Here is a 72089-nt window from a genome sequence, read left to right as displayed (position 1 = left end):
TAATTGACCCCAACTAAGATATGATTAATCCTTATTGGAGGCAAAACAATACTACTGAGTTTAAAACATGTTTAAATGTTGTTTTAGTTGATTTATGAGTGTATAGTTGTCATTTGAAGCTAAATACTTTAAGGCATTGCAATGTAATTGAAGTTGAAAAAGGGCACATGTCTGGCCATCAAATTAATCCTTTTTTTCTAACTGAAATCTGTCTAACTATGAGTTAACGGAGAACTAAACCTTAAAAATGAATAAGGCTAAAAATGCCATATTTTATATACTGAACTTATTGCACCAGCCTAAAGTTTCAGCTTCTCAATAGCAGCAATGATCCAGGACTTCAAACTTGTCACAGGGGGTCACCATCTTGGAAAGTGTCTGTGACACTCACATGCTCAGTGGGCTCTGAGCAGCTGTTGAGAAGCTAAGCTTAGGGGTTGTCACTAATTATCCAGCAGAAAATGAGGTTGGTCTGTAATATAAGCTGATGCTACAGGGCTGATTATTAAATTATGATGCTAGTTGCACTGGTTTCTGTGCTGCCATATAGTAATTATCTGTATTAATTACTAATCCACCTTATATTGTGACATTTCTATGTGTACTGTATATTGTGAGTGGGTCCCTAAGCTCAGTAAGTGACAGCAGCACAGAGCATGTGCAGTGAATCAGCAGAAAAGAAAATAGGGAACTACTGGGGCATCTTTGGAGACACAGATCTTTACTGCTAAAGGGCTGTGGTTGCCCTTTGCTGGTACAGAAGCCAAAAACATAATGTACAACATTTCTAGCCTACTTTTTTAGTTAAGCTTTACTTCTCCTTTAAACATGTTTTGTTGGCCACAAATCATTAAAAAATGTTTAATATGTTTAAATAGTGCACAGGTGATATAAAACTTGTGTCACTCTAGATTTTTGGGCTGGTTCACCTTTAAGTTAACTTTTAGTATTTTATAGAATGGCTAATTCTATAAACGTGTCTTCATTTTTTATTTTTTTAATTATTTTTCGTCTTCTATTGACCCCATCTAACAAGCAAATACTCCATGAGGCTACAAATGTACTATTATTGCTACTATTTATTACTCATCTTTCTATTTAGACCCTCTCCTATTCATATTCCATTCTCTTATTCAAATTGATGCATGGTTGCTAGGATAATTTGGACCCTAGCAACCATATTGTTGAAATTGCGAAAAGAAGAGCGGATTAATAAAAAACGAAATAACCTGAAAACCACAAATATTAAAAAATTAAAACAAATTGCAAATATCACCCTTTACATCATGCTAAGGGGGAAATTTACTAAAGAGTGAAGTGGCTAACACTGGCGAAAATTCACACTTCGAAATTTGCACTTCGCCGATTTACTAACGGTCGCTTGCATAATTTCACTAGTGAAGGAGATAGACTGTGGCGCAACTTTGCACTCTAACACCAGGCAAATTTTTGCTCTGGAAAAAGAGCATTACTACGCAAATTCACTAAGTTTTTGATTTTAATGAACGTTACCTGTATCGCCAGACTTGCCTTCGCCACCTCAGACCAGGCGAAGTGCAATGGAGGCGAATTTACGCCTGGCGAAGTGGAAGCCAGTGCTGACATATTTTTGGAGGTAAGTAAATTTCCCCCTAAAATTTGGCGAATAAATTCACCCCTTCACTAGTGCCTATGTGCGAAATGCTTATGGCTTTGTGTACGTCTATTATTTGCCTAAATAAACTCTGCAGTTCCTTTACTTCACCTTTCCATGAGATCTGTGAATGCTTCTGCTTTTCTCCTTGGTCCGATACCTCCACCTTGAGCTGTAGGTCCGGCTGTATGCACCTAGACCCCACATGTAAACTGGTGAATTCATTACTTATATGGCTTTGTACCAAGAATTTCTATTACGTATAGATTTCTTACACCATAAGCTGCCAGACCATGACAAAGCTGCTAGACAGCCTAAATATCGTACTTAATTAACCAAGATTAGTATAATACATACTGATTTAACCTTTGAACCACATCCAAATACTGAAAACCATAGTTAGGGTTGCCACTTATTCAGTTTTGACAGTTCATTTCTTTAAGGCTGTTTGAGTCACAACTTCCTGTTCGGGTTTCATCCTTATTAAGCCCAAAAAATAATCACCAATAACCACTAGTGATGTCACAACCCTGCCTAGACAAGGCATGAGCACACCCCAAATGTCATAACCCCACCCCATATGTCACTGCTCCACCCCCAATAGCATCATCCTGTCTTCTTGTTCGAAGTTCAAATGTGGCAACCCTAATAGGGTTTATCACCTTTATAATTGTTACTGGAAGTGTCAATTTTGATACAGCCAGTGGTAATACTCAGTAGAACTATCCATCAAGTTCCTTATTGACAGTTGTATCCTTTCTTAGGAACAGCATCTCTTATTATCAAATGCTTATTCCAATAAAACATACTTTGATCTCTTGCTGCAGCATGACGAGCCTGCAGATTCACAGTTGCCTTTTCACATACAATTATTTACATGAAGCTTTGTTCATAGATAGAAAATAGATAATTGTCTAATTTACAATCAATGTGAACATTCTAATCTAAAGACCAAAAGACGGTTCAATACTAGTTTTCAGAAGATTGGCATTCCCTATTTTCCCTGGAGTGCTTCCGTTTGCATGAAACTCCATTACAATCAATATAAAAATATTTAGCATGGTATCAATCTGAGCAGTAGAAAAGATTGCATTTTGATCAACTCTTGTCAATAATAAAATGATTTACACCCTTGTCTCATATCCTATTAATTCACTTACTATCTCAGACACTAATGAAGTACTTGTTTATCAACGGATCTTCTTCAAATTTGTTTCACATAAATTGTATCTATATATCTTTACACAGGGGGGGTATATATGTTTGTGTGTGTGTCTATTTGAAAAATGACATTTAACAAAAACATACAGCAAATCCCCAGTTGATGGTTGGCTTTGTAAATGATTCATGACATGATACAGGCTTTTCATTAAAGGTCCAGTTGCGAAATCTCGAAAAATTTGAAAAACTAGATTTGTTCGAGATTTATTATACCCTGATGCTGCAAAAAGCCTGAATCTGAAATCTGCCATTTCAGGAATGTTGAGGTCCTGTATAAGTCATGGGAGAGGCACCTATCCCAATTTGAAGTTTTTTTGGTCTGCGCTGGGTTTAGCCTGAAAATCTTGAGTTTTTGGGGATTTTCGGGCAAAAACATTAAAAATGTGAGCAATTCGGGGGAAAAAAGCCTGAAAAATTTTAACATTTTGGGTTTTCACTCAATTTTATAGAGTTTTTCCACAATCCAATTATATGGAGGTTTTTTAATTAACAAATAAGAAATATGAGATGAATTAGGATTTTAGTAAATAACCCCCAATGTATGTTGGACATCTGGAGAAGTGGTGCTATAATATTATTTTAATACTACCACAATCAGCATCAAAGCACTTGGGGGCCCTCCACTATTGAAAACCAGGAATTACTGTCCATGTTGATGGTAATTTCATGGTTCACTAGTGGGTATGCACATAAACTGTATTTATCAAAGCAACCTAAACCAGTGCAATGGTTCTCACTGCACTTTGATAGGAGCATACATGGCCTTGCACAAATAAATCAGATATGTTTGAGTAACATATAATTGTGTGTGCTAAATGCTAAGGTTGATGCTTTTTCACCATGAAACACCTTGGACTGTTTTGCACATATTCCAATTATTTGGAATGAATTAAGATATAGAATGATATATTTGTTCATCACTAAAATAACGATACAGATTACAATTTTGCATAATACTTGACTCATTAAATATAAAAATTCATTTAGAATAAGGTTCATCAGAGAAGAGCAGACAATTGTATTCAGAGCAATGCAATAACAATTTTTAAAAACTGGTGTTACAAATACATTTATGTCAAAAATATTTAGGGGATTTCCATTCTGGACTTTCCTTTTCTTTTTGCACATAAAATCTAATATATTGATATTTGTGAGTTCAGAGGATCTGTTTTTCTGTCTGTATGAATTACAAACAGAACACCCTCAATGTGTGTTTATTATTTAAACATGGCAACAATTATTTTGTTTTTTTTTTACATGCCCAAGCTCCACTAAGAAGAATTTAAAGGGATACTGTCATGGGAAAAAAAAATTAATTTCAAAATGAATCAGTTAATGGAGCTGCTCCAGCAGAATTCTGCACTGAAATCCATTTCTCAAAAGAGCAAACATGTTTTTTTATATTCAATTTTGAAATCTGACATGGGGCTAGACATATTGTCAATTTCCCAGCTGCCCCTGGTCACGTGACTTGTGCTCTGATAAACTTCAATCACTCTTTACTGCTGTACTGCAAGTTGGAGTGATATCACCCACCTCCCTTTCCCCCCCCAGCAGCCAAACAAAATAACAATGGGAAGGTAACCAGATAGCAGCTCCCTAACACAAGATAACAGCTGCCTGGTAGATCTAAGAACTACACTCAATAGTAAAAACCCATGTCCCACTAAGACACATTCAGTTACGCTGAGAAGGAAAAACAGCAGCCTGCCTAAAGTGCAGGCACAAGTCACATGACCAGGGGCAGCTGACAAAATGTGTAGCCCCATGTCAGATTTAAAAATTGAATATAAAAAAATCTGTTTGCTCTTTTGAGAAATGGATTTCAGTGCAGAATTCTGCTGGAGTAGCACTATGAACTGATGCGTTTTGAAAAAAAAACATGTTTTGCCATGACAGGATCCCTTTCAGACTCAGATTCACTAAAGGGCAAATTGTCACCAGTGACCGATTCACACACATTCGCTACCACTAAGCTAATTCACTAATATGCAAAGTTGCGCCCTGGGCAGCGAACACTGGGGACTTTTCTCTAGCGTTACTTCAGCAGTGCGAGCATTTCATAGAGAAAATGCGCTAGCATTCGTTTGTGCCTAGCGAACATTCCCTAGTGATCTTGCGCTTAGGTCAATTTGCATACGGCGGGTAATAAGTAATAAGTTGTATGGAGGTCTTTATTATAAATGTTGGTGCATTTTTTTGAACTTCAATCAAATCATTTACGGCACACAGGATATGATGTAAGTAACAGAAGATTGAGGAAGATCTAGCTGCTTTTTAGCACTTCGCCTGGTCTGAGGTTGCAAAGTCAACTCTGGCGAAAGAGGTAACGTTCAGTAAAATCCGCACTTTAGTGAATTTGGCAGAGGGAAAAGTTGCCTTGCCATATATGTTTATTGATGTCACTGCGGATGGTAACGCTGGCAAAAAGTCACTAGCGTTAGCCACTTCGCCGTTTAGTGAATCTGCCCCATTGTCTTGAGGTTTTTGATTGTTTCCACATTTAAAATTGCACATCAAATACCTTCTAAGGCAGATTTTCAGGTAACCATTTCAAGTTTATTAACTGTGCTAGTCAACAAAACTATGAGCTTTCACATGAATAGGCAACTGGAACTGGTTTGAGCCAAAGAGTGAGGGTTTTTTTCAATGAAAAATGCACATGAAGACCATCTGTTTTAAGGCAGAATATGCAAACTTAAAATTAAAGTTATTAAACCAGTTATCCTAAATGCTTTGGACCTGGGGGTTTCAGGCTTAAGGATCTTTCTGTAATTTGGATCTCCATACGTTAAATCTACAAAAAAATCATTTAAACATTAAATAAACCAAATAGAAATGTTTTGGCTCCAATAAGGATTAATTATATCGTCAGGATCAAGTATCAGGTATTGTTTTTTAATTGTTTTATTATTTACAGAGAAAAAGGAAATCATTTTTAAAATTTAAAAATTGGGTTATTTGATTAAAATGGAGTTTATGGGGGATAAAAATCCCGTCATTTGGTGCTTGTTGGATAACAGTTTTCCAGATCACTGATTTTATCCCTGTACTATATTAAAGAGCTATACAATAACTCTTTGGAAATTTGTTGTAAACACCGGATCAACTACAAGTATGGGATCTGTTATCCCGAAACCCGTTATCCAGAACACTCCAAATTACAGAACAACCGACTCCATTTTATCCAAAAAATTAAAATTATTAAAAATGATTTCCTTTTTCTCTGTAATAATAAAAGAAAAACAATAACTTGTACTTGATCTGAACTTAGATATAATTAATCCTTATTGGAGGCAAAACCAGCCTATTGGGTTTATTTAATGTTTACATGATGATCTAGTAGACTTAAGGCAGTGGCGTAACTACAGGGGGAGCAGGGGGTGCGATTGGGCCAGGGCCCGCACCCCCTTAGGGCCCCCCCCCGGCAGCTCACTCACCACGATTTCCGGGCGGTTCCGGGTGTATGGAGGGGGGCCCGGCAGTGCGTCCCGCGCCAGGGCCCGTCCCCCTAGTTACGTCACTGACTTGAGGTATGAAGATCCAAATTATGGAAAGATCCATTATCCCTAAACCCCAGGTCCCAGGGATCCTGGATAACAGGTCCCATACCTGTACCTGTACTGTCATAATAAATTAACTATTTCATCAACATGTTTAGCTCCATGTATCCATGCATTATGTAAAACTGCAGACCTCGAGACTGATTAGATATTATTTTTGGAAAAAAACGTCTGGAACACACTAACAGGCAATGAAAAACAGTCAATGTACTAGGCATGGGAGAGTCATAGCCTGTGCATGTATTAATGACTAAAACACACACAGACACATATATCTATATATATATATATATATATATATATATATATATATATATATATATATATATATATATATATACTTGGAGTACATTAATTAATCATTTTGGGATTACTATCATAAATTATCACATTGACTGCTGAACAATTTACATAATTTCTAAAACTTGCCAAAGATGCTGTCAGCCATTTATTAATTAAATCTCTTTTGTATACTCATTGGTGTTCATGGGCGCCTAGATTTTATAGCACTGGATACTACACTGATTGCTAACAGAGGAACAATCAGTTACTGTAACACATGTTTTGTTTTGAAATTCCTGCACAGTGTATGTTCTGCTTATGAAACACAGAAGACATTCATGTAAAGCCAGTTTTAACATATCTTTATCCCAGGCCAGCGACAAACCCCACTGAACTCGTTTCAACGCAGAGATGAGGGATACAGGGATCACAACAACAATGAAAGTGATGGGAGATTCTGCGTTTTCATTGATTCACTTTGTATACATCAAATCCCATTTTACAGTATACTGTTGTGCTGATGCAGACATAACAATTGCACTACGAATAATGTGCGGGTCACGGCGAGTGATTTATTGAGCTAGATGGTTTGTAAAGGGGAAAAAAAAGCAAAAGGCTAATCTGATTTATGGCTCTAATTTTGTTTGGTCACATTGCAACATGCCATTTGTAGAGGTATGGAGTTACCATGTACAATAAATGTCAGAGATTCATTACCTATTATATTAGTGCTTTTAAACTGCATACTTAACAGTTGTACCTCACCATATGATTTCTACATGTTTCACTGATGAGAAGATTACAGAATAAATCTATAAATATTTGCATATAGCCAGGAAGCAAATTAGATTCTCCCGCATAACACATGAAGCTAATAAAACCACTGACCATGTTTCCTCTGTTTCCGTTTCCAAGAAAAAACATTAAACAAATTACAAGGTAGTCAATTTTTGTATCCCATTTAACTGGCTGTGTGTAAATCCAACACTAAAGCCACAGCATCACTGAATGGCACGCTGAGTATACTTTACATTTTAGGAGTTTTTATCTATGCCCAGCTGCCATTAACTAATTCATCTGCATCCCATGGCATTTTATTTGGCCTTTTCCTTATTAGACAAATCAAAAAACATATTTTCAATCTGAGACAATAAATAGTTGATTGACTGTTCACTGGTTTATTCCCGAGAACTCATGTCTGTTGATGGAGAACGGTGTGCATTTTAAAATATATTAATTCATTTTTAAACTAGATAGATTAAATAATGTTTTGTAAGATTGCAATGCTATGAGCTATTCCAATGGATTTTAGATTTTTGCAGTGCAATGGGGTTGTCATTTGAAATGCTATTTAGAAGATACAACAATAGGATTCAATTACGATTGCAGATGCAAATATGGTTGCACAACTGATGTGCATATTGACGCTTTTCCAATGGCATAATTTTGGCGCGCCAGGCCCCCTGCTAAAAAAAAATCTTCAGAGGGGCCCAGAAAGCATAGATGCTGCCTCTCGTAAACCTCCTCCCCTGCCGCTTGTTCGAGCCGGCACAAGAGTTAAAATTTAAAGAAGAAGAGCAGAGGAGAGGAAACTGACCCTGTGGTCCTGGATCCCCTGTTCTCTAGGCCCCCTCGCAACTGCTGGGTCTGCTTCCTCTACTGCACAATTCATTAAAAGTACTTGTTCCTAAGCACACTCCTTGCGTTTGCACATACTGTATTTGCACCAATCACCATTAAGTCTGCTCAGTCTGAAGAATTGCAAGCAGGTGCACCTATTGATGCAGGGGAACCCGGAGCTGCCTCCACCATTGTACCCACTACTGGCACATTATAGGTGAAGCAGCCTTGTGCTTAAAGAATAACACAAATATGTGATGCTGGAAACCATGAAATCTCCACACCAACAATTTTGGGTGTAATTGCATTCAATTTGTGATATCACGCAAACCCACAAATTCTCAGGGGCAGATTCACTAAAGGGCGAATTGTCGCCAGCGACCACATCGCACCACTTTGCCAGGCGCAAATTCACTACCACTACGCTAATTCACTAATATGCGACATTGCATTCTGGGTGCCGAACAATGGCGACTTTTTGCTAGGGTTACTTCGGCAGTGCGAGCATTTCATAGCAAAGATGCGCTAGCGTTTGTTTGTGCCTAGGGAAAATTCACTAGTGATCTTGCGCTTAGGTCAATTTGCATACGGCGGGTAATTTAAAGTTGTATGGAGGTCTTTATTATAAATGTTGGTGCAAATGCTTGAAGTTACCACTTTTTATTACAAATGTCCAGGGAACCATAATAAAGACAATATAATTTATATAATGCCCTAACATGAGCCCACTGTAAAATGAATGTTTCATATTTTAGGGGAAAAAAATTTGTTAGGACTTTTGCAGGCCATCCCGCTTCAAAAAAGGAAAAGTCATCAGCATTTTTGGAACTTAATGTAAGTGACAGAAGATTGAGTAAGATCTAGCTTCTACTTCACCTGGTCTGAGGTGGCGAAGTCAATGTTCAGTAAAATCTGCACTTTACTGAATTTGCAGAGTAATGACCTTTCGCCAGAGCGAAAAGTTGCCTGAAGGAACGCTATCAACGGTTTCTTCCGCTAGCGAATTGCCGTCAGCACCTGTTAGTGAATTGTCGATGTCCCCGCGGCTGGCAACGATGGTGAATTGTCGATAGCATTAGTCACTTTGTTCTTTAGTGAATTTGCCCCTCAGTATGGAATTCTGGTGGGAAAGTCTAAAGTATGGCTTAAATAAATGGCATATTTTGTCCAAAACTGCACTTTGCATACTGTGGCAGTGTTCATAAATTAAACCTTATGTGTAGTTTTAATCCCACTATAAGTACAGGTATAGTATCTGTTATCCAAAAACCCATTATCCAGAAAGCTCATAATTACGAAAAGGCCATCTCCTCTTTTAAGCAAATAATTGTATTTTTTTTAAATGATTACTACATTTTTCTCTGTAATAATAAAACAGTATATTGTACTTGATTCTAACTAAGATACAAAACAATCCTGGTGGGTTTAAACAATGTTTAAATTATTACTTATTTATAATCGTTTATTAGTTAAAACCTATTTATTACTGTCTTGGAATGTTCCCCTTTGTTTTGTTGAAACAGTGCCTGTATGTTATTCATCTTCTTATGAAGGTTTTCATTCATACAGGTGATGATATATCTAGTGGAGATAAGTCTAAAGCAACTGGAATATTCTTGAAAACATTTCACCTCTCATCCAGACGGTACTTAGAGAGATGATCAGTACTTGCAGTTTGATTCACAACACCCTCTGGAGCATGAACTGGGGACCATGGCAATATATTTCAAACAATGATTCCTCAATGCAGTCAATGAAGAATAATTTCGAAGGGAGTCTGCTGCAACGTTGCCTAGTCAACATTAAGAGAAAAACAAGAATGTTAAGAAAGTGGAGTTCAGTGATGGCTGAAGCTTTTTTTGTAGAGATGTCAAATTCTAAGGATTTCAGCAGAGACTTTTCTTTGGTTTTATTGTTTTATTTCATGTTCCACCAAACAGCTCTTTGTGGAACCTTTCCATAGATAATAAGCTATGGTTCTGGTTCCAAATATTTAAACTGATGAGTAAATAGAAGGAGCTGATTTATGGATTCATCTGTAAATGTATGTCTGTTAATTAGCAATACATTTTGCATAGGGAATGAAGGATCCAGATAGATGATTGTGTGGAATTTTTTGCACACAAAGTAAATATAGCCATTTTAGCTCACTTATGTCCACAGATGCAATGTACAACTTGCCCTTCTCCCTGCAATGAGTTGAGTCTAAAACCACTTTCATTAAAGGTGAATGCACTCTTTGTACTTCCGTAAAGTTGTGTTCAATGCTGCTTAGTCTTTCCTGCCTTCTGTTATGATACAGGAGTAGGGCGCTGAGGGAACCCTGGAGCTACCGCCTGGTCAGGAGGTGCCTGTAGCCTCGGGCTTCCCCCAGCACCCAGTGGCAATCGCAGCAACGATTTTGCACCTATATAATTGGGGGCAAACATTACTTTCACACTTGAATTAACACCAGGCAGACTTGGTGCAACCGTGTCTTATTTGACATCACAGTATGTTGTGCCCACAATGTTACTTAAATTCTGGGAAAAAACATGCCAACGACTGTGCTCGAAATTGCATGTTGCACACTGCACCAAGATAACACAAGAGGTCCTCTGCACTCAACTCATTATCAATATATTAAGGACATTGAGACATTTTGTGCATTAAGCTACTAAAAAATGCTTTCCCCTTTAAACCAAATTGTTTGCCCATATATTGCAATATATTTAAGCTGGCCAACTACGTCACAGTCATTCCTGGGGAGCAGAACCTTTTTGCTATATATGATAAAGCAACATGTCACATATACACCTGCTTATACACCCGTTTTCACCCATTTCAGCGAACTCAGAAAGATTAAGATGAGGCTTATATGAAGGAACGTAATTCTGTGAATATTTCTGACACAAGATACAGTGTCAGAAAACCCATCCGTCTGATCAAGAGCGATGGCAGAGGGGATGCTGGGAGGCAGCATTGCCTAAGGTCATGTAGCCATACTCTAATTACACTGGACATTTGTTGATGCAGACCAGAATGCGTTCTGATTAAATAGCTATTGTACTTAATATCGAGGAACTAATTAAATTAGCCAAGACATTTGTTGCTGTTTCAGGTCATCTCTAATTTTTATCATGCAGTTTGTGAGTGTTGGAAGCCTGCTTTTAATTATAGGCCATTTACAATTCATTAATATGCTAACAGTGTCAATCACTTTAGGTTGGAAATGGATTACTACATTAGTGCAACTTATTCCCTCAAGAAATGTCATACAGAAGAGGAAATGTTTGGAATTTTAAAATGTGTTGTATATGTGCTTCGTATAGAAAAGCCTGACTAGGTATATAATTAAATGAAGATGTATTCATTCTATGGTTTTGCCTTACGGCCTCTTGTCGTTGTCGTTTTTCTTAGTTCTTTACATACAATATAAGTCTCATTTAATAAAGGGTAACTATGTGCAACAACTAAAAAAGTGACACGAGTTTCTATATATTTTTTACCCATAATGCAGCATTTCCCCCAAATGTTATTTTTACCCACAATGCAGAATTTTTTACTCAGAATTCCAATGTATTAGAGGCTGCGTACAAACGAGCACACAATTAAACAAAGCAGGTGCAAATTAGCATTTACACCTAGCACAAGTCGTGGCATCCACCAGTGTCGGACTGGGACACCAGGGGCCCAACAAAAACCTTAGACCAGGGGCCAATCAAAAAACTTCAATCTAGGGGTTCACTCTCTATTTTCTTCCTCTCCTCATTCAATCTCTATTCTCCTAGTCTCTTTTCTTTACATAATCTATTCTATTATTCCATCTATTAAGCCTTTCTTTATCATAGAAATAAGGAATGACCATGAAATAGTCCAAATGTTTAGCAGCATAAGGGCCCATTGACATCTGGGCCCACCGGGAGTTTTCCTGGTATCCCTGTGGGCCTGTCCGTCACTGGCATCCACTATTCTGCATAGTTTTGCTATTCCGCTGGAATTTTAATAGGTGTCTATTAGTGATGGGCCGAATTTATTCGCCAGACGCAAATTTGCACGTTTTGCCGCCGGCAAATAAATTTGCGAATTTCCAGCAAAAATTCGCTGTCGAACTTTGCTGCTGTTTCGCAAATTGTTCGATAGTTTCTCGAATTTCACAGTAAATTTGTGAAATTTGTGGCGAAGTGAAACGGGACAAATTCGCCCATCACTAGTGTTTATCCAAGTCTTTGCACCTTGCATACCATATCTCAAAGCAGGCTAAAGCAGCATACTGCCTCAGGGTACAAGTTGTAGAGGATAAACCATGCAAGGAGCTGTAATGCAGCAACATCATGGATGGATTCTTAGAGGAACATTGATCCATAATTCACTTTAAAAACTGCAAGAAGATTCTTTAATACTAATGTAGTTAAAAGGCGACTGTATGACTGCAAGTACCTTTGTGAATGACCTCAATGCATTCTCAGTTTTCAATCCATTTTACCACCTTTGCCTTTGATATTGTGTTTATACATGATCCCTTAAGAGAAGACCACAAACTTTAATGTCCTGGTCTATAGTAAAGATATCAATGAAGAACTGCTGGCATGTTCTTCTTTAAAAACAATGCTGCAAGATATATACCAACTCTATTCTAATTCATTCTTCATTAATATTAGTGATAGGGATATTTAAAGAAACATCATATTGGAGGGTGAAAATATTAACATTTTCCAGTAGGATTATAAAGTTATTTTTAATGTTTTTTTTTAAGTTTGTAGCAGTACATATAGCAGGCTGAGATTACTTTTGATCCATTCCACACTGCATGCGTTTCAGCTAATGAGGGAATATTGTGTTTTCTTCAACTATTACCATACAGATGAGAAACGTATTACTGGGTCTAACCACCCACTTACAGTGATATGTTGCATATGTGATTTCAAACTGATAACATAAATCTTTAAGTTGCTTCAGGCATGCAATGCCCCATTGCGGGATTCCATATTGACATGCATATAAATTGGCAGCTTTCTCTTGGGACTTTACTTCCCCTTTCTGGATAAAAATCAATATGTTAAAATCAAAGGAAATAGTAAGTAAAAAAAGATATAGTGGAAACCCTAACATTTAATTTATGGATTAGGCTTTCATTAAATAAGTAATTAGATACATCAGGACTTACGGCTATAGAAAAGAACCGAGTGCGGCACTCATAACACACGCTACATACATGAGGTAGTAGATGAACACTAAGGGGCAGATCTATCAAGGGTCGAAGTAAATTCAAAAAAATTTCGAAATTCAAAGTAATTTTTGGATACTTCGACCATCGAATAAGATACTACGACTTCGAATTTACTTCGAATTCGATTTGAAGTACAAATAGTTCGAATATTCGACCATTCGATAAACGAAGTACTGTCTCTTTAAAAAAACTTCGACTTCAATACTTTGCCAAATTAAACCTGCCGAAGTGCTATGTTAGCCTTTGGGGACCTTCTACAGCATTTTTCTACGTTTTTTAAGTCAAAGTATAAATCGTTCGATCGTACGATAAAATCGTTCGAATCTATCGATTCAAAGGATTTAATCGTTCGATTTTACTTAGATCGCAGAATAGCCAAATTCTATGAAAAAAAGTTCGAATTGAATGTTCGAATTCGAAGTATTTTTATTCGATGGTCGAATTTCAAAGTATTTTTAACTTCGAAATTCGACCCTTGATAAATCTGCCCCAACCCCAAAAATAAAGTTTCCAATGCCCCAAAATATAAACCTTCATTCATTCTTGACAAATTTATTTATTGCCAAACAGATTCATAAAAATACAAGCAAAAGGATATTGTCAAAAAAAACATACGGGTGCTATACCCATAATTATGTGATATGTAATAGTAAATAGTAAGGGTATGGGATCTATTATCCACAAAGCACTGAAAAATAGCGAGGCAAATTCCCTGAGTGTCCTAATTAAACAGAAAATTATTTTCATTTTTTTTTTTTTTACTTACATGGGTATGTGCTTGAGGTTAACTATGTGTGCCTAGATCCATGCTGAGGGTAAAAACTGGGTAGTTTAAATAGTTTTAATGCTTTTTGTAGCCTAGAATGACCCTGCACAAACCACAGGCCCTGGTATAATGGATAATAGATCAACAGATCCAATACATGTATTGTAAAAGTTCTTGTGTACATTTTGCACTTTCAATTTCACTTAGTAAAGATGTACTCAACACAATAATACTGTATACTGATTCTGGGATTGAGGAAGGTCTACAAGCTGCATTATTCAAGGCCATAACTCAAAGCATAGACGGCCAGGTATGTGACACAAAGCCAACCTTCATCTCTGAATGCAGTTCATCATGTGTTTACTTGGACTCTTCTGCTATATTCTAGCAGTTAGTATCTGCAAGCAGCTATAGTGCATAGTATGAAAAACATGACACCTTGCACTTTCTCTTGCACCTCTTGGCTTGTACCCTAAAATCATAGGGTCAGATTTACTAAAGGGCGAAGTGGCTAATGCTAGCGACTAGTGCTGCCCACAGGGACATCGCCAATTCACTAACAGGTGCAGGCGCCAATTCGCTACCGAATGGGACCATCGTTAGCGTTCATTCGCACTCTATCGCCAGGCGACTTTTCGTTACTCCGCAAATTCACTAAAGTGCGGATTTTACTGAATGTTACCTCTTTTACCAGAGTTGCCTTCGCCACCTCAGACCAGGCTAAGTGCTTTAAAGAAGCTAGAACTTCCTCAATCTTATGTCACTTACATCATATCCTGTGTGCTGAAAAAGCAGTAAGTTCCAAAACTCTGGTGACTTTTCCTTTTTTGAAGCAGAATTGCCTGCAAAAGTCCTGATTTTTTTGGGTAACAGGTTTTCTCCAGACATTTCATAACATATGGAACATTCATTTTACAGTGGGCTCATGTGTTTGGCATTATATTAACTCTCTTGTCTTTATCAAGGTTCCCTAGACATGTATAAGAAAAAATGGTAACTTCAGGCATTTGCACCAACATTTATAATAAAGACATCCATACAACTTTAAATTACCCGCCATATGCAAATTGACCAAAGCGCAAGATCACTAGCAAATTTTCGCTAGGCACAAATGAACGCTAGCGCATCTTCACTATAAAATGCTCACACTGCCAAAGTAACGCTAGCGGAAAGACACCAGCCCAGGGCGCAAATTTGCATATTAGTGGATTAGTGTAGTGGTAACGAATTTGCACCTGGCGAAGTGGTGCGATGTGCGCAAAGCGGTCGCTGGCGACAATTCACCTTTTAGTAAATCTGCTTCCTTGTGTTCCAAAAATCCTAGCTTCCTCCAGCCTAAAGGAAGAAAAGATAGTGTAATAAACAAAAGCACTAGTGTCTATTCCAAGAGTTTACCATAATTTTGGGGATAAATAGACGCTTCATTGGCAGCAGGTGTGGAAATTAATTTTCTTTCCTCTGGTTTACCATGAAGATTGTTTTGCAATGGTTAAAGGTTATGGGTGTTATGTCTTTTTTTAAAGGGGACCTGTCACCCGAAAAAAATATTCCAAATCCTATTTTATCACATTGGTCAAGCAAAATAAAACTTTAATTACACTGTATTGAATCTTGTTTCCTTCGGTCTGGAAATTCATAATTAAAGCAAGCAGGCAGGAGCCATATTGAGGACATTGTTATTCAGGCAGCCTTCCATCATCTCAGAATCTTGTTTGTGCACCAGAATGGGGGACCTGATGTCCATCCCCATGCCCTGGTTACACAATTAAACGGTAAAGAGAACAGGGGAATGTGGGGAGCGAAGTGACATCTAGTAAGTGCTGAATGGAAAGTGAAAGTAATTACCTGCCCCGCCTCTATGCCTAGGCAATATTTGATTGACAGCTGAGATTTTTAAATGAGTTTACAACAGCTATGAATACATTAATAAAAAAAAGAATTTGGATTTCATGTTTAATTTGAAAAGGACTTTTTATACAGATTTGTATGTCTGGGTGACAGGTCCACTTTAACCACTCTTACTATGCTGACATATTGCCATAGCTGAGAGACGTTTTACCTTTACATTCCCAGAAACAGTATATTACTTTCTCATCTAAAGCACTAGTTCAGCCAACACTTTGAAAATGTTGCTAAACACTGCAAGAACAAACAAAAGCTTTTTAAATCATAACCTTGTGTTCTTCTGCCATAAAACACTATTACAAACACTGGCCTCTCAAACTCTCTACAGGAGCCTTCTTCAAATGTTTAAGGGAAATCAAGTGTAGCTATAATCTTGCCACCTTTAATGGTAAAATAAAGAGTCAAAATATCAAAATAACAAATATTAACTTTTATAACTAATTGCTTCCATGGCCATGGTATGGGTACCTCATTTGTATTGAAGAAACAAAGGGTTTACTCAAAGAATGTGATGAATGGACTGATAATGCAAGTTAACACTTAAGACATTTATCATTCATACTGTCACCTGCCATAAATGAATATTCTTCTTGTTGGGGATTTAACCTAGATGCTATTTTAACAGATACCTAGCTGGTGAGAAATGGTAAAAAGTATACACTAAATAAAATTTGTGGTTATGATCTATAGGTTTATTTCTATTCTCAGCATTGTGGGTAAAGTAAAAGGGACCTTGATGATCCTTTAAAGATGATTAATGATTGCAGTGGTAAATGGGGGGGAGATAAAGATTAATGTTCATCCTCTGATGGTTTCTGAGCCAACAAATAAATGTTGGATAATTCAAATAAAAGTGAGCTCTAACATGGGCATCTGGCTTTCCAGTTCTGTGTAGGATTTTATCATGTGGCGCTACTGAAGTCAAGTAAAGAAGTGGTTAAGTCAGAACGGACAGCTATACTGTACAGGGTAAAGATGCCATTGTTAAATAATGGATGTTCTCTGTGGAATTTGTGATTCTTCTGAAAAAGGCTGCACTCTAAATAAAAAATGTAAAGGTGACAGTGGAAAATGTAGGAGGTTGTAAGCAGAAAGCTTTGCGTGGAACTCAATGTTTGAAAATCATCACCGTTTTGCACACAGGAGAAAGAAAACATGTTTGCATGAAAATCTTATAGAAAAGTATTCTGACAGATAAAGCTGTGAGGGGATCTGTCTCTCAGGAAGAAATAGAAGGGTGATTGACATGTCCTTAGCTTTCCTCTGATTAGGCCAAATACTTATAATAAACTTCCTCAAAGCCTTCCTAGCTTCATACTAAAAGAACTAAGTAATATAGAAGACAGTTGCCTTTTTTATAGTTGTTGAACAATAACTTCCAGCAGCACCCCATAATACTGAATGAGGGGCATAGCTCTGTGCACACATGTGAATGGAAGTGAGCATTTAAAGCTAGTAAGTGCCCTGGAACATGTAAACTGGTAACTTGAGCTGCAGGAAAGGTACAGTATGCATTCAATCGTTTTTTTGCAAGCACACACAGTTGTATGCAGCACCTAGGCCCAGGCTAGATTAGTTATGCTACTGTTCACACCCATCCTCTGGAATGCTCTGCCCCACCCCATTAGATGCTCTCAGAACCTCCAGGTCTTCAAACAGTCACTTATAACTCACCTTTTCCTTCTAGCCTATAACTTAAACCCACTTTGGGGCACATTAACTTAAGTGTGAATTTTTGCTTCAGAGGCCTCCGCCATAATTTGCACAATTATGTCAGACGTTATTTTGCGACATATACACATATTCATCAAAATGCACAATTACGTCTCGGCAAGAGAATGCTGGCGCACTTTCGTCAGCGTGAAAATGTCTTAGCAAATTTTATCCTGCGTTACTTTCTTCCTAGCGAAGTTTCGTTAACTAATTTAAGCTTATGTCCACTTGTAAACATAATCCCACTTTAAATATGAAAAAATATCAGCATTTTGACTTTTTCGTATGACTTTTTTGGATTACAGGTTATGATGTGACTTACATAATAATGTTGAGGATGTAGCTTCATCTTATTTAATTGACAGTCAGAACCTGGTAACAAATAGAAACTTTTATATTTTTATAAATTGTTCACCTTAGCGAAGCAACGCCTATGGTTTACCATAAGCAATTTACATTAATGATGGTGGGAAAGCATTTTAAGTAGAGAAGATTTACCACCGTGTCTGGTTGTGGCGGTAGCTACGGGGTTTTCCTCTGAAAATAGGCACAGCGGAGCTCAATTTGGAACAGAAGGCAGGAAGGACTAAGCAGCGCCAAGCACAACTATATGGTAATGCAAGGAGAGTATTTTTACGCAAGTACCATTAATGAAAGTGTTGCTACATGCAACTGCCTGCCACTTAATAATATCACTTATCAAGGAAACAACAGTAAATCTGGTTGAAATTTACAAAAGCATTCAATGAACTGTGAGTTATTATCTCAGAGATAATAACTCACATCTGCAGTGACTGACTGCCCCTGCTCATTAGTAAATGGAGCCCAATAAAGCTGTTACCATTACTCAATGGGGCAAATTCACTAAGATTCGTAGTTGCGCCAGGCGTAACTTTGCCGCATTTCGCCGCACTTCGCCGCACTTCACCAGGCGTAGTTTCGCCAGCTCTCCGCAAATTCACTAAAATCCGAAGTTGCGCTCAGGGTTAGCGTAAGGTTGCGAAGTTGCGCTAGCGTTGATTCGCTAAGCGAAGCGAAGTTATGCTGGCGATGGTTAATTTGCATACGGCGCCAAATTCAAATTTCAATGGAGGAATACGTACAATCACTACAAATGCCTGGGAAGCCTTCAAAACATCAAATAACATTTTTATTTTGCCCTACACATGTGCACACAGTATAGTTAAGTTGCCATGAGTTAGGAAATGTAGGGGGGAAGGAGGGGAGCCCCAAAAATTTTTTCGATCTTTTTCAGCCTATCACACATAATATAGAAAAAACGCCAGCGTTTTTGGGACTTAGAAAAAATTTGAACTTTTTTTGAAACAATCCCTATCTACTCTATTGCGCTTCGCCTGGTCTGAGGTGGCAAAGGAAGTCTAGCGTAAAAGGTAGCGTTCAGTACAATGCGCGTGTTAGTGAATTTGCGTAGTTACGTCCGTTGCGCAAATTCGCCAGGCGTAAGGGTGCGAAGTAACACTAGCAAATTTACGCCAGCGTTCGTTAGTGAATTTGCGAAGTAACGAAAATGCCCAACGCTAGCGAATTGACGGTAGCGTTAGGCTCTTCGGCGCTTAGTGAATTTGCCCCCATATCTGGTTCATTTCTACATAGAATTTATATCAGACAATAATCTGTTGTTCTTCACACATACTATGTAATTTTAGCATGTTTATGTTGTTTTGATAGAGCTCTGACAAAATCTTGTCAAGAAAGAGAGAGAAAGATTACAAACAGAAAAAAAATGTGAATTTATTTTAGAAGTGGAGCAAGAAGTTATCTGTCCTCGACTGTTAATTTGGTTTATTTACAGTATGTATAGTAAAAATGTACAGGAAACGTAAAAGTCAAGTACAACTTAATAGGGTTTAGTGGGAGGATTTACATTTTGCAAATACATTGTTGATTCTTAAAAAAACGTTGTTTGTGCCTATATGTTTGATACTATATCATCTTTACCTTCATCGCTCATTTCTTCTCTCCTTCATAGAAACACCATTCAAATGTGTCCCTCCATCTTTATGTTCCATCTAGATTACTCTTCTGGACATAGCAAGCCTACAGTAGCTCTCTAAAAAATTTGTTTACACTTTTTCTATCCCTCTGTGGTGGGGTTTCTCTCTGCCCTATAAACACTTCCGTGTTGATTCTAATTTGGGATAATGCTACACACCACCTGGGACTATTTGGCTGTAGTACAAGAGATTTCTCTTGCTTTGTTTATACTCTTTCCATTAAGAGTTTAATGAAGCATTTGACAAGCCGCCCCACCAAAGAGCTGTTTATCCCCCTTAACAAGAAATTGCAAATTACAAAAGCATAGTTTATTATATGTGTATCATGCATTTGTGTGTCTATTCTTTCATCTATGCACAAACCAGCCCTACATTTTTTTGTTACAGGCTGCTCTAAAATACTTTGGCAGAACAAAGGATAATTCATAAACACATACCTTCAGTGGCGTAACTAGACTCCTAAGGGCCCTGGTATGTAAATATACAACTAGGCCCCCCTGCGCGACCCCGCCCCCCCCCGTGCATTGGATTGGAACACAGTCTCCCATAGACTCCATTATAATCAAATAATTCAGCTTTTTAAAAACAATTTCCTTTTTCTGTGTAATAATAAAACAGTAGATTGTACTTGATCCCAACTAAGATATAATTAATCCTTATTGGAAGCAAAACCAGCCTATTGAATTTATTTAATGTATATGTGATTTTCTAGTAGACTTAAGGTATGAAGATTGAAATTACGGAAATCCATTATCTGGAAACCCCCAGGTCCTGAGTATTCTGGATAGCAGGTCCCATATCTGTACTCAAAGGATATAAGCAAAGGAGTCTGAAATACATTTTTTTCTGTGTTAATGACAAGGGTTAATCAGTGCAGCATTAAAGGGGTTGTTCATCTTTACATTAACTTTAATATGGTGCACAGAGGGATTTTCTTAGAAAATTTGCAATTGGTTTTTTAATGTTTTTTATTTGCGGTTTGCGTTATCTAGCTTTTTATTCAGCAGCTGTCCAGTTTGCAATTTCAGCAGTCTGGTTGCTAGGGACCAAATTACCCTAGCAACTATGAATTGATTTGAATGAAATATTACAATATGAATTGCAGAGAGCCAGAATAAAAAACAAAAAACAAGTACCAATAACAATAAATGTATAGCCTTACAAGTCATTGTTGTTCAGATGGGGTCAAAAATCCCTCATATTGGCCCCAGTAATCTGTGTACCTGTGCCAGCAGCAGCAGCCAAGGTATTGCCCCAAAATCTGTACCTGCACCAGCAACAACCAATCCATATTGCCCCAAATCTGTACCTGTGCCAGCAGCCACCATATTGCCCCAATGTGCCTGTGCCAGCAGCCACCATATTGCCCCAATGTGCCTGTGCCAGCAGCCACCATATTGTCCCAAAGTGCCTGTGCCAGCAGCCACCATATTGACCCAATATACCTGTGCCAGCAGCCACCATATTGCCCCAATGTGCCTGTGCCAGCAGCCATTATATTGCCCCAATGTACCTGTGCCAGCAGCCACCATATTGCCCCAATGTGCCTGTGCCAGCAGCCACCATATTGCCCCAATATACCTGTGCCAGCAGCCACCATATTGCCCCAATGTACCTGTGCCAGCAGCCATTATATTGCCCCAATGTACCTGTGCCAGCAGCCACCATATTGCCCCAATGCGCCTGTGCCAGCAGCCATTATATTGCCCCAATGTACCTGTGCCTGCAGCCACCATATTGCCCCAATATACCTGTGCCAGCAGCCACCATATTGCCCCAATGTGCCTGTGCCAGCAGTCATTATATTGCCCCAATGTACCTGTGCCAGCAGCCACCATATTGCCCCAATGTGCCTGTGCCAGCAGCCACCATATTGCCCCAATATACCTGTGCCAGCAGTCATTATATTGCCCCAATATACCTGTGCCAGCAGCCACCATATTACCCCAATGTACCTGTGCCAGCAGCCACCATATTGCCCCAATGTACCTGTGCCAGCAGCCATTATATTGCCCCAATGTACCTGTGCCAGCAAGCCCAACAGCTATAATATTGCCCCCTGTACTTGTGCCAACAAGCCCATATTGACCCTAATCTTTACCTGTGCCAGCAGCAGCCCAAAATACATCAGATCATATTGCCCCCAATATGTACATTTGCCTTCAGTAGCAGCATAAAATATACAGTATCACCCAGCCAGATCTGTACCTGTGCCAGCAGGAAGCATCATAGAACAAGCCCTGTTCAAATGTCTTTGGTGCGAGGCACACTAACGCGCCAGAACTCTGCCTCTCTCTGCCTTGCAGCCATGTAAATGACGTCATTGACGCATGCACGCACGCAAAGCCGCATCGTGTTGGGGCAGTTAGATTATTAGATACTATTTAAGGCCCGGCCCCTGGCCCCCCCTTCCTCTCTACGATGCAGTTCAAAAGCTCTGCGATAAGAGCCAGGCCAGAGCTGCCAGAGAGCCGAGGGGGAAGGGCAGGGGCTGCCAAAACCAAGATGAATATTGGCGCCGCAACCCTGCGCCGCCGGTGACGTCACACATAGTGCGCCACTGGAGGAGCGTGCATTTGAAAATCTGGAAACAATTTTATCCCTCTGTTGGGTTGCGGGCCCCATCGGGGGTGCAGGGGCCAGAGCCCTGGTACCGCCGCACCCTCTGCACCCCTGGTAGTTCCGCCACTGCATACCTTGAATACAATTCTATACACCAGTGACTCTCTTTTTCAGCTGACTACCTGCCAAAGTAGTTGGTGAAAGGATGGCGAGGTTTGTTGAATATCAAAATGAAGAACACAAGGTCATTTTTTTCTGTGGTTATTATATAGTGAATAAAGTACCCCTTCTTATACTGAATAACTTCGGAAATTCGAAGTGATCTGGCCGACGATTTGTATTATTGCTGGCAGGAAGGCAGTATGGAGAGATTAGACGCCCGCAATGGAGGAGATTTGGTACTAGCCATTTGAGTAGAAGCCAAATGGTATGGTCTAATTTGCCACTATATTTAGCCTTACATAGTTACATAGTTAAATCAGGTTGATTTAAAAAGACAAAGCCCAGCAAGTTCAACCCCTCCAAATAAAATACCCATATCTACTGTATACTAACTATAGAGTTTAGTAATAACCTTGGATATTCTGTCTGTCCAAAAAATCATCCAAGTCACGCTTAAAGGTATTAACTGAATCAGCCATCACAACATCACCCGGCAGTGCATTCCGAAACCTCACTGTCCTGACTGTGAAGAACCCCCTACGTTGCTTCAAATGAAAGTTCTTTTCTTCTAGTCTAAAGGGGTGGCCTCTGGTACGGTGATCCACTTTATGGGTAAAAAGGTCCCCTGCTATTTGTCTATAATGTCCTCTAATGTCCTTGTAAAGTGTAATCATGTCCCCTCGCAAGCGCCTTTTTTCCAGAGAAAACAACCCCAACCTTGACAGTCTACCCTCATAATTTAAGTCTTCCATCCCTCTAACCAATTTAGTTGCACGTCTCTGCACTCTCTCCAGCTCATTTATATCCCTCTTAAGGACTGGAGTCCAAAACTGCACTGCATACTCCAGATGAGGCCTTACTTACTACTTGTCTTACTATCTAATTATTGTTTTCATAAATGGTCTATTTATGTAGGCTACCTATGTATGCTTTGGGGTACACATATCAAAGTTCAGCATTACAATACATGTCTTTAAATAATCACTTGTTTGTCGATACCAACAGATACCAATGTGTTGATTGATTATTAACACAGCTAAATGCTTGCATTCACCAAACCCCTCATCATAAGAGTCTTTTTCACTCATTAGCTTGCTTTTCTGAATGTACTTTACACTTCTATGCCTTTTTTTTATTTCAATTAACCAACGCATTCAGAAGATAAGAAATAATAAACCCCTTGTCTTCCCAGTGTAGCTAACGGCCAATATAAAAACTGTCAACAGTTAAAATTCCACAAATGTTTAACACAGCATTAGATAGGCATGCTTTTTAGCATCCAATTACACTTTTTAAAGCTTGATTGCTAAACAGCATTAAACAATAATTAGAAGGGGCTGATTTACATCTAATGTGTATAGTTTAAAAGAGCAATATAGCTGGTAATTGGCCCTGACCAACGTAAATAATGTCCTTCTTTTTACTTACATTTGGTGTTGCATATAAGTAAGAAGCTAGCAAAAACCAGTATCTCCATCCATCAGTATTAATCTCACACTATTCCGAGGCTGTGTCCATTTATCTTTCCGACACAAATTAGAAATTCAAGAGTTTTAACAAATGAGCCTGCAAATGTAAACTTATTAGGCCATATATTTTTACTCCACACTGTGCTGTGTCCTCCACAAAGCTGTCCCTTCAGAGAGTGTTTTCTTATTTTGTGTTATTGATGGCAGCTAACTAATCACATTTTTAATGTTGTCTTTGGGGAGGACTATTTGAGTGAACGTGCAAACCAAAGTACCTAAAATAAATCTACCTTATTAAATGCCTAAAATTATGTGTCTTACACGATAAAGAAACTGGAAAGCATTATTACACTTGCTAACCTCCGTCTGCTGGAATCAAAATCGAGGGATAAATTAAAATAATATGTCAACAGCAGTGTGCTGTGCAGAATGTGCCTCTACAAAGGCAAAGTCCAAGAAAAATTGGTTAATTGGTACTTTTGCTCTTTTTCTTTTCACTGAATAGATTATATTTAATCACTAATTTATACTAGACATGAAGAAAAAGGAAATACAAGTTAATTAAAACAATAAGAGATATCCCACATGCACATCCTAGAACAATTAAAATGTCATTGCCATCTAACACAGCATATTTTAGTTAAATTGCTGACTAAGTACTATAGTATGTTCATGGCCTAATGAAAATATAACTACATCCAGTCCAGAACTTCCCAGGTTTGCTACAAATGTTATTCCTAGACCCCCATTAGGCTGAAAACAAGGAACAGATACAAATTGAAGGTCGTGTCACAGTATATCTGCTTTATATCATCACCAAAAGAACAGTTTGGTTCCAATAGAACAATATTGCTCTAACAAACTAAACAAACTAAACAAAATAGTTGTCAATGCTAAGGTCTCCCTGTGGTGATTCAAAATTAAGCTGGGGCAAATATATTGTTTCAATGTCACCTATAAAGGAGATCAGCTGTTAATAAAAACAAACTACCACATCACACAAAGAGTGGCCTCTTGGAAATAAATATATATTTTCTCTGCATCTCTACTTGCTTCATCATTTTTTTAATGACTTAGTCTTCATAAAGCCATGCTGATTATTGCTGATAATGCTATTCTTTAGAACATAATCTTGAATGTGATCCCAACAAATAACTTGCCCACAACCAATGTCAGACTTACAGGCCTAAAATTGCCAAACTGAGATTGTAATCCCTTTTTAAATATTGGAATGGCATAAGCTGTCCTTCAATTCATAGGCACCATACCAAAAAGAAGTGTGTCTAAGAAAAAAACATAAAAAGAGGCCTGGCTAAAATTAAATCAATCTAACTAAAGAATCAAATTATATATGGTATATAATTGGTGTCCTTCTTCACAAGCTATGTGAAATGCACTGTTTGCATGTGAATTATATATTTCTTTTACTGGTCTTTTTGACTCCTCGCACCTCCTATTGCAGGAATTCGGGACCACACCCGCTGCTAGTTCAGAGGGACTGTGGTTGGTAATAAGGAAGGGTGTGGCCACAAGGACACTCCACACTACTAGGGTCCCTTGAAACTACAGTTTTGGATTGCGTTATGGTAATCTCCCACTGTTTATTTCATGTTCACGATGTTTGGAAAAAAGGGAAATAATTATAAATTACATCCATTGCCCTTGGACAAATGCACAAGTATATAATTAATAACAAATTTGTATTTAGCTCATTACATATATTAAGGTAATGTGTTTTTTTTAATGTTTTTACACATTGGCTTTTGTATATAATTGGTATATACAGTAATTTAATAAACAATGATAATGTACCCTCTATTGTAAATATAAAATATAAACGTCACAGAGGAGTTCCATGGCCATATAAAATATTGGTCATTAAACTCCAAGATGACTTGTAATATCCTCATAAAATTGTACTGCATGTGTGCAATAAGGTTTTGACCCTTACAATACTTATGTCTTGCAGAAAAATGATTATATCGAGTAGAAAGTACCAAGGGGGTCTGTTGTTTAGTAACCTCACCACTGGATCTAATTTTTTCTATGACCCTATTTAAGGATTTCACCAAGGCACCCTCTAGAACAAATCTATATTGAGGGTTCCTCAATACTCTGCAAAACCGAAGCAGTAGGAGTGAGAGTTTTAGTATCAAGGGAGGGTAACTTCCAAAATGAAGTAATGTGTTAGCGTCTGTAACTTTTCAGTATAGTAAATACTGAATATTAGTATCAATTGACTTCAAATGGAAGTAACTGTACAGCCTTATCACACTGTGCAGTAAATTGAATAGAATCACAGCACTTATTCTGGTCATCAATCATAACCATAAATTCAGTTTAATCAACACATTACAAACAGATCATCAATAAAACGTTTATATAGAATAAATCTGTGCAGAAAGGAAGAATATATGCACTCTGATATTGGTGCATAAACAGGTTTGAGTATGAGGGTACCGTCTGCACCCCCATCACATTTCCTGCCATTCGCTGATTTTTTTGGAGGACTATTACAGCTTTAACTATATCTCCTATCACTCTTCTCTAGTGTCTTGAGCCCAGCCATCCAGGTATATAAACTGACTAACTAATTTAAATTAAGGAGAGAAATGGCGCCAACCAAGTATGACGTCATCAGTGGGTGTCAACAAACAACGTGTACTTCCAACCCTGTTCAAGCATTGGTCATTCTCTGTTATATACAACTATCGTGATTGTAAACATTATTGGGTGAAGAAATAAATAAATCAAAATTAGATTAGCTAGTGTACTCTCTTATGTTATTCAATAGGTGCCCGTGCTCATGTGAAGTATTAGCATATCGCTAGTGACACTTTGCCCCAACCGTTGTCAGACAAAGTGTCACTAGCGATATGCTAATACTTCACACGAGCATGGTATATAACGGAGAATGACCAATAAAAAAAAAAAATTTAAAAACTGTAATTATTTGGTTAAAATTGAGTCTATGGAAGATGGCTTTCTGTAATTCTCACCTTTCTGGATATTGGGTTTCCGAATAAAGGATCCCATACCCCTATAACATTAATAAGGACATACTATTAACTTGTCCTAAAAAGAACATTCTTTGGCCAGAGAATAGTGGAAAATCCCAGTTTAGTAAACATGGGCATGCATGGTTTGGATGCTTTTCTACTTAGTGTGAATAATTTAAGATGCCTCTTACATGAAACATCAAACAATTATATATCCCCCTGTGTCATAGACTTTTAAAGTCAGTAATGTTGCATTCACTTTTTCTTTTCTGAAACCCTAGGGATACTCAGCTTAGTATATGTATTTCTACAGTATATACTGTAAGTCTCACAATGTGTGTTGGTCTTAATCACTGTGGTTAAATATTATCAAACTTGTCAGGTTTTAGTTACAGTATTTTAATTACATATGGTATAAACATTATAAATAATGAGAAAACCAATACTTGAGGTCTGTTGGGGCCAAATTATGCGACTAGGTTGCCAAACTTGGCCCTGTCTGATGAAGTTAACTCTGACTACAAACTAGCTTCATCAGCACCAGCTGCATCGCTGGGGGGAGCGTAGCCAATTGCTTGCCATTTTGAATTATTTGATTTGAGTGAAGGTATGAATAGAATTTTAAACCATATTTATTTTGGTTGGTATGTGATGAAGAAGACTGCAGTCAGTCATATTCAATAATTTGTATCTATAAATACTAACTGGAACTATTCACTGTACATTTTCTACTTGGAGTATGGTTCTTAGTTGGATCCCTCAGGGCTCAGTATTGGGTCCACTTTTATTTAACTTGTTCATTAATGACTTAAGGGAGGGTATTGTAAGTAATATATCAGTGTTTGCAGATGACACAAAATTATCCAGCCCAATTAATTCCATCCAGGATGTGGCATCTTGCAACATGATCTTGACAAACTGGCAATCTGGGCAGCTAAGTGGCAAATGAGATTCAATGTTGATAAATGTAAAGTCATGCACCTGGGATGTAAAAATATCCAAGCCACTTATACCCTTAATGGGACTGCACTAGGCAAATCCATTATGGAAAAGGACTTTGGAGTCCTTGTAGATAATAAACTTGTATGTAGCAAGCAATGCCAGTCAGCAGCATCAAGGGCAAGTAAAGTCTTGAGCTGTATTAAAATGTGCATAGATTTGGGGTAGAGGGGGTTATTCTTCCACTGTATAGAGCACTTGTAAGGACCCATCTAGAAAATGCCGTACAGTTTTGGTCTCCATCACTCAAACAGGACATTATTGTATTAGAGAGGGTACAGAGAAGGGCAACTAAGCTGGTAAAAGGTATGGAAAATCTTCACTATGAGGAAAGACTGGCCATATTGGGGTTGTTTAAGCAGGAGAAGAGGTGCTTAAGGGGGGATATGGTAAATATGTATAAATATATAAGGAGACCATATAATAATCTCTCAAATGCTTTATTTACCAGTAGGTCCGTCCAGCTGACACAAGGTCACCCATTCCGATTAGAAGAAAGGAGGTTCTGTCTAGATATTTGGAAGGGGTTTTTTAAAGTGAGAATGGTGAAGATGTGGAATTCTCTCCCTGAATTGGTCATGCTGGTTGATACATTAGATAACTTTAAGAAGGAGTTGGATGGCTTTTTTTGCAAGGGAGGGAATACAGGGTTATGAAAGACAGGCTTATAATACAAGTTGATCCAGGGACCACAGCCCTTTAACAGGTAAGATCTGTGCCCCCAAAGACGCCCCAGTAGCTCCCCATATTTTTTTGCTGATTCACTGCACATGCTCTGTACTGCTGTCACTTACTGAGCTTAGGGACCCACTCACAATATACAGTACACATAGAATAGGCTGATTAGTAATTAATACAGATAACTACTACATGGCAGCACAGAAACCAGTGTAACCAACATCAGCCCTGTAGCATCAGCTTATATTACAGGCCAACCTCATTTTCTGCTTGATAATTTGTGACGACCCCTAAGCTTAGCTTCTCAACAGCTGCTCAGAGCCCACTGAGCATGTGAGTGTTGCAGACACTTTCCAAGATGGTGACCCCTTGAGACAAGTTGATGTTCTGGATCATTGCTGTTATTGAGAAGCTGAAACTTTAGGCCATGCAATAAGTTCATTTTATAAAATATGGAATTTTTAGCAACATTTTTAGGTGTTTAGTTATCCTTTAAAGCACAGTAACGGCCTCATTGAACTTATGGTCTGTCAAAAGAACCCAGTAGACATGCACCTGTAGCTCATAATTCATATCAATGTAATGCAAGAACTGCCTCTCTAAATATTCCATCAGCACTGATTTGAACACACCAGGAACTGGCCAGTAAAGGTGGCCAAAGAATGTTCTTTTTAGTAAGGGCAGACTAAAATTGTGTCTTAATATCTACATGCAGCAGGGCCAGAGCTAATTTGCCAAAATTGGAAACCAACAGACAAGTCGTTTATTAAAATCATTCGTTTTCTCCAAAATAGAAAGTATATTAATTAGTAATACGAGTCTATTTTGAAATGACCTATTTACATTCTTCCACATATTACTAAACTTGATAGTGAGTGAAATTAGGAATGTAAAGTCTGAAGGTGCCTAGCAATAGCTGAACTTACTTTTTAGGAGCACAGTGTTTGAGACTCTCTATACTGAGTAACATTTCTGGAGTGTTACTCCTGTTGCGTCAGTGTCTGCTAGATGCAGAACTATGTTCTCTCTCTATCATCTATCTATCGCTCTTTTTCTCTCTCATTGATCTCTTTCTCTCTCTCTTTATCTCTATCATCTATCTCTTTCATCACTCTCTCTCTTTGGGGCAGATTTACTAAAGGGCAAAGTGACTGTCTCTAGCGAAAATTTACCAGAAATCCCATCCACAGGGACATTGCCAATTTACTAACAGGCATAAAGGACCAGTGTTTCTCACCCTATCGCCAGACGAATTTCCAATCAGGCGAACGATCATTACTTTGCAAATTGGACATGGGGGAGGTCCACCGGATTACTAACCTCCGGGGCCCCCCGCCGCAAGCGCGAACATCAGCGTGCATGCCGGACGCGCATAAACGAGTGCTGGTGCACATATGCCAGCACCGGCTAACAGCGCCATAATTAATTTGGGGGTCCCAGAAATCGGGGAAGGGGGCCTCGGTCAGTGGGGGCCATGGGGGCCGGAGCCCACCAGGTTTTTTTCCCGGTGTCCTGCCGGCCCGGTGCAATGCTGTGTGTGCCAAAAAGTCATAAGATTTATTTAAAAATGCTGCCGTTTTTTCATATTTGAAAGCAGGATTGCCTTCAAAAGTTCCAACATTAACATTTTTTACCAACCATTTGAGGGGCATGCCACATTTGTTTGAGGGTGGGCTAATGTCTAGGACATTAGAGGATCTCTTTTGTCTTTATTATGGCCACTTCAGGCATTTGCACCAACATGTCTAATAAAGATGTCTATACAACCTATATGTACCCTCCCTATTTAAATTGACCTAAGCGTAAGAGTATAAACAAAGTTTTGCTAGGCAGAAATTAACGCTAGCGAAGTCTGCTATGAAATGCTTGCACTGATGAATTAATGTTAGCAAAACTTCGCCAGCATTCGGCTACAAAGACGCAACTTTGCTTTTAAGTGAATTAGCATAGTGGCAACTAATTTACCCCTGGCAATTGCTGGCAGAATGTGCCCTTTTATTTGCCCTCTATCTATCTATTGACAGCCTCCCCCCCCCACACACACACCCAATTGTTTATTTTTCATGTACTATATAATGTAACTTACAGATGTGTGACGTGAATATTTCTTGTAGATGTGAGAATTTAAGAACACAGGGAAAAACAGGGGAATCGGCTGAGGAAGTGCATGCAGTGATGTCTTTTTTCAGGCCTTAATTATGTGTTTGTTTGCCATGGTGGCCTAATTTAGTCAAGTAGACGAGCCAACATTAAAAGCTGGTAGGTGAGGTAAGTAATCCCAAGGGTGGGATGCTACTGCATAGAGTTTAAAAGCTGCATGTTCAGAAGCACAAACCAAGGCAAATTTGAAAAGGGGTCTACATGATAAACAGTGAAAAGCAAGCAAATCAAATTTTTCACAATTAGTTGAACAACAACTGTGACAGGCGCAGCGCTTAGCATTTTCATTTGTGTGCTCAAATTTGGTTATCTGTCCTCTTTTATGCAAATGTGATGTGACAGGAGAAGCTGGGAGCATTCAAGCAGGCCGATCACTCACAACAGGGGCTGTGGTCTGTACAGCTGAGAGGCCTGGATTAAATGGACTGAGCGCTGATGGATAAATGACATGAGCAGCACTCAGAGCCTTCTAAACTGATTTAAAACTACAGAGGGAGGGCACAGAGAATGCAATTATGGTTTTAAGCAAATTCTTAACTTTTCCTCCTAAAAAAAAGAATAATAACGTTATTAAACCTGGCCCCTTATATCCCTTTAAAAAAAAAATGAAAATGCAAAAAGTGTTTGGATACTGTGCACTGAAAAAAAAGTAAAAAGAAAGCATATTAAAAAGTTCTATTCTACAGAGCAAAATGTAATTTCATTCCATTTGGTGTATGGTAATATTTATATACATATATATGTTTTTATATGTGTCCATATATTCTAAGCTGATGAAATGTCTCAGCACAGAATTGCTGCTGCGCTCCAGAGACTGCGCATTCTTCTCCTGATTGATAATACCAATGTTAAAGACATTCTTCATAAGGGAAAAGGGATTTCTCCAAAGCACTTAAGTTTACAAGAGTACAGAAAGCCATTTTGTGACATCTGTTTAAGGGTCTGGACTTATTTTGATGCCTTAGAACAAAACAGCTTTAAACATCAATGATATCATAGTCCAAAAGCCACATCAAAATGAATAAAAGTAACTTTTTTTAATCGTTATGAGTGAAATTCTTTATTTCAAAAATTCTCTCCTATTTTTGCAGGGTCAGATTTTACAATTGGTATATATTGCCTTAGACAAGTTTGAGCGAAAGCAGACATTTTCATACATTCGATCCATTTCCCCACCAGCATGGTAGGAAATTTTATTAATAATAAAGATAGAAAAAAATTATTATAATAGTCACCCTGCTCCAATTGTCTTAGGGCTTACCCCTAACCACTGCTTGGGACCACTTAGCAGACTTGGCCCATTTTTAAGGGGCAGACATCATTTGGTAAGTTGGTTCCTTGATATTTTCTGTTGATTATTATGATTGCATACAGTCAGTAGATGGTGCTGTTAGGTAGGGATTCCCTGTGAAGAGGTTCAAGAGCAGGGATGTCCAAAAGGTAGACCGGGATTCTACCAGTAGACCTTTAGTTGGTGATCAGTAGACACTCAAGACACTGTCAACAAACAGTTTCACTAAATTACCCTTCTGTTTTATTCTTTTCATTCAGATATTTATTCTATTAAGGTTACATAAGAAATAGTCATTTTTTTAAATATAGTTATATAAATTCTCTTATAAATCAATATATAGTGAATAAAGTACCCCCTCTTGTAAAATATAAGGATATTATAAGTTACCGAGGAGTTTCATGACCCTATAAAAACACGAGGCCGAAGGCCGAGTGTTTTTATATAGGTCATGGAACTCCGAGGTAACTTCTAATATCCTCATATTTTACAACTGGGGGTACTTTATTTATTATAATACACAAATTTTAGTGAGTCATGTGACAGAAATTACATCACTACTCACCGTTTATAACTGATGACATCACTACTCACCGTTTATAAGGATATAATTTACAAGATATTCATGGCTTTTGTGTATTATAATATATTATAATATTTCCCATGGAACAGAATGCTAATAGTGATATAAAGGATGTAGATCATAATGGGACAACATCACTAAACTGCATTAGTAAAGTATGGGCACTCCTGTTCTACAGCAGGGTTCTCCTCTGCATCACTCAGCAGAGCATTTTCCTAGTTAGTCTATATAAGGGGAGAGCAGTGGGCCTCTTCCTCTTTGGCTGATGAGTAGATGACACCAGAGAACAGAAGGTAACAGAGCGCTACAGAAACAAAAGGTAACTAAACAATACCGTCGCCCCTGAGAACCGAAGTACATGTATGTCTACAGAACCCTGTAAGATGTCGTGGGATGAGTACTTATTGTGCTACGCAATCTGTATTTTCTTTGGTCTTGGAGGTGCGGGAGTGGAGTTGCAGTGGAGGAGTGAGACGGGTGAAGATACAGAGGTATCAAGGGGTGCGCTGTTGGTCACTACACCACACTGACCACAAATTATTTGAAGAGACTTAACGGAGTGACTTTATTATAAGGTTTTGTGTGAAGCCCTACATGCAAGGTTTATTATTCTACTTAATTTGATGATGCCAGAAAGCCTGAGGTCAGCGACCTTAGAAAGGAGCGAAGGCAAATCAGAAAGTTAGGTTAGATAGTGGTAGGTATGTTCTGCGAAGGTCACTGGTGGTGGAGAAATTTAGAGTTAAGTCACTTGAGCAGCTGACATTGTAACAAGGAGGAATATAGGAGTTGGCACACTGGCGGTACCTCACCAGTCTGGGATCCAGTGTAGAGGTAGCTAGGACTAGAAATGTCCTGTTGCCACAAAGAGGGCACCAATAAACATATGCCTTGTCTTTTGCCAGAAACCTAGGAGCTGTATAGAAGGAAGTGTATCAGGAATATATGCAACTATGGGGTGCCGTTTGTCCCAAATACATTCTGTATACAAAACTATCCCTAATACACAGAATGAATGTCTCTCGTGTTATATAAGTATTTGTGACCATACACAGAGAAAAAAAATATACAAAAGAATTATTTCTATTAAAGAATGAAAACAAAATCTGGTTAGTGCACAAAAGGATGTCATTATATCACAAACTCTTCTGTTCTGTACATTTTAACAAGCAATCTGTCGCACAAATGTATAACCTCCATGTAACGGACGCACTTATGTGCAAAGTTACTTACAGAATGAATTATGTAAAAACAAACTTGGACATAATATATAATAGTGTAACTAACTTGTGCTTGTCAAGCTAGATTTGACTGATAAAATAGATATTTGTGACAGAAAGCAAGATTTTATAGCACAGGATTCATTCTTTCCACAAAATGACAGTTTTGTTTCACAAAACAGATAAAATAACCATTCTGTGAAGCAACACTGTCAGTCACATTCCTGAACCAATAAGAACAAAGCTTATTGCCATATATAAACAAGATGAGAAGTTGCCAGCTCTGCTCCACATGGCTAAGGCAAAGGATCTGACCTGCTATAGAGGGCGCCCTCTAATGTCCCCTGTGCTGCATAGTAATAAACATGAACAAACCTTTCCTAAAAGATCTGCTGTTAAACACTACAGGTTCATAAATGTAAGTTTTTACAAATGGCTGAGAAATATAATGCTGCACTTATAATGATTGTAGAGAAAGAAAAGTATGCAAAACTTATATAAATATGATCATTTTAGGCGATATGACTATTCTTATTGTAGAAACCTGCTTGTGTGGCCATTTTGGTTAAGGTCATTCCTGCTGTTTTGCCATTATCTTATGACTCACTCCTGTTCCTCTTCCTGTCTAAGCTGAGAGTAATAATGGGACAGGCCACACCCACCTGCGATGTTGTATTAAATGTACCAGAAGTTACTGTGCTTGTCTGGCTGCTTTGTCTGACTCTCAGAGTCAGTTATAAGTTTTGTATATGATAGTTAGACTCCAATGTCTCCTCCTAGCTGTAATCTTGCACCAATTAGCTTGTAGTAGTCTCTTAATAATGTGCTTAGCTATAGTTCAACTACTATATAATAGCTTTAGCCAGAGACTTGGGACTGATCATGTGAACACACATTGTGTTTAGTATGATGTGTAGGTTATATGAGCAGCAACTCCTGAGTACTGTGTGTAAACAAAAGGCTTCAGGACTTCAACTTTACCTCCTTTCGTGAATTCGGGTCTTTTCGCAGCTTCGGGACTTCAGCTTCGTCTTTTCGGCACTTCCGCATTCTGTAATATGCGAAATGGCCGCATGGCTCGGGCGCTCGTAAAGGGGACCCGGCTCTTTGAAAAATGCAGCACTTCTGGGCCCCCCTTCAGGCCCGGAACACTTGTCCCCCCCTGCTGGCGGCCCTGGACATGCATGTGACATGGGCACAGTTGTGCTCTCTGCTCTAGTGTTGTGCCCCCCTCGACCCACTCTGATGTGAAAGGGTTAAGCACTGGGCAGGTAAGGGGACAGCATCATTAGAGTCTTTTGTTATAAATAAATACAAATCATTGTGCAGCTTGTTGCTTCTGTATAAATAGATTATGAACCCTTAAAATTGCCCCTGCCTAAATGACCCCCTTTTGTTTACACAAAGTACTCAGGAGTGGCTGCTCATATAACCTACACATCATACTATAGAGAATGCGTGGTCATACCTCCCAACATTTTGGAAGTAAAAAGAGGGACAAAAAATTTGTAGTCATGTAGAGCGGTGAATTTTTTTTGACCACGCCATATTTGTGGCCACACCCCGTAATTACCATGTTCATTTTACATAATTTGGCAGGTTATAAAAGTTTGAAAATATTTCTCCTTATCTAAACTGTTAAAATTACTTATTTTCTTATCTCAAAATTGTTACAAAGTATCTTAGTTGCACCTGTTAGCTGTACTGGCCTCTCTGCCAAAAGCCAATTAAGTTAGAAATTTCAGACACAATAAAGATCTTTACACTTTGAATTGGTGCCTGCTGGAAGTCTGCGTTCATTGAGTGCCTGCTCCTTTTTACATTTCGGTTCGTCCGCCCCCTATGCTGAGGGCTCAGGGCAGTGCACCTGGGCCACTTCCCTTACGTGGTGAGTAATTTGTTTACCACATTGAAGTACCCACACTACAGATGACTTCTTGTAAGTTAGAAATTTTGTTTCTTTTTCTGGCTGTTCAGTGCAGAGAAAAGAGGGACTTTCCAGTACAAATGAGGGACTGCAGGCTGAGCTGTTAAAAGAGGGACTGTCCCTCCAAAAAAGGGACAGTTGGGAGGTATGCACTGTGCACATGATCAGTCCCAAGTCTCTGGCTAAAGCTATTATGTAGTAGTTGAACCATACCTCCCAACATTTTGGAAATAAAAAGAGAGACAAAAAATTATTTTGCATGTAGTGCAGCAATTTTTTTGACCACACCCATTTTGTGGCTGCACCCCCTAATTACCATGTTTATTTTACAAAGTTTGGCAGGTTATAAAAATGTGAAAATATTTCTCCTTATCTAAACTGTTAAAATTACTTGTTTTCTTATCTCAAAATTGTTATAAAGCATCTTAGTTGCACCTGTTAGCTGTACTGGCCTCTCTGCCAAAAGCCAATTAAGTTAGAAACTTTGTTTTTTTTTCTGGCTGTTCGGTGCAGAGAAAAGAGGGACTTTCCAGTACAAATGAGGGACCTCAGGTTGAGCTGTCAAAAGAGGGACTGTCCCTCTGAAAAAGGGACTGAGAGTCAGGCAAAGCAGCCAGACAAGCACAGTAACTTCTGGTACATTTAATACAACATCGCAGGTGTGTGTGGCCTGTCCCATTATTACTCTCAGCTTAGACAGGAAGAGGAACAGGAGTGAGTCATAAGATAATGGCAAAACAGCAGGAATGCCCTTAACCAAAATGGCCACACAAGCAGGTTACTACAATAAGAATAGCCATATCACCTAAAATGATCATATTTATATAAGTTTTGCATACTTTTCTTTCTCTACAATCATTATAAGTGCAGCATTATATTTCTTAGCCATTTGTAAAAACTTCCATTTATGAACCTGTAGTGTTTAACAGCAGATCTTTTAGGAAAGGTTTCTTCATGTTTATTACTATGCAGCACAGGGGACATTAGAGGGCGCCCTCTATAGCAGGTCAGATACTTTGCCTTAGCCATGTGGAGCAGAGCTGGCCACTTCTCATCTTGTTTGTATATGGCAATAAGCTTTGTTCTTATTGGTTCAAGAATGTGACTGACAGTGTTGCTTCACAGAATAGTTATTTTATCTGTTTTGTGAAACAAAACTGTCATTTTGTGGAAAGAATGAATCCTGTACTATAAAATCTTGCTTTCTGTCACAGATATCTATTTTGTCAGTCAAATCTAGCTTGACAAGCACTAGTTAGTTACACTATTATATATTATGTCCAAGTTTGTTTTTACATAATTCATTCTGTAAGTAACTTTGCACATAAGTGTGTCCGTTACATGGAGGTTATACATTTGTGCGACAGATTGCTTGTTAAAATGTACAGAATGAAGTTTCTGATATAATGACATCCTTTTGTGCACTAACCAGATTTTGTTTTCATTCTTTAATAGAAATAATTCTTTTGTATTTTTTTTCTCTGTGTATGGTCACAAATACTTATATAACATGAGAGACATTCATTCTGTGTATTAGGGATAGTTTTGTATACAGAATGTATTTGGGACAAACGGCACCCCATATGCAACAGGGGAGTGCACAGCAGCCTGGCAATCCTTATACAGTTTTCGATAATATTATTCTTTGAAACTGTGTGAACAACTGAGAACTGGATAAACTCTTCTAGTGACTGTGGATATAGTTGTTACTGTGTTCACTTGAAAGATCATGTGGACCTCCAGTTTATTCTATACACAAGAAAAATGTAGTTGTACAGGTATGATTATTGCTGTAAAGAGAAAAAGTCCTGGACATCACTACAGATAAGTGGCTTCGGAGATCAAGGAAATTACAAATAGGGAGTGTGGTTTTCTTTTAAGACCATAGCCTACATTTAATAATCAGTCAAAAAGACAAAAAAAGAGAACCATCAATCACCTAATTCAATCATTTAAGCTGTTAAGATGCAATGTTTAGACAGACTTTAATTTTGATACCAAAACAGATATATAATAGAATACAATCTCCAAAGCCGCCACCCTTTTGCCTGTTTAGAAGAATAGTAGACAGTCAATTGCCCGCACAGGTCAAGTACACCAAAAGCTGGCCATGTATACATTTATCTTTAAAGTGGATCTTGAAGGAGAAGGAAAGGCTAAAATTAAAGGGAATCTGTCGTCATTTTAAACTTTTTTTTTTTTTTTTGCATTTTTATAAAAAAACACACATCCATAAACACTGTCTGGCAAATAAAATGTTAATCCACAAATCCTTGCATAAGTTATTTTAGTTTGTATTTTGTCATGGGGGCTTCCATTTGTGCTCATTACACATTCATCCTGTGCTGCTCTAACAGCAGGCACAGCATTACCTGTGTGCTTGGAGGCAGCCACTCTGTAATGAAAAGCCAGGTCGCACTACGACACGAGAATCCAGCTGTACACTCCCCCTCCCCTCTCTGCCCATGCGTGTGATGTTTGGAGGAGAGAGGTCACATGGTTTGCAGGGAACCAATTACTTTCACTTTCCTACGTCCTGCTCTATAGCTGCACTAGCAGCCCCTCCTCCCACAGACACTATCAAAGCTCCTGCCGTTCTGTAAGTTTGTTCTCTGCATTCCTTTGGAGGGGGGAACTTTCTCTCCTTGCTGCCTTCCTAGTTTGTTTTACTGGTGTAGCGCTATAGTAAACTGACTTGTGCTAGGGCAGTTTAAGCTACTTTCCTTGGTGGGCTGGGACCACCGATGAGCTCTCTTTCTCAGGGGTAAGCCCTCGCAACGGTGTGGAGGCAAGGGTGTAGTCTAACTGTAACCTGGTGCAGTAGCACAATGATGGGCGCCAGTACTTCTTTAACAGTTGAACAAAGAACAGTATTTATTGAACAAAAGCACATAGATCATTTTAGCACATTGATCCACAATGGAGTATATAACATACACAGCAGCATAATGGAAGCATATACTCACAGCACGTATAGGCTGAATCCCCACAGGCTAGGGAATATACAGCAAAGAGTAAGTTGACAGCATGTGATGGGTATTGCCCAGTTTTCAGGATATCTTCCAGTGGCAGACTAGGGGAACTCCTGACATCCCTATCTCAACACTTGGTTCCTTACTCTGGGTCAGTAATACCCTGGGATCTTAATCCCTCTGATCTCCTCGGCGGAGCCTTGAGCTGCTCAACTAAATAACCTCTCTATCACTCCTAGAGCGATCTATAAAACGAGTATAGCTGTCTAATTACTAGGGCCAAGGCGCCTAGGGTCAGCACTACCCATTCCCTTCCAGCCTGCTTGGTTGGGCTAAAGCAATGGACCCAGAGCACATGGTTTCTAAACCTTTTATACTCTGGCACAGTGCCATCTGGTGTACACTGTGTGAACTGCAGGGGTTACATAAGCACAAGGTCCCCATAAGGACCCACTGAGGTGTCCATATTACTAGGGATGTGCCTGTCTGTAAAGTGTAAGGGTGTCTAAGATTTTCACATCCCTACACTGGCTACTAGATGAGGTAAAGGAGCTGTGAGTTCCCTCTGCTATCCACCTCACACAGACCTTGTTCCTTTCCTGCCTGCAATACTTCTTTTTTCATTAACTACTTACTGCCTCTTTTCTCCTGAGCTATTTTAACCCTTCCTAGACTTCCTCCTAAGTTTTCCTGGTTTTCAAGTATGTCCTTATTTTATCCTTTTTTCTATTCCCTGTCATCAGTCCTGGGAGTGTACTCCTGTGTTTCTGCCATTTATTTTTGTGTAAACAAATATAAATAAACTATCGATATAAAATATTTTTCCAGTGCCCAAAATGAATTGTGTGTATATATATATTTATTTATTTTTGAAACGTAAGTGGGGGCAGTGATCACAGGACTATATTATTATTTATATGTTTGTATGCAGGATTTGAATCCTTCTGAAGTGGTGTCAGTGAGGGCTTATCGTGATACCTGCCTATTGTTCAATTGACAGGCTCAGCAGACAAGGCTCTATTTACATTACAGCAGCTTGTAGGAGGGAGGGGTAATGACATCACTCCAACTTGCAGTGCAGCAGTAAAGTGTGACTGAAGTTTATCAGAGCACAAGTCACATGACCTTAGGGCAGCTGGGAAATGTCAAAATGTCTAGCCCCATCGCAAATTTTAAAATTAGATATAAAAAAATCAATTTCTTGTTTTGAAAAACGGATTTCAATGCAGGATTCCGCTGTAGTAGCACTATTAACTGATACATTTTGTAAAAAACATGTTTTTCCACGACAGTATCCCTTTAAGTAAGCTTTATCAGAAAGGTCTATATAAATACACCAGTAAACCCTCAAAGTAATGCTGCTCTGAGTCCTCTGTCAAAAGAAACACAGCATTTCTTTCCTTTTATTGTGTACACATGGGCTTCTGTATCAGACTTCCTGTTTTCAGCATAAACCTGCAGGGCAGGGCTTGAGCATGCTCAGTGTGCTTCTCTCCTCCTCCCTCCTCCCATCCCTGCTGTAATCTGAGCTCAGAGCTGTAAGTGAGCAGGAAGTGATGTCACACCAAGTTTATATGGCAGCTTCTATCCTAAACAAACAGAGACAGTGTCTAGAGCTGTTTATTTATGTATGGTAAAGCATTCTGTAGAATAAATATAGAGTTCTAGCTTGCACTATTGAGGCTAATCTGTTGACAATAAACCATCTTGGAGCTTTCCTTCTCCTTTAAGCCCCTTTTTTTATCAGAGGGGGATCAGTTGGTCGATGAGAACAGAGAAAAAGAACAGAGATATTCTGGACTGTTATTTTTCATCTACAGTATCTGCTCAAATGAAGAACTAGCTAATGAAGGTAATAGTCCTATTAAAGCAATAAAACTAATGGTGCATGATTCATGCAAAAGGAAATTTAGATCTGTGATTACCAAACCTCCTTACTAATTTTTCAGGATTCATTGAGGTCTGGAATGGTGCAGAGAGACTGGCGGATTTTTAATGTGGTGGCGCTATTCAAAAATGAATCCAGTTATCAGCCTTAAAACTATGGGCTGGTTAGTCTGACGTAAGTTATAGGAAAGATTTTCAAAGGGGTATTAAGGAATAAGATCCTTTGCTTTATTGCAACTTATAATACTGTGAGTTTGTGCCAGTATGGTTTTATGCGTTATAGATCTTCCCAGACTAATTTAATTGCCTTTTACGAGAAGGTGAACAGGAACATCGACTCTGGGATGGCAGTGCATGCAGTCTACTTAGATTTGGCTATTTGATACAGTACCAGTACTAGTGTTGGGGGTTTCCTTAATTGAGCTGGGGTTTTTGTAGATACAAGTTGACTGATTCCAGGCAGTGTCATTCTGTGGCATTAACTCAAGGGATGAAAACATAATTTCTCCTCTTTATAGGTCCCTGGTAAGGCCTCGCCTGGAGTATGCAGTGCAGTTTTGGACTCCAAATTCCTTGGAACAAAAGACACTTGCGATGGGACATGATTACACTTTACAAGTACATTAGAGGACATTACAGACAAATAACAGGGGACCTTTTAACATAAAGGGGATCACTGTACCAGAGGCCACCCCTTCAGACTAGAAGAAAAGAACTTTCATTTGAAGCAACGTAGGTGGTTCTTCACAGTCAGGTCAGTGAGGTTGTGGAATGCACTGCCGGGGATGTTGTGATGGCTGATTCTGTTAATGCATATTGTGGTTTGGATGATTTCTTGGACAAGCATAATATCATAGGCTGTTTAAATCTACAATTAGTATAGATACTGTATGTATACTTAATGTGCGTGTATGGAGGGGTTGGTGTAAGTGTGTGTTTCATTTGGAGAGGTTGAACTTGATGGACTTTGGTATTTTTTCAGCCCAAAGTAACTATGTAACTATGTAAGTATCCCCAAACTCCAGGTTACTTACTGTGACCTTATTCTAAATCTAATAGCTATGACAAGTGGTGTTTTCTCTGTTTGCAGAAAAAAAGCAGTATGAGGAAACATCAATATGTTCCATGCTTTGACCCTGGTTTTTTCAGGCCATAATCCACTCCGTGTGCACAATGATGAGAATGATATTGATGTAACTGCTTAAAGACTCAAGTGGATCAGAGAGCATTGGTTTTTCCTTCACCAGCTGAGAAAATGGCACAAGTGACATATTCCTTTATTACTAGTTCTACAGCATGTATTTGAACCTTGTTTAGAGCAAAGAGGTGCCTGTACAGTATTGGATAGTACAGGGGAACATAAACTTAAAAAATCCCATTGCACTAGCATTTGTAAACTACAATTCCCAGCATCTGAGAATTCTGAAAATAGCTAGTTTTCTCTAGCTAAACATGCTTAAAAAACAAGCAAGAAAGAAAACATAAAAAGTTAACATGGGTTTATTTATTGAAATGTAACAGTGACATCTGCTGGCTTCACACATTCCCCACAGGGCACGGAAATACAGAATATTTGTGAAACTGGCAGCAAGCATATTATCTACGCCATGTCAGATTAACAACAAATTAAACTTTTAGCTGCTCCAAGTGATTGATTAGGGAATACAAGATTTGGAATGTGAATGAAAAATACGTACAGGATTCAAATTTTACATTCTGATCACACTGGCATGCTACCTACATGTGTAACTTTTTGAATTTTACATGTCATTTGGGAAGACTGCTCATTGAGTGCCTGCTCTGCACAAATATGAAATTTTGACTTTAAAAAAAGGATTGTTTCTAGATATCTGTGAAAGTAATATTTAACTGATATCTTTAACAACCCCCCTCCCCATGTAAGTGACTAGTGCAATAAAATCGAACATAAGTAAAGTACAAACATCATGTGCTATTGCCATTTTTTCCAGTTTCCTTAGCATGTCATTGATCTGAGTGGCTGAATCACATTATGTGATGTCATCATTGAGTATCTAGTGAGGTCACGTTGTAAAATACACTGGTTTCAGTAAATCGTTCAAGAAGTTAGGTACCTCTTGTGTACAATGGTTTGGAGGGTGGAGACAGAATGCCTAACAAATCCAAAGTACATGTAAAAGCACTTTTGGGCAGTTGTCATCGCAGGCAATTAGGGCAGGGATGATTCAGCATTGCCACCCAAGCTCTAAAAATCACAGGGACCTAAGCCCCCAAAATTGTTGCTATGCCATTGCCCTAGTGGTGCCACCAATCAGAGTGAGCAATTGATTACTGTTTTGTCCTACATTGCCCATAATGGTCTATATGGAACTATATACACATGCAGCCCTCTCTGGTTTCCCCAGCTACGTTACTTATATTATATTTAGCAATGATTAATTTCATAGCAATGCATGCATATTATTATTTGCTATTTATATTTAGTCGGCAAATATTTACCATTATTTGCTTAAGATATAAATTAGTTCCTAAGAATCCATCTCCTGTTGTTTGATTTGTGTATGCCCTGCTGACGTCCTTAGTTTCTATAGGAGGGGAGGAGAAACTAGTAAAAGAAAAATGAATGTATTACTGTTATAGAATTTAGTATTGCAAGTCCAGAGTGAAAAATGCTCATTTAGCAATACAACTGCAGTAGTAATGTAATATCCACTGTGATACTGTGTTTGGGGGAACTCTAGAAAGAAGGTGCATATCTACCAGAATGCTCTATGCTATGAGATGTAAGGAAAATAACAGATGCTGTAAGCAATCTGCAGGTAAATAGCCATGACCGCTAGGCTCACTGCAGTTCGTCACACCTGTCCCATACCAACTGTCCCGTTTTTAGAGGGACAGTCCCTCTTTTGACAGCTCAACCTGCAGTCCCTCATTTGTATTAGAAAGTCCCTATTTTCTCTGCACTGAACAGCCAGAAAAAGAAACAAAGTTTCTAACTTAATTGGCTTTTAGCAGAGAGCACAGAACAGGTAACAGGTGCAAATAAGATACTATGTAACAATTTTGAGACAAAAAAAGTTTAGATAAGGAGAAATATTTTCAAATTTTCATAACCTGCCAAATTTTGTCAAATGACCATGGTAATTAGGGGGTGTGGCCACAGAAAGGGTGTGGTCAAACAATTTCGCTGCGCTACGGGCGAAAACATTTTTTGTCCCTCTTTTTACTTCCAAAATGTTGGGAGGTATGCCTGTCCCCTCCCCATTATTAGTGCAAATTTTCATGATCTGGACTGGAGCAATGGGGATTGGCACACGGGAAATTTAAAAAATGATTGTATCTCCAGCGCATCCCCAGTGTTTTTGAACCAATGTGGTTGTGGTTGGGCAGCATGCCGCCTCCCTAAAATCCTGCCACCCTAGGCCCGGGCCTTGGTGGCCTTTCCACAAATCCGGGCCTGTAAATAGCACTGCAGGTGTGGGGGAGATGTCACTGCCTGGGGAAGGGGAGCTCTCTGTCCAGGGGGTAGGTGAATGGGAGACAAAATGCTGCTCTGAAGAGAGAAAGGTTTGGATATAACTCTTGCTGTATAACTCTTACTGTAGTAAAGTAAAGTGGAGCTAAACTGTTGTAAAGAGCAGAACTTGCACTCAGGGTCAGACTGGGTGTCCTACAGGTGCTACTGCTTCGGGCCCCTTTACACCACCAACGGGCCCCCCGCCCCAGTGGCGAATACACATTAGGAACCCCAGCTGCAACCCACCTCAGTCCCCTCCCACCTAACTTTTTCCTGCTCACGGCCATGACTGGTGGCCAGGAGGGAGGTTGGGGGGGGCAGCACCAATATCGAGCCTGGGGTTGCTGGGCCCACAGTGTTTTTCCCTGGTTTCCTGCCGGCACAGCCTGACCCTGCCTGTGCTACCCAGTTGAAAAGGTTTATCTGAAAATCCGGCATCTCAGACCTGTCGAAGTTGCATTTAAGTCAATGGGAGAAGTCCCAATGATTTTTTCATGTGTGCTGGGTTTTGGGCACTACCCCAAAATTTTCTGAGTTTTTGGGAGAAAATTACAAAAAAATCATGAAAATTATATGAAAAAGTCAGAAAAAATTGTGAAAAGCTGATTTTTGCCCGCAAAGCAAATTTTCGGGAAAATGTAATAATAAATAAGCGTAAAAACCCGAGCGGATTTGATCAGAGTTTGTAGCAGGAAATATTGAGATAAATTCGGGCTTTGATAAATAACCACCAAAGTTTCTGTTACTTTTGTTTAATACTGTTACAAGCTACTGTTTTATTGGAAGCTCCACTGTGAATAAAACCGATGTCTGTTAAAGTTACCTGCATGTCATTGCTTTCCTACTTTGAGAAGTTATTGCTAAGACTACCATTTGAGTGAATTCCTACATCACCCAAACGAAAACCGGGGTCTCTTTAAAAGTTACTTTTGTCAATTCCTCTGCACTGCCTATTGTAAAACATTCATATGGCTATACCAGCACAAGTGCCAACCCCAGCATTCCTACCTACTGTGGTTGAATGCTTTCAATAGCAACTACATTTCAAATGGAACCAATAATAATATGGACTTAATGTATACTGCAAATGTGCTTATGTGTGTCACAAATAATTTTTTTGTATTTGTTACCTTATCAAAATGAAAAACATAAAAAGTTAACATGGGTTTATTTATTGAAATGTAACAGTGACATCTGCTGGCTTCACACATTCCCCACAGGGCACGGAAATACAGAATATTTGTGAAACTGGCAGCAAGCATATTATCTACGCCATGTCAGATTAACAACAAATTAAACTTTTAGCTGCTCCAAGTGATTGATTAGGGAATACAAGATTTGGAATGTGAATGAAAAATACGTACAGGATTCAAATTTTACATTCTGATCACACTGGCATGCTACCTACATGTGTAACTTTTTGAATTTTACATGTCATTTGGGAAGACTGCTCATTGAGTGCCTGCTCTGCACAAATATGAAATTTTGACTTTAAAAAAAGGATTGTTTCTAGATATCTGTGAAAGTAATATTTAACTGATATCTTTAACAACCCCCCTCCCCATGTAAGTGACTAGTGCAATAAAATCGAACATAAGTAAAGTACAAACATCATGTGCTATTGCCATTTTTTCCAGTTTCCTTAGCATGTCTTACTTACATTTGTGCTTTACTTTGATCAGTAGAGAGGCCTACATTAGTGGCAATTATAGTTTGTTGGCCTGATGACAAATGATCAAATTAGCCCAATATTGTCCACCGCAAGGTGGGCATGTCAGTAAAAGATCTGTTAATTTGGTGACCCTTTGAATGTAGGACCAACTTTACAGTGTTTTCAACAGTTTAACACAATATTGTTGTTGTCACTGATTTATGTGACCTTAAGATTGTGTAGTGCCTGAAACAATAAAGAGGCCCATTTTTTTTGAAGTGTAGGATATGTGTGGGAAAACAGCCGAATACTGTGTGTATTTTACCAGCATTAGGCTGGTGAAGTATAAACTCCAGGGAAAAGTCTGTGTGGCTGCAGCAAGTAATGCTTTTTAATTATATTCTGGCTTAGGAAAAGCTGGATAGTGGGTCCCTGGAGTGAATGGAAGAGAGCAGGGTGGGCTTCCATTCCTTGCTCCATGTAAGGGTTTTCAGCTGCCAAGCTAGAGGTAGCTAAGTAATTAAGCTACAGGTGAGCTGTAGTTAAAAGGAGGTGTGGGACTCCACCTCAAGGCTTCTTCCTCTGGATACTTCCTGGAGTTGGAGGAGGGTGAGGGGCCATGTGAGGACCTTCTTGAGGACCTTCTTGAGGACCTTCTTGAGTGAAGGAAGGTGCCTGTGTGTAGATGGGAAGGAGAGTGATTCCCTGCTGACCTGAGTTCCAGAGTGAGCTCTGGGACTGAATAGGAAAAGAGAAACCCCTCCCAGGAGACAAGTGTGTCTCGAGTGTGGCCCAGAGAGGATTCTGGGATTTGTGGTCCACCAAAAGTCAGTGAGGGCTAAGGAAACTGTGAGTTACAGTTAACACCAGTGTGGATGTGAATTGGGACTGTTAATGCTTATGTGAAGTGAATGTTATCCCCTATGTGAAGCCAGTGGGCTGAAGATTTGGGTTTGTGCCAAATAAAAGTCAGCAAAGCTGCATTTAAACTTAAAGGAATAGTTCAGTGTGAAAATAAAAACTGGGTAAATAAATAGGCTGTGCAAAATAAAAAATGTTTCTAATATAGTTAGTTAGGAAAAAATGTAATATATAAAGGCTGGAGTGAACAGATGTCTAATAAAACAGCCAGAATCCAACTTCCTGCTTTTCAGCTCTATAACTCTGAGTTAGTCAGCGACTTGAAGGGGGGCCACATGGTACATTTCTGTTCAGTGAGTTTGTAATTGATTCTCAGCATTCAGCTCAGATTCAAAAGCAACAGAAATGACCCATGTGGCCCCCCCTCAAGTCTCTGATTGGTTACTGTCTAGTAACCAGGGTAACCAGTCAGTGTAAACCAAGAGAGCTGAAAAGCAGGAAGTAGTGTTCTGACTGACTTGTTATACATAAAATCACGCCAGCCTTTATACATTGCATTTTTGGCTAACTAAGTATATTCAAAACATTTTTTATTTTGCACAGCCTATCTATTTACCCAGTTTTTATTTTCACACTGAACAATTCCTTTAAAGGTGGTGTCAGCCCCCATTCTCTGTGCTGAAATCTGTGCCGGGGCCTCGGGTTTCACCTTGGTTTTTTTTTAACTCCAGTTTACTCCACCTTGTCTCTATTGTTATCGCACTACTCCAATTTCATAGATCCCATCTGCTTCACTCTAGCTGTGTGTAGGTTACCAACATTAATTCTTACCAGCGTTGGATTGGGTGGACAGATTATAGACTTAGCTGGTCAAGGACAGATCCTACATTCTGGCAGGCAAATGATGAAATTGCAAGCAGTGTACTGTATACTGTGTGTTTGATGCATTCCCCCACTGTACAACCCCCCTAGGCAATAAGTTGCAGGGATATTTGCTTCTGTTACAAGTGATCATTTACCAGTTTGGACCATTATGATCTAATACTGATAATTACAACTAATGACCAGGTAGGTATTTTACAATGAGTTGTGTGTAGTTTTGTATATCACAAAAATGTTGACCCATACATATTGATTGACTGAGAACATACCATTTTTAAATCTATGTTTCCTCCATCTTTTTCCATTTACTGTTTGGGGTTTTTCAGATGCACATCAAATGGCCAGTGTTTAAGGTCAAGGCATTAACCATTAAAAAAGCAACATACTTTTGAAATGTTGGTGATTCTGCATACCATATTGTTGTAACAAAATGCACATGTGGCATCAAATAATTCAAAAGACACATGGCACTCATTTTATGTTTTTTTTTTTATCTTTCTTTTACAGATCCTGTGATATAAGATACTAAAGGGATATACAATTCATTCCGGTAAGTCTTAAATTCTTATTTCTTGGCAAAAAACATATGGGAGATAAGATGCTGTAAAATGCAAGCTTTGAACTTACATATTTGCCTAATTTGAATTCTACACACAATGTAATGTCCACAGTTATATGGTTTTCTATGTCTAAATTACACGTAGGCACAAGTTTTTTTTAAAGCTCAAACTCTCAACTATGAAATTTGTGTGTACTTTTTATTTTTTGAAGTCAAGACATATAGGGGCATATTTGTCAAAGAGTGAAGTTAGAGATCACCACAGTCCACTCTTTGTTCATTTCTATGGGATTTTTAAAAGAATATTTATCAATGGGTGAAAGTTCACCCTTTGATAAATACACCTAAAAATTCCACACAAATGAATGGATAGTGGACTGTGGTGAGCTCTAACTTCACTCTTTGATAAATATACCCCATAGTTGGGTAACCCTATGCATACTAGGTGTCAAATGATTCAAAGTTTCTATGGCATTCATATTTATGCTGTTATGTTGTATCCAAGAAAAAAAGGGAATACCTGTGCCTGTAGCCAGTGACATTCACATACACAGAACACTGGGACAACCCTTTTTGTAACATACCCCCCGTTTCGAACCTGGGGGTTTGAACACAGCTTACAACCATACAGTGGGAGCCCTTGATAAAGCATCTGCATTACCCTGCCCTGTGTTATAATGTAATGAAAGTAACGTATGGCCCTTGCATTCCTTTATTTTGCTTGCGACATCCAGGTTAGAGGAGAATAGTCTGTAACGAGCACAAAATGATGGGCTAGTAAGTAGTATCACAATGACTCCAGTGCCCATTTGATTGCCAGGCACTCCCGCTCCACAATACTATCGTTTTTCTCAACAGGGTTCAGCTTCCTTCTCAAGTAGATCACTGGATGCTCTTCTCCCCCCACCAGATGTGACAAGACCGCACCTAAACCAACACCTGAAGCATCAGTTTGTACAACAAAGTTCTTTTTAAAAATCTGGAGTAACCAACACTGGGAGCTGACACAAGGCTGCTTTCAACTCTTTGAATGTCTTCTGTGGTTTAGCTCCTCACTTAATCATTGTGGATCATTTCCCTTTTGTCAGATCTGTGAAAGGGGCAGACATGGTAGAAAGAATTGAAATAAACCACCGATACGGTGCGGATTTGCTTTTTAGTGAAAAGTTGGGGCCAGTCTTTGATTGCCTCCACCTTATTTACTTGAGACTTTCTGACACCTCACCCTATAGTATAACCAAGATGACGGGCTTCTTGCAGGCCTATGGTACATTTCATAGGATTCAATGTTATTATTAAGCCTGCATTTCTAATGGAATTTAGAACAGCCTGTACTCTGGGAAGGTGACTTTGCCAACCCTACTATAAATTACCACATCATCCAAATGTGTAGTGCTGAGAATTAAGAATGTGGTCCCTCATCTTTTGGAATGTTCCTGGGGCTCATTGGAGCCCAAATGTCATTCAGACATAGGGTTATGTACCTAGCAGGACCTAGCCGTTTTAACTCTTTGACCCTTGGAATGGGGTAAGCTGTAAATTTTGATACTTCATTTAGCTTCAAACAAGTATTGGCAAAAAGGTGGCAAAACTATGGACAGGAGGCTTGATAAAGGTTGCTAACCACAGCTTGTAATGGAACAAAGCATTTGCACTATATACATATACAGAAGAATCACTGTATTCATTTCATAATTGTAGAAATCATTATACTGACCTCCCACAGAATCCTAGATTTCTGACAATACTTGTATTATATAAAGAGCAACAGTACATCAGATTCAATTAGCCTCATTCTCCAGCCACTAGTGATAGAGCTTGTGCATAAAATCACACCTTTTAGTGCTCATTCAGTAAGCACTTGTGTCAGGGACATACCTGTACCCTATACCTTAAGCAGAATTTGTTTTATTGGTTGAAGCCTATATGCCTCCCCCCATCTACAGATGAACTATATGCATTGGGCAAATGCAGGTAGTGGTGCACCATTTTGGCAGTTTGTTGCACATTACAACCCTACCCTGTACTTCATAGACCCCTCATTACTTTACCAGCGGCAGGGGCTCTGCTGCCATGAGGCAAGTTAAGAAACTCACCTTAGGCGGCAGTAGCACGCAGGTTACCAAGGACGGCAACAAAAATTCTAATTTTTAAATCAGAATTTCGGCTCTGCAATTGCGCTCTCTGCACTAGCAGTACAGCCACCATTTACCTACTCTGGCACTCGGAACGGTAAGTAGGGTGTAGGGGGCAGCATCATAAAGGTCACCTCAGGACAGCAAGGACCCCCGGGATGCCACTGACCAGGGGGCTGCACAGATTCACTATTCACTCAGTAAGTTTTCCATAGCTGAGTAACAGTGTTTTACTAAAAAATCTGATGTCAGTAGAGGTTAAGTGGTCAGGTTGGGAATATACTTGCAAGGACAGCAAAGGATTCTCACAGTTATCTATTTAGGACTCGGGCAACATTCCTGCCAAGCAACAGCCTGTTTGTTAGATAGGTTTTGTCCTGCATCGTTGGCTTCCTCTATCATACAGGTTCCTGGCTTGTAGGACCTATCTCCCTGGGGCAATGAACAGGGGCTGCCAAATCTAACGACCAGTTAATAGGACATCTGGGGCAAATTCCTTTATAGATATTCCAGGAAGTCTGCTAAGTTTGCAGAGGTCTCCAAAAAAGCTTCACAATGATTGCACATTACTGGGTTGTGCAAGTGCCATTTGAAGATATTGGGATATATCCCCCGAAGCCTAGAGGTTAAATAGAGGGAGATCATTTAGCTGCTCTGTTCTAAACTACAGTTGCATTACTTGCACAACAATATTTTCATGCAGATTTCACTTTGGGGCCCTTGAGACACAGCAGTGGCTCTAGTACTTGTGTACAATGGGCCTTCAAAAATGGCATTAAGTTATGGTATAGGGTTGCACAACTAAGAAATCCTGCTATTATTACCGTATTTCTTTATTATTTATAATAACAAATAAAATAGTAGTAATATTAATAATACTTAAAAATATATATTTACCAGTATCCCCCATGTCCATTGTAAATGGGATAAAATAGAATTTTTCAAATATCTATACCTGAACTAGAAATCCCAGTCCAGGAATGGATGGAGAGGCACATTTCTCAATACAAGAACATTCTTTGATTTCCCTTGAACACATTTTATACTTTTAATGTTAATACATTTTCAGGAAAGCCTGATCATGCCGTGTACTTGTTCTAGCCTCTCATAGCATTTTGTTAAAGAACAGTTTGCCTTTGATACATCCATTATTTGGGAAACATAAAATCTGACCTTTCCAGTTCTTCATGCACCTGATAATTTACCTTGTGCTCCGCTGTTAGTACAGTAATTATGGGTAATACAATCACATCCTATTCGTTGCTTTAAGTGGGAAAAATCTCAGTATATATTGCAGACAAGAGCCTTGGTATCACTACATTAATATGCACTACAAAGGCTGTATGAGGAGTTATGTGACAAGTTTCACTCTTGGGTACTTTAGGAAAAAGGGATTTTACTAGGACTTTATTTGAGCAATAATTACTGTTATATCTGATATACAAGCATTGCACTTGAGTCTCAACTGCAGTCCCCTCCCCATTAAAATTTCATTCAGCCACTTGAAATATGTAAAGTAGAAACAATCCACATAATGGATTTAATCTTTTCATTCCAACATGATTAGGCGTCATGTTTCTCTATAGGAAATGATGTTAAAAGAATATCTGCATTGTAGGAAACAGCAATATATTGCTTTACCAGTCACTCACAGAGTTGAAAAACATGTGCCGCTGAATGAAGGAATATGCCTCAGTGTATGTACTAAACAAGATAATCATTTTAGTTTAGCACAGGCACCATTCCCCTTGTGTTAGTACTGTAGCAGCATTAAGGGATCTAGGGCAATGAGGATTTTGGGTTTAGGCTCACTCTTTAGGGTTCCAAAAATATTGTTGTTTTAGGGGTATCCAGAACAACAAGCCCAAATCTTAGGCTGGACAACCCTGTTGTAAATAGCTTGCAGACTCTCTATACCACCTTATCTACTGCCTTAAACTCCCCCTAAGGCTCCAGCCCCACAGTTTGGTATATTTAGATCCAGGGATACCAGTATTTTCACTACTTTTGCCTTACAAACTGGTGTTGTGAAATAAAAATCATCCCCCTTACCCATATATCTACACCCTCTACAGCCTGTCCTGATATCCATGCCTAAAAGACAGTAACACAGTTCGGCAACTGACTTTTCCATGGCCCTCTCCATATCAGCATGCACTGGGACAGCCCCTCCCTCATCTCAGTGAAGAACCCCTCCCACCAAATAGTTAAATACCATTCAGAGGCAACTACCCGCATCTTTTTTTGTTCTTCCTTCACCTCACTCCTTTCGAAAGGAGTTTTAATTTTGCCCTGAGGGTAGTGTAGGCCTGCGGAAATGCGCTCTTGGAACCAAGTTTTTTGACTGCTGGTCTTTTTCCTTGTTTAGAACATCTTGGTACTTGAGTCCACTGTCCTCCCACCTTCCTGGGATGGTGACTTTGTGGGTCCAGTCTGCAGAGCCACGCTGCAAGAGTTTCATGTTCCTCCCAATCAACGGTCTTCCCAGTAAATGGTAATGCTACTGGAGGCCAGGCGTGTCGAGTCCTCACTTTAGTACAGTTCAGAGGTGCACTTTATTTTTGCAGAGCGGGGAGGGTGGCAGAAGGGGATAGACGGTGCTGCGGTTCAGGAGATTGATGTTATCAGGAAGTGAGTGTGTGTGCATACTATATAGAGAGAGAGGGCGCCCATTCAGTGTCCTCTTGTCAGTACAGCTCAGTCAGCTGCTCTTCCTGCTGTTCCCTGCTAAGTGACAAGTGAGCTGGGAGCCAATCTATAAGGGTGACCTGGGATTATGCCTTAGAGCTTGTCTAATTTTGTTCTCATTTTATTTTTAGGCTCTTCCTTCCCGGTTTGTCAGCTGCCACCTTGAGAAGTCTACCTTCAGGTTGAGGTAAAAAAAAAAAAATTATATATATAATCATATAAGATCATAATTTTGTAACTAAAAAACCCCTGTTTTTGTAAACACATGCACTTGCATTTATATTGAATTACTTATGAGACAGGGGCCCAGGGAAGTGCATTGTAAGTAGCACTTCCATTATACTTAAATATACTTTGATTTAGCCTTAGGAGTGCTTCCACAACCCCCCAATTTTATATATATATATATATATATATATATATATATATATATATATATATATAAAAATAAATACAAGAGTCCTCTGCAAGTGTGTGTGTTGGACCCTCACTCCATGTATCGTGAGTCAAACTACGATACTGATCATAAATGAATATCCAATGTTTCGGCTGACATTAGAGCCTTTATGAAAGACCTTGATAAGGGCCCTATTGTGGGTTGAAACATTGGATATGCACACTGTGCATTCCATTTTTTCACAATACGGAGTGTGAATCCTTATACCAATGTACACTTGGGGGTACATTTACTTAGCTCGAGTGAAGGATTAGAATAAAAAATACTTTGAATTTCGAAGTATTTTTTTGGCTACTTCGACTTTCGACTACGACTTCAAATCGTACGATTTGAACTAAAAATCGTTTGACTATTCGATAGTCGAAGTACTGTCTCTTTAAAAAAAACTTCAACCACCTACTTTGCCACCTAAAACCTTACCGAAGGAAACCTATCGAAGGAAACCTATAGATAGGAAAATCGTTTGATCGATGGATTAAAATCCTTCGAATTGCTCGATTCGAAGGATTTAATCGTTCGATCGAACGTTAAATCGAACAGTGAATCCTTCGACTTCGATATTCGAAGGATTTAAATTCAATGGTCGAATATCGAGGGTTAATTAACCCTCGATATTCGACCCATAGTAAATGTGCCCCTTAATTTTTGATCCTGCACCCAGTTTATCAAAGTTGGAGTGGCGACACACATCTAATATCTACTGTATATCAGCTGTGTGTCGGCATTCCAACTTGGATAAATTGGGTGCAGGGTCAAAAATACAAGCAGGTAGAATAGTGTTGGGTGTCACCGTATCATTAGCTTCAACCAAGGCTGCCTTAATGCTGATATATATGTATATGTGTGTGTGTAATTTCTTCCCAGCCCCTCTTCATAAAAGATATTATACAACAAAATACTGAGGTCAAATTAAATTTTCCAAACCACCAGTGCTTGGTAAAAGTAATCCTGAATGCCTAATATACTAAATACACCTGCAGCTCCACCTAGTGGAATGTTCAAAAATATGTTAATACTAGGCTATCAAATTAACAGTAAACAAACATTTAGGAAGACAGATCTCTGCCTTACTTCATCCTACAAATGTTAATGCACCTTGATCAGATCACAAGCAGCGCTGCTAGGTGAATGCCTCAATAAGAATCAGACAGGTAGTTCCATTCTATGCTAAGAAAATGCCATTAGATTATGGAAAGGGCTGGGACAAATCTGGTCTAATAAGGTGTTAAGTGTGACTAATTTAAGTATGGGGTTCCAGTTTTAATGCGTGAAGCATGCAAACAATATCAATTTACATAGCAGATAAACACTGTAAAATATTACTATTAAATTCCTGTGTATTTTCTGGTTTTTAGATTCCTGTATTTTGCAGAGCTTACAGTATCTGTTATATAACCAGTGCTATTTTTTTCATGCCGAATTTCAACATGGATGGCTGCCCCCATGTTAACATATATAAACTATAGGAGTGTGTCTGAAGCAAACGCACCAGTGCAGGCAATAGTACATTATATTCTAATTACTTTAAAACACTTTATTTTTTGCTTTACTGTTCCTTTAAGGGAAAATGTAGGAAACATTACTGGCAGGCAAAGTGGGTTAAATTAACGGATATAAAGACAATTCTGGGTGCAGATGGCAGGGCAGTTGGTAGCTTAGACCTGAAGCAAACTCTGTACCAATTACTATATTTCCAACACTGAAGGCTGAAAAATATAAGAATTGTTCAGAGCACTGTGTGTGCTTATACAAAAGCAGAATAAAAATTGTGTTTTTTGGCCAGGAGTTGCATTGCAAACAATAGTCATACAATATAATATACATTATTCAGCTTTTGTTTAAGGATTCCCAATTTTAATAGGTCACCTTCTTTTAACAGAGAAGCATTAATGTTCACAGTGTATAGTTGGTGAACTACAAAGAGGTTAAATACACAATACAAATCAAGTAAGTCCACATGTACTCACTTTGCCCTTCTTTCAGTTAATTCACTCACTTCCACCTTCAGACTCCAGTACCTTTACTTAATAGGTCACCCCTTTTATAGGGCTTAACCAAATGGTACCAGCTTTGCTAGATCTTTTCTACTTTATCCAGCCGAACACCTTCTTGAGCATTAGGATTTAAGCACACCAGGATCCTTCCTATACCAGTTTTCCTTTTGGTACCTAACTTGTGGAGTACCCACAAAGGAACTAACCCATTCTCAATCCGGGGTAGAGCACACACTGCCCTTTTTAGGTCTCTATGCCTCTCATCCGTAGGATGAACTTTGGCACAAGTTCTGCCTGTCCTGGCTAAACCTGACTGCTTCCCCGCTTGATATGTTTCTCAGGTTCCCAGGCTTGCTTTCTTAGATGTTTCCATTGGCCAAAGAGGACCCATTGTGGCTCCCTTTCATACTCTGGCCCCTGGCTCTTTTCTAGAATTGTTCTAGGGAGGCTCCTTTTCTCTAATGGGGACTTTCATATTACCAACAAATCTCTCTGCTACCATCTATTGGTGGAAAATATACATCACACACAACAATGTTTAAGTCCCGGTATGGCCACACAGGGATTGGATATGTTGGAGGAAAGTTCAAATTTCACCCTCCAGCCTATCCATCACTGTGTGGCTGTATCCAGACCTTAACAATCCACTCAGAAATCTGCTGAGAGAGTGTATGTCTTTTGCAATTCATCAATATTCTCATTTTTCCAGTTAAAGTCTACTGTAACTTTTTGCTACAACAGCTTTGACTTTAATATTTATTAGAAAATGTATATCTGTTGCTGCACCATCTAAACCACTTCCTGGTGCATCAGTAGAAAAGACAGTGAAGAAAACATGCTTCCGGTGCTTTTAACAGGTTTCAAATGATCTCATCGTAAAAAAAAACAGAACATTGAAGTAGACAATGAAGTATTTAGGTATTTTTTATTTGTTAAATAAAAAGTAAAAAGTGCAAAATAAAAAAAAATGATATGCAAGTGAGCATAACAAACTAACAATGTGCATTGTATTAGTTTTTGACCTTTCTATTGCAATGATTTTTTTTTGTTTGAAATGAAGTCAATAACAGTGTCCAATAGATTGAGCTGCATTACCAAGATGCAGTTGTGGTATGGGCCAGTTTACATAATACAACTTGACTGAAAGTCACACTAAAGCAAGTACTTTAATTAAATGTATTTAAGAACCACAGAAAGTTAGGAATGAACTGCTTCTGAATAAGTGAGCTGAAAATCTTTACCCTAGTTACAAATGTCACATTGACTGTGACAGATAATAAAGCACCACACAAATCAGACACTTGCACTCTGAACCAGTCTTCCATAAGCGTGGGTGCAGGGTCAAAGTGTTAATGTATAGTTCAAGAGGACCCGCACTCCTTGGTTAGTGAACCAAAATTATCTTTATCTTTCAAACTTGTGCATCCAACGTTTCGACCCACATTAGGGCCTTTATCAAGGGTCTGGATTAAATGATTAAACACAGTTTTACAAGCCCTGTAAATTATAAGTATAATAATATTCTTATTTTGCATTACCCTTGGTGAATAAATTAAGTGCTGGCCAAGAGGAAGGCACTTTATGAAGTAGAATAGGACTCACTTATTGATGGTGCAATTATTTGTCTTTTTTTGCCAGTGACAAACGACTCAGAAATCTATAGCAAGTGTATAAAATACATTTACTCATGTTACATTATTTAGAATAGAGGCAGAATCTGCAATACTTTTTTTCCAAACGAACACAGGCTCAACCATTTAATAAAGTGAAATAGCTTTAAGCATATTTAAAGGGGTTGGGTGGGTCATTGGAATATATATATATCTCTATATATATATATATATATATATATATCTCTATATATATATATATATATATATATATCTCTATATATCTCTCTCTCTCTCTATCTAATGTTTAAAAAGAAACAACAAAGCGTAGTTCTAGCCAAATAAGATCATAAAAAGTTTCTGAAACATTCCCTAATACGAAGTATAAAAAGATGACATTTCCAATATCAAATGTACTGTTCTATAAATAAAAACATTGTGCCATAAAAACACTGACACTGACCACATCTTCAAGGGTTCTTATTGTGCTCTGATTCCTGCTTCCATTTTTTTCACAGCTTGATCTAATAGACCAAGACTGTTAACACTGAGAAGGGGCATGGTCCAGCCCAGCCATAAACTAGCCATAAACTAACCAAGTACAATACACATAAAAATGATTTTGAAAAATGTACCGACATAATTTACAGTTGCTGAACTGCACCACATTTTCTTACTAAAGGTTGCTTCACAACTAAAGCATCAACTGTTAAATTTGTGATTAATGTTTAGAGATTTCCTGCACAATGGAGGCACTTCTTTGCACAGAATCCATTATGAACTTGATCTACAGTTGGAAGAAACTGCAGCAGAGAAAGAATAACCTGTAAAAGACAATTCATAAATTAAACCATCATTAACTTGCAAGACTTAAACTAAACAAAGATACAAACACTCACATGAGCATGAGCAGGACTAAAACGTTTCTAGGGCCCTAACCACTGCTCCTGAACACACAATGCCTTAGACTACTGGCTTCCGCATTTTAGATACATTTGGATCCACCGAGTGGACTCAGCTGAAGTTATTTACACCCAGTATAAAAGAATGACACATAACAGAACGCATTTTACTTAATTGACATACTTTTTAAGATGTGCTTACTCTGCACCTATAGGCAAGTAAAGGATTAGGGGCACTTATAGGTGAGATCACTTATGCTGGGGGGCAGGGAGGGGACTATGTAGGGTTCTGGGTTTTATTAGTGGGTTGAGTTCTCCTTAAGTGTTACAGAACAGATCTCAAAAACGATTAGACCGCTTCAACTCACCACCACTTAGCTGCTCCTCTGTAGTGCCGGGTGTTCCAACAGTAATATACTAACAGGAGGACGGCACTCCGGTAAAAAACAGGTTTTTATTGTAGAGTACTGCAAGGGTACATAGGCCTTACGCGTTTCGGGAACACCTTCCCTTAATCATAGGCATATGCCTTTTTAACAAATTCTGCATGTAGATCGACAGGATTACTGGTGATTTTAATAGAGTGAGATCTAATACATCTTCTAGACAAAAGGAGTCCCCGTATAAGATATATTGGATTATTTATCTGACACCCAACTCCTGAATGAAGACAGAATGAGGAGAAACAGATGCTGAGAGAGTGAAGATAAACTCGATTATTTCAGAAACAGTACAGAATTTTTAACTGATTGTATTTAGAAAGTTTCTTACGAAGTTTCACAATAAATTCCCTTTAAGACATTTTCAGAAAAGTTCTACAAACTACATAGGATTTCCAAAGAACATTAAAAGAACAGTATTATGAACTATTAAATAATGTAAAAAAATGGTATGTATTAAATAATGAAAATGTAATACAATTGAGTATATACATATGCTTTCCATTATTAGACAGCTTATTACCTGTTATGATGTAACAGACATGCCTGAAAACATTTTTTTCAATGTGAAGTCAACGCGTTTCGCTTTGAGCTAGGGAGAAAAATAAAAAAAACTTTTGTACACATGTACTACATTTTTTAGATCTCAAAACAAGTATTATTAAATATGTATATGTATTTATAAGTTAAATATATCTTTTATGCCTTCTAAGAATATCATCTTTTAGTCAATGTGCTTGGTAAAAGGAAAATAAAATGCTAGAATTGTGTTTTTTGTTTTCATAATTTTTCTATAGTCTATGAGTAAATATAGGAGGTGTGCCATTCCATAGCTTTTACTCCCTATTTGCTGTAACAGCTCAAAAAAACATAAAAAAAGCAAAATAGCACAGAAGGGTTGTGGCTGCCTTCTCAGGCCACTTTTTTGTTTACTTTTTTTTTTTTTTTTTTTTTTAGAACATTCCACTATTTTTTTTTTTTTTTAAATATGTTAAAGTCACAGGGACTTAAATTCAAAGCAGTAATACAATGTTATTAAAACCCATACTTAAAATATGTAAATATGTATATAAATTAACAAAAATGCAACTACATAGTAAAGCCTAGGCAGTTTAGTATTCATCTACGTATGTCTGATCACGTTCATAGCTTTAAAGCAAACTATTATAAGGACAAATTTAAACTCAGTTGAAATTTCTTACATTTCAAAGAAAGAAAAAGAAAATTCACATCTGGCAAATAGTGTGCGGAATAAAAACACTGCATGTATATAGCATGATGCATTGTGCAATCATTAACTAAAATGACAAATCATAAGACTTTCAAGTCTTTCAAGCTCGAATCCGCATCATTTCTTCACAAAGATGCAGGAACGCATTTTATGAAAAAAGTGCACTAGATGACCCAAATTCAATGTTAGCGACCAATGCCCAGTGATCAGCTAAGATGACTCATCTTCTCCAAGAACGGGACTCATCATCCTGAAGCAAGGAGTCATCGACTATGGAGTCATCCTGAAACTGAAAGAAAATATGAAATGTGTAGGACCAAATGGAATTATTATAATTAACACATCTTTATAAAGTGGCAACATACAGTTAGGCCCATAAATATTTGGACAGAGACAATTTCTTTCTAATTTTGGTTCTGTACATTACCATTTTTAAATTTTAAATGAAACAACTCAGGTGCAGTTAAACTGCGACTTTCATCTTTAATTCAGTGGGTTGAACAAAAAGATTGAATAAAAATGTGAGTAACAAAAGCCTTTTTTTATAATTAGACGAATTAAAAAACTAAAAATAAAATGTTCATTTCTAATACTTGGTTGAAAACCCTTTGCTGGCAGTGACAGCCTGAAGTCTTGAACTCATGAGCATCACCAGATTCTGGGTTTCCTCCTTTTTAGTGCTCTGCCAGGCCTCTACTGCAGCGACTTTCATCTGCTGTTTGTTTGTGGGCCTTTCTGTCCGAAGTTTAGTCTTCAACAAGTGAAATACATGCTCAATTGGGTTCAGATCAGGTGACTGACTTGGCTATTCAAGAATATTCCACTTCTTTACTTTAATAAACTCTCAGGTTGCTTTGGCTGTATGTTTTGGGTCATTATGAAACCGCCTCCAATCAATTTGACTGCATTTAGCTGAATTTGAACAGACAGTGTCTCTGAACACCTCAGAATTCATTCGGCTGCTTCTGTCGTGTGTCACATCATGGATAAACACTAGTGTCCCAGTGCCACTGGCAGCCATGCACGCCCAGGCCATCACACTGCCTCCGCCATGTTTTATAGATGATGTGGTATGCTTTGGATCATGAGCTGTTCCACGCCTTCTCCGTACTTTTTTCTTGCCATCATTCTGGTAGAGGTTGATCTTGGTTTCATCTGTCCAAAGAATATTTTTCTAGAACTGTGCTGGCTTTTTTAGATTTTTTTTTAGCAAAGTCCAATCTAGCCTTTCTATTCTTGAGGCGTATGAGTGGCTTGCAGTGCAACCTCTGTATTTACTTTCATGCAGTTTTCTCTTTATAGTAGAATTGGATATCGATATGCCTACCACCTGGAGAGTGTTGTTCACTTGTTTGGCTGTTGTAAAGGGGTTTCTCATCATGAAAAGGATTGTGATCATCCACCACTGTTGTCTTCTGTGGAGGTCCATGTCTTTTTGCGCGGCCAATTACTTTGAGCCTCTGAAATGAAGTGATTGCATAAAAATGTGAGGAACTAAATCCTTTTTTTAACACAATCCTTTTGTCCAACCCACTGAATTAAAGCTGAAAGTCTGAAGTTCAACTGCATCTGAGCTGTTTTATTTAAAATTCATTGTAGTAAATTAGAAAAAAGTTGTCTCTGTCCAAAGATTTATTGGCCTAACTGTATTCCGCAGCTCTGAACAAATGAAGAATCGAAACCACTGGCAAACTGCATCTTCCTAGACAACACATGGTGCCAAAGCAGCAAAGGCTCAACTTGCTGGAGGTTCCTGTGCACATTACAGGAAGCAATTGCCTGTCCAGCAATCTTCAATGGGGAATGGATAGTGATAAGAAGACTTCTAACCATCCCATATAACTAAATGTTAAATCGAACAGAGTGTTCTAGTGAGCATTTCACAATATTAGCAATAGTTCACTGTTACTATCATGAATATGTGGCAAGAGAGCCCTCTGGGTGGGTGGCACCAGACAGAATGAAAAAAAGCTTAAAGGAACAGTTCAGTGTAAAAATAAAAACTGGGTAAATAGATAGGTTGTGCACAATAAAAAAAATTTCTAATATAGTTAGGCTGTGCAAAATAAAAAATGTTTTCAATAAAGTTAATTAGAAAAAATGTAATCTATAAAGGCTGGAGTGACTGGATGTCTAACATAATAGCCAGAATCCAACTTCCTGCTTTTCAGTTAGTCAGCGACTTCAAGGGGAGTTTGTAATTGATCCTCAGCATTCAGCTCAGATTCAAAAGCAAACAGTTATGACCCATGTGGCCCCACCTCAAAACACTGATTGGTTACTGCCTGGTAACCAATCAGTGTGGAAACCAAGAGAGCTCCAAAGCAGGAAGTAGTGTTCTGGCTATTATGTTAGACATCCAATCACTCCAGCCTTTATACGTTACATTTTTTCTAATTAACTTTATTGAAAACATTTTTTATTTTGCACAGCCTTTTCAACCAGTTTTTATTTTTACACTGAACTGTTCCTTTAATTAAATGATGCAGAAAGCACCACCTCCTGACTTTCTTGGCAGTAAACAGGTATTGGACCTATTATCCAGAATGCTCGAGAAATGCGAAGTTCCAATGCACTTTTAAAAGTGAGATGGAAAACAAAGATTAGCTGAAACAGGTTAATGGGAGGATTGATTATTTAAACTATAAAAATATATGAAGTGTGAGAGTACAGCATCCTATACAATAACCCAAATTTGGTCAACAGATTCTTTTTCCAAAAAGTATTTAGTTTGCCTATGGAAACATTTTTGCATAAACTTACTTTTTCCTCTTCTTGATCTTCTACTTCGGTACTGAATGCCCTTGGCACTGGTTTGTTCCAGGATAACTAATTCCTGCCCTTTGATTTGTGCCCCATGAATTGCAGCCTACAGAAAGTATATCATCAAAATCTGTACAGCACTGATTAAATACAGGCACTGCCTTTCTCAATTTAATCTGGGGACCAAAAAAATATTTATAATATTACCTTACCCTTTTCATAAAAACAACACAGCATTAGAAAAAATAGAAGTGGGACCCTTATAAAATATGGATGCACCTGACCGACCATTCAAATTCGGCAAACCTAATGGTGAGTGTGGTATGAATAAAAATTCATGAAGGCAAAAATGTGGCAAACTTAACAAGGTGACAGGGCAGGAAAAGGTTTTCAAGCTAAAGACAAGCTTTGATCTATAAATGTCTGACGGAGCTTAGTATAGTATATTTTAGGTTACTAAAAGGGATTGCATGGAAATGCTTTGCTCAAATTAATGCACAGAATGTTATACATCATAATTCTGAAATTCCAATTTAAAGCCTTTCATACATTTTTAAATGCAAGACACAAGTCTGCATCTTAATGTAACAGAAGTCAGAATTTTCGAAAACAAAATATATAGATGTGACATTTCAGATTTCATTTTACTTCATACGAAAAAGGTTTCAACAATAACTTTTTACAACTTACAACATTCTTCTTAGAATATAACTAAATTCAGTAAATGCAAAGTTATGTTGCTTCTCACAAAATGTAATTTCATGTGGACAAAGTGAAGCAATAAAAATATAGTAAGAAGTAATTCTCTTGTGTTTCTCCCTTCTTTGCAGGTACAGCAACAGCTTTCTGAAAAAACAAATACACCAGACAAAAAAGTGGTGCAGGGTTGTTTAAAGGAGATTGAAAACTGCGATCATAAAGTGGAACCTAAAATGGACTACAATTAATAGCCACACAAACTGTGCCTTTTTATATCATCTGTGTATTTAAACAAAAAAAAAAAAAAAATAGACATCTGATGCTAGGAGCTACCCCTTTATAACGAGATGTAAATGGTAAGTCTCTATTCCATCAATACATAATTTCAGTGTAATTTGAATTTACAGCTTCTGCTCTTGCCTTGAATGTTATTATTGCATGAAGTGAGTCTTCTATCTGGTAGTCTTCTATTTCACCAAAATGCTTTTATTTGGGGGGGAAAAAAGAAAACAAATGAATGCATCTGCTTTAAAACGAATGCAAATGAAAGTCAGAAACATAATGCCACTAAATAAAAGTCACCACATTTGCAATAAACATCATTAGGGGTGATGATAATCTACAGAGTTTCCCGGGATTCTAATTGACTATGAAAGACAATAAAGTGTAAGGCTTGAAATGTAACAGTGTAGCTTACAATATAAGTAACTCTTTCAGCTTTCAAACCACAGTCACTGACCCCGGCAGTTATTGTTACTTTTTGTTATTTATTATGAGTACTCACTAATGCATGTATCGGTATATGGCCATGGAATTCCTTTGTGATTTCTAATATCCTTTACAACAGGAGTACAAGCACATAAACAATATATATGCACACGCGCAGGGACTATCAATTTAATTTTGTGAAATGATTTATCATGACTGCAATCTAGATAAGTCACATATTTAGTTGGCTATGCATAGAGATAACCAAATTTCACTAATCCAACTGAGCTCTCTTAAACAGTTAACCTAAAAGGTATACAAATATATAGTATTTATCTACTATAATTACCAAGATTATGAAATTATATTAGCAGCAAGGAAACAAAAAATTGCTAATGTTTTATTTTTACATACTGCAAAGTGGGGCAAAAGATCTTCCCTGTCGCCTTCAGTAAAACCTGATGTGGCTAAGGCCCTTGGGCGATGATCCGCCACGGCGTGTACAGGGGCTCCTCTGCCATGCAATACCCGACCTCTTCCCCGTAGGGCGCGTCTTCCTCTCAAATGAACTCCTCGGCTACGTCCAGATGACAGAATGCCACGCTTTGCAGCCTTTGGGGATGCATAAGTAACAGAAATTGATTTGAGTAAAATAATAATTTAAAAAAAATTAAAATAGCTTCTTATAAATTTAAACAGATTAGCAACAGCTTTAGACCTTTTTACGTGAAAATGAGAGAGACCCAGGTGATTTCAGGAATAAGCGAGAAAAATTGTGACTTTAAGGGGCAGATTTACTAAGGTTCGAGTGAATTTTCGAAGTACATAAAGTTCGAATTTAGAAGTAATTTTTTGGATACTTCGACTTCAAATTTACTTCGACTTCTATTCGAAGTAAAAACCGTTTGAATATTCGACAATTCGATAGTCGAAGTACTATCTCTTTAAAAAAACTTCGACTTCAATACTTCGCCAACTTAAACCTGCCAAAGTGCTATGTTAGCCTATGGGGACCTGCCAGAGCATATTTCAAAGTTTTTGGGTATCGAAGGAAAATCGTACGATTTGTACGATAAAATCGTTCAAATTATACGATTCGAAGTACGATCGTAATATGCTCGTATGATGAATAAAATCCTCCGATTTAGAATGTCGGGGGATTATATTCGATGGTCGAATTTCGAAGTATTTCCCACTTCGCAATTCGGCCCTCAATAAATCTGCCCCTAATTATTAAATAAATTTGTTTTTCCCTAATGACATCTTACCTAAACCCCACAAAGGTCAGGCAAGCATATTTTACCTTAGCATCCCTTAAGGGAACAGTTCAGTGTAAAATTAAAAACTGAATAAACAAACAGGCTGTGCAAAATAAAAAATGTTTCTAATATAGTTAGACAAAAATGTAATGTATAAAGGCTGGAGTGACCGGATGTCCAACATAAAAGAACTTCCTGCTTTGTAGCTCTCTAACTCTAAGTTAGCGAATTGAAGGGGGGCCACATGGGACATAACTGTTCAGTAAATTTGCAATTGATCCTCAGCATTCAGCTCAGATTCAAAAGCAACAGGTATGACCCATGTGAACTCCCTCAAATCACTAATTGGTTACTGCCTGGTAACAAATCAATGGAAACCAAGAAGTAGTTTTCTGGCTATTGTGTTAAACATCCAGTCACTCCAGTCTTTATACATTACATTTTTTGCTAACTAACTATATCAGAAACATTTTTTATTTTTACACAGGCTATTTACCCAGTTTTTAATTTTATACTGAAAAATTCCTTTAAAAAACAGTCTGTTTGGTATTACGGCATCAAATCAATTAGCTGTAAAAGAATCTGACATAACACTGAAGTTGCATATGCTAGGCAAAAAACAAACAGAACTTAGTATTTCCTGTTGAGAGACTTTACAATGTCTATAAAGGACAAACAGGAAATGCTTTATAAGAAATGCACTCGCTTCCAATAAGGAATAGATGGGGACAACTACCAAACAGATTCATAAGTAACAATGTTTGCTTTTACAGAAATAACAATATAGAAATCTTTAGGTTTTGCTTTATAATGACTATAAGTATTATAAATGTGTGTATTTGAATGAAGGAGTTCGATATAGAACAATTAACATTGCACTCTGGTGCTCCGCTGTTAAATGATAAATCTTCAATGCCTGCTTAGAAGATCAGGAAGTCAGAAGCAAGACTTGGTCAATTTAAATGGCCATAAATTATTTAAAATAAAATCTCTTAATGAATATTAGTACAGGTATGGGATCCTGTATCTAGAAACCCATTATTCAGAAAGCTCAGAAATTCAGGAAGGCCACCTGCCATGGACTCAATTTTAATTTACAAAAATCACATATTTAAAAAAGGATTTCATTTCTATTTTTTTTATTTAAAAATAAAACAGTACTTGAATTTTATCTTACTTGAAGTAAGATATAATTAATATTATCTGGAAAAACAGAGGTCCAAAGTATTCTGGATAAGAAACCTCAAACCTGTACTGTTGTATATTGGTTAACATAAGAAACTAGCTAGAAGTTAAAATACTACCAATAAAAATACTATACTGCTATCCTTTGGGTAATAAATATTTACATTTTTAGTGCAGTTTCCTACTGGCTGCAATAGGAAAGACACTCAAAAACAAGTCCAGCTGTATGAAAGAGCACCTAACGTGAGCACCCACCAACACATACGTGATTTCTTGAGTGTGATTCCTTGCCATTCCAGTCCCTTTAAAGCATAAAGCTATGCATTCAAATTTTGCAATCGGACTTTAAGGGGCTGATTTATTAAAAATGGAGTTGGGTTTTTTACGATTCGAGAAAAAACACAGTGGAAAAACAATTATACCTCGAATGACCTCATAACTCTAAAGGTTTATAAAATAAGAAAACTTGAAAAGAAAAAAATTTGAATCAGCGAGTTTGAGGATGACTTAAAACGATCGAGTTTTTGGCAAAAAAATCTTGAATCGTTCAAATTGATCAAGTTTTCGGCTGAAACCCTCAGAAAAAAACTCGAACATCATGAAGGCTATTTACATCTTCAAATGGTTCAAGGGACCTCTGCCATTGACTCCTACATGACCGCGACAGGTTTTAGATTTAGATCTATTTTCAGATTCAAGCTATTTCCAGGGTCGGTGTATAATCTCGAAAATTATTCAAGGAAAACACAATTGTATGTGCAGTAATGGGATTGCGAATAAACCCAGTTCACCAGCTATGATTTCTGCAGACACAAGGATGCTACTTACTTCAAGCTGTAGCTCTGTAGAATTCTTATGTAGTTCTGTAACATCGTCCCCAGCTTGAATTTTCTTGAACAAGTCCAGCTCTGTGTCCAGAAGTTCTTTTTGCATCTAGAATTGAAAGTTTCATACATTTATCTGATTTTCTGAGGGATATAAACAGCGTTCAAATAAACAGTAACAAATAATCTCTATTTCTATAGCAAAAGCAACCGTAACAAAGTTCACAAAAACATACATGAACCCACTGACAGCAAAAAGAATTTGATTAACTTAGTAATCATTGCAAGAATTTCTCTCCAGTTGTCAGGGGGACACAGGGACTGTGACATACAGGGGCCCCTCACTAGATGGCAGGACATTGCAGTGAAGTCTGAACTGCACAGAGATCCCAGAACTGGTTGCTAGTGCCCAGCCATCTCCCCCAATGGAAGTTGTTTCTGCAACTGACTTGGAGAATAGCTGCATGGACTTCAGCCTCACCTGTTGGGCCACAACCTCTCAGGGATAAATCGTGAAGGGCAGGGCTGGAACTAAGCAGAAGAGGCTCTTGTCTAGGGCACAATGGTGGGGGAATGAGGACTGGGACCCTAGGAATAGATCTTTGCTGCCTCTAGCTCCAGGCCTTTGATTAGTTGGTGAAATGGCACACTTCATTGGCACAGGAAAGTATAAAATTAGAGCTCACCAAAGAAAAACTCACCCACTTTATATTCATTCCCATGGGATTTTTAAAAGTGTGTTTATCATTGGGTAAAAGTTAAGAGTCTTGCTATTTCATGAATAAGCATCTAACCAATGAATGGAAAGTGGGCAAGATTTCTGCGTTGAGCTCTAATTTCACAGATAAATCTTTATTTTTGTTATTCATGGTAGGACCAGAGTCTTCATATATGCTTGATATGACGGCCTGCTCCAGAATTACTAATTATATTTGTTTTTAACATTCAGCTTCAATGTCTTGTGTAATTTGAAATAATTGATTCTGTGTATACTGCCTAATACAAATAACAAAATTTGAATCTCCATGAAAAGCTTTCATGAAAGCTTGCACCAGTGCTAAAAGGCCAAATCTGTAACAGAAGCACAAAACTTAAAATACATACCTTAGCTTTGCTTTTATTACTCTTTACAACATTTCCTGTTGCCGAAACTGCTTTCAGTTCATCCCTTAATTTTGTAATGCTGTTAGACAAAGTCTCCAGGGTTTTCAAGATTTCTGCTTTGTCTGCAGGCTTCAGACTTCATATTTTTATTTCTCTCTATCTTTGATATAATAATCTGCAATACAAACATTATAACATTAAAATATGAAACAACACTGTCCTTTCTGAGTATTTACTAAATATACATACTGTTTATGCCATAATTTTACATGTGGAGGCCTATATAGTAAAGGTTGAACTTTAGTGGTTTTAGAAGTATGTGAAACAACAACTAAACTCACTTTCTCTAAAACCATGAATGTCATGAATTGTATTTAAAAATCTGAACTGAAAAGCACGAACAGAAAAAGTCATAGAAACATTGTGAAAACTGCGACGTTTTTGTATTTTTGCACAAAAGCCAGCGTCAAAAATACCCGAAAACCTCAAACCACTGATCAAAGAAAGATCTTCCAGTTGTAAGAGATGTCTGCCATTTACATGATTTTGATTTACATGATTTGCCATCTGCCTTTTACATGATTTTGACAGATTTTAGCAGGTGTATTTTTGTATTCAGAATTAACACAGTTTTGTTGCATAATAAATCCCGAAAATCCATAAAAACTCAACATTCCTCGGTCTGAAGCAGACATCCAGGATTGCAGGGTCGTATGTATTCCCTTGTGGGTGGGTTTGAGAGAGTCTGCAGGGGGGGTTGATAGTGGGGGGGGGTTTGAGAGAGTCTGCAAGGGGGGGGTTGAGAGAGTCTGCAAGGGGGGGGGGTTGAGAGAGTCTGCAGGGGGGGTTGAGTGAGTGGGGGGTTTAAGAGAGTCTGCAGGGGGGTTGAGGGTGTGGGGGTTTGAGAAAGTCTGCAGGGGGGTTGAGAGTGTGGGGGGGTTTGAGAGAGTGGGGATTTTTGAGAGAGTCTGCAGGGGGGGGTTGAGAGTGTGGGGGGATTGAGAAAGTGGGGGGGGGGGTTGAGAGAGTGGGGGGGGGTTGAGAGAGTGTGCGGGCAGGACAGGGAAAAGGGCGCCAATATTAGTTCATATTGTCCAGGACTTAAAGGATGGATGGCAGACAGTCTTGGGGTGGGTGGAGAGGAGAACACTGCAGCAGCACCACTATCAGTGAAGAAAGAAAGAAGGCAGGCCGGTAAGGATACAAATCACATTTATTAGCATGAGTTGTGGTTTTTAACCCTTCCCTTGCTTTCAATAGCAAAAATTGCAGTTGTGCTCTCCTATTATGAAATTTGGGGTATTTGTACATGGAATTGACAGTGTGCCATCCTTATGTGATTTTTTGGGTTATTTATTCATGGAATTGCCACTGTATCATCCTACTATGAGTTCTGGGGGTATTAAACATGAAATTCTTACTGTGTTCATCCTACTTTAAGTTCTGTGCTATTATACATGGAACTGCGACTGTGTTTATTCTGCTTAATGTTTAAATAATTAATTAGATTGCATCAGTGTCTTTCATCTCAGAATGATGATATTTGTGCTTTAGGTACAGCTAAAAGAAATGTTTAGCTATCAATATATTTAATATTTCTACCATAGTGGGCATGGTCTAAATTCAGCAGGAACAGCCCCTAAGTTTGCTCATAGTATGTACATAGAGATCCCATAAAACTATGGCAGCATATGTATTCCCCTGTACTAAGCACAATTCAGCAGGAACAGCCCATACGTTTGCTCATAGCCTGTACAGAGACATACCATAAAACTATGGCAGCATAGGTATTCCCTGTACTAAGCACAATTCAGCAGGAACAGCCCCTAAATTTGCTCATAGCCTGTACAGAGAGATCCCATAAAACTATGGCAGCATAGGTATTCCCCTGTACTAAGCACAATGGTCACAGAATCCCTCAGTGACTTCTAATATCCTTATCATTTACAGTAGGGGGTACATTATCCCGGATATCATTATAATACAGTGAAACCTCAATTTTACCTGTCCTTTTTTACGTGTAACTTTTACATTAACTGTTGTTGCTACTTTTTAATGACTCATTTGTGTATTCAGACCCTCTCCTTTTCATATTCCAGTCTCTTATTCAAATCAGTCCATGGTTGCTAGGGTAATTTGGACCCTAGCAACCAGACTACTGAAACTGCAAATCGGAGAGCTGCTGAATAAAAAGCTAAATAACTCAAAAACCACAAATAAAATAAAATGAAAACCAATTGCAAACAGTCTCAGAATAGCACTCTCATCATACTAAAAGTTAACTCCTAGGTGAACAATCTCTTCTACAGGGGGGCCAAGTTGTAAATTTCTGTACCGGGGCCCTTAGGGGTATAATTATGCCACTGTGCCTGCCCTATGCTCCCTGTGTGTGCCCTGCTCTGCCTGTGTAACATAACCCTGGTATTTGTTCTGGGGGTTTGTTAGCGTTTAAAAATTGTTGTTAGGGGCCCCTAAGTTGTTTAATCATGTGCTGGGGGGAGGTGCTGTGTTATCCACAGGGGAGGACGAGGCATTTGTATTTAAGGGTATGTCTTGATATTATGTAACTTTTTTCACATATGAGTAATGCGTGATATCCTTGCAGTGAGCACCAACCATTTGGTTTTTTGGTGTGCTACCACAATTAATATAGACATGGTCTTGTGGTAACTTGGTTGTGGTTTAAAGTGGGTGTGGTTTAAAAACAGGGAGTGGTCAACACTGGCTTCCATTATCGGCCCTCCACCATGTAGGCCAGAAAAATTTCAGCCCTCGGTACAATAGAAGTTGGTCAGCACTGCTCTAAAATATTGTGTATGTAGTGTATGTAATGTATGTAATATTAAAAGTTAACAAGGTGTACCTCTAAGTTACAGTAAGAAAAATTAAGACATTTGTGTATGTAACAAAAATGATGTTAGCATGCTTACCTTTTGAGTTTCTATGCGTTTCTCTAGTATCTCCTGTTTTTTTCTTCCTTACGTCTTGCTGAAGTTTAAAGAGTATCCTGTACATAAAGTTTGTTATTAATGGAGATACACCAACACAGATATGTAATAAACAATGGTAAGTTTACTACAGGTCCAGTCACCTATAACAAGCAATTAGCATGTAGCATTTGCTGGTCACGAAATACAAAAAAAGCTAATTCGCCAAAATCCCTTATGCAGAAATTTATCTAGAACTTACAAAACAAGGATTTTTTGATACTTAAGCTAAATCTGTTTTGATAGGGGGACACAGGGAACGAATGGGGTTAAGCTCCACCCCCTAGGAGGCAGGACACTTGGAATAATTAGTTAAGGGGCGTACCAAAGAGACTGCTAAACAACTGCAGAACTGGTAAACCAGGGAAATATGATCAACATCTCGCCGTAGGAAAGGGAAGCCCTGTGTCCCCCTACAGAGAAGCGGATTTAACAGTGAATATCAAAAAATCCTGTTTTCTCTGGTGTCTCAGGGGGACAAGGGGTATTTATGGGGACTTAAAGCAGCCACAAAACAGCAGGGTGGAGAGATTGACACGTTACTACACTACTGTAGAAGCAAAAATCTAGCCAACCAATCAATCACAAATAGACAGTAAAGTACACAGAGCAATCTTAGGTATGTTTATATTATAGAAATAAAAAACATTGTATTCTGCAATATTTAATCAGCATGCAACATGGCTTAAGTTAAATTTAAATGGCTACCCCATGGCTATCCAAAATACAATTTTACTAGTGTGGGATAACAATACCTTATTTTTAAATGCATTCAAAACATGTTTTGGTAGTGTTAACTTTAATGTGTGGCTGAATTT

General features: G+C 38.3%; 2 long non-coding RNA genes across 2 annotated transcripts; one reads left to right on the top strand and one right to left on the bottom strand.

Moving 5' to 3' along the window:
- The first annotated feature begins 46547 nt into the window (after positions 1–46547).
- Positions 46548–49444, top strand: LOC108708493. Its single transcript, XR_001934474.2, has 3 exons — positions 46548–46832; positions 48234–48276; positions 49144–49444. It is a non-coding gene; the product is annotated as an uncharacterized LOC108708493 (long non-coding RNA).
- A 7023-nt stretch (positions 49445–56467) lies between these two features.
- On the bottom strand, positions 56468–58612 carry LOC121400032. Its single transcript, XR_005965495.1, has 2 exons — positions 58440–58612; positions 56468–57993 (listed from the first exon to the last, which is right to left on the bottom strand). It is a non-coding gene; the product is annotated as an uncharacterized LOC121400032 (long non-coding RNA).
- Positions 58613–72089: the final 13477 nt, after the last annotated feature.

This window comes from Xenopus laevis, chromosome 2L (assembly GCF_017654675.1).
Source record: "Xenopus laevis strain J_2021 chromosome 2L, Xenopus_laevis_v10.1, whole genome shotgun sequence".
Classification (NCBI taxonomy): Eukaryota; Metazoa; Chordata; class Amphibia; order Anura; family Pipidae; genus Xenopus; species Xenopus laevis.
Note: the sequence above shows the minus strand (reverse complement) of the source record. Positions and strands in the feature narration are given on the sequence as shown.